At 43.8% G+C, this 69,721-nt stretch overlaps 6 protein-coding genes across 6 annotated transcripts in view; 5 read left to right on the top strand and 1 right to left on the bottom strand.

Moving 5' to 3' along the window:
* Positions 1–439: 439 nt before the first annotated feature.
* On the bottom strand, positions 440–4,314 carry LOC107380590 (extracellular calcium-sensing receptor). The gene is made up of 7 exons (XM_070543834.1): positions 4,035–4,314; positions 3,649–3,938; positions 3,221–3,516; positions 2,719–2,924; positions 1,798–2,019; positions 1,600–1,723; positions 440–1,527 (listed from the first exon to the last, which is right to left on the bottom strand). The coding sequence occupies exons 1-7, from the start codon at positions 4,293–4,295 to the stop codon at positions 629–631; spliced, it is 2,298 nt and encodes a 765-aa protein (XP_070399935.1). The 5' UTR covers positions 4,296–4,314; the 3' UTR covers positions 440–628.
* A 7,018-nt stretch (positions 4,315–11,332) lies between these two features.
* LOC107380065 (extracellular calcium-sensing receptor-like) lies at positions 11,333–15,206 on the top strand. The gene is made up of 8 exons (XM_070543833.1): positions 11,333–11,439; positions 11,725–12,019; positions 12,126–12,415; positions 12,919–13,214; positions 13,363–13,568; positions 13,650–13,871; positions 13,986–14,109; positions 14,190–15,206. Exons 1-8 carry the CDS (start codon positions 11,333–11,335, stop codon positions 15,086–15,088), a joined length of 2,439 nt encoding a protein of 812 aa, XP_070399934.1. The 3' UTR covers positions 15,089–15,206.
* An 8,906-nt stretch (positions 15,207–24,112) lies between these two features.
* On the top strand, positions 24,113–28,397 carry LOC107380064 (extracellular calcium-sensing receptor-like). Its single transcript, XM_054743286.2, has 8 exons — positions 24,113–24,281; positions 24,616–24,910; positions 25,005–25,294; positions 25,435–25,742; positions 25,987–26,192; positions 26,270–26,491; positions 26,592–26,715; positions 27,389–28,397. The coding sequence occupies exons 1-8, from the start codon at positions 24,175–24,177 to the stop codon at positions 28,285–28,287; spliced, it is 2,451 nt and encodes an 816-aa protein (XP_054599261.2). The 5' UTR covers positions 24,113–24,174; the 3' UTR covers positions 28,288–28,397.
* A 15,014-nt stretch (positions 28,398–43,411) lies between these two features.
* LOC139062410 (extracellular calcium-sensing receptor-like) lies at positions 43,412–47,828 on the top strand. The gene is made up of 8 exons (XM_070543229.1): positions 43,412–44,069; positions 44,485–44,779; positions 44,889–45,178; positions 45,522–45,817; positions 46,043–46,248; positions 46,337–46,558; positions 46,666–46,789; positions 46,871–47,828. The coding sequence occupies exons 1-8, from the start codon at positions 43,762–43,764 to the stop codon at positions 47,767–47,769; spliced, it is 2,640 nt and encodes an 879-aa protein (XP_070399330.1). The 5' UTR covers positions 43,412–43,761; the 3' UTR covers positions 47,770–47,828.
* Positions 47,829–51,508: 3,680 nt separating this feature from the next.
* Positions 51,509–55,453, top strand: LOC107380589 (extracellular calcium-sensing receptor-like). The gene is made up of 8 exons (XM_054742500.2): positions 51,509–51,630; positions 52,047–52,341; positions 52,457–52,746; positions 53,101–53,396; positions 53,757–53,962; positions 54,053–54,274; positions 54,357–54,480; positions 54,555–55,453. The coding sequence occupies exons 1-8, from the start codon at positions 51,524–51,526 to the stop codon at positions 55,451–55,453; spliced, it is 2,439 nt and encodes an 812-aa protein (XP_054598475.2). The 5' UTR covers positions 51,509–51,523.
* Positions 55,454–63,835: 8,382 nt separating this feature from the next.
* Positions 63,836–69,721, top strand: part of LOC107380062 (extracellular calcium-sensing receptor-like) — a 10,756-nt gene continuing 4,870 nt past the window's right edge. Inside the window, exons 1-7 of the mRNA XM_015951090.3 lie at positions 63,836–63,978; positions 64,477–64,771; positions 64,885–65,174; positions 65,408–65,703; positions 66,497–66,702; positions 66,786–67,007; positions 67,106–67,229. Coding sequence (XP_015806576.3) covers positions 63,872–63,978; positions 64,477–64,771; positions 64,885–65,174; positions 65,408–65,703; positions 66,497–66,702; positions 66,786–67,007; positions 67,106–67,229 — 1,540 coding nt within the window. The 5' untranslated portion in view covers positions 63,836–63,871. The remainder of the gene's footprint in view (positions 63,979–64,476; positions 64,772–64,884; positions 65,175–65,407; positions 65,704–66,496; positions 66,703–66,785; positions 67,008–67,105; positions 67,230–69,721) is intronic.

Genomic DNA, 69,721 nt, shown 5'->3' on the forward strand with positions numbered 1-69,721 from the left:
ACAGTGTGAGCAGTCAGGTCACATCCGAGAACTGGGTCGCACAGTGTGAGCACATGGCTCGTGAGATCTGCCCTGCGAGGAAGTCGTACAGTTTGAGCTGAAGCTGAGTGCTACGAGTGAAAAAGTTGCACAGTGTCCGTCCGGCTAAAGGGGGAAACTAATGTTTCTGTAGAAAACTCATATTATCTTCAAAATATGTGCAGGACTGACAACTTCTACTTATATGCATTAGTTGCTATATTTTGTTTTTGACATGAGAATTATTAAGAAATAACCCTCCCTCTGTCTTTATGGGTGACCACGCGAGGTCCACGTGGCAGGAGTGAGATGGTGCTCACTCCTCACCCCTGCCACATGGACCCAAGGGATAAACCATCAAGCCTCTCAATGGTCAACATTCCTCGCGGGGTCACACCCATTAGGACAGTGGGAAGGTTAAGAAGACTAGAAAAATCAAAGTAAACAACAACAAAGGAAAATTACAATATTTGCATTAGAAGTGAAAGTTGTTCCTGAATCAGCTTATTAAAGAAACATAGAACTGTCTGGAGCAAACGTGAAAAATTCAAACAATTATGTAATCATTCTTACGTTGCAATTCTGTTGTGAAATCTCTAATGCTTTACTTTTAATTTTTGTTCATTACATATTTCTTTGAGTTCTTCTCAGGCTGAAATAAGATGATGAAACACTTTGGAGCAAATATACACAGAATCAGTCCAAAACTGGAGGCCAGAATAGCAAATATCTCCACAGCTACAGTAAATTTTCCAGGAGAGCTGACATATGCTGGGATGAAGGTGAGCCACACTGCACAGAATATCAGCATGCTGAAGGTTATCAGCTTGGCTTCATTAAAATTATCAGGTAGTTTCCGAGCTAGAACAGCTAACACAAAGCAGAAAACAGCCAGCAGGCCAATGTACCCGAGCACAGCCCAGAACCCAACAGCAGAACCTAATGCACATTCCAGGATGATCTTCTCCTTGTATGTGCTCAGATTCTTCATTGGGAATGGAGGGCTGAGTAACAACCACACAGTACAGATTAATACTTGAACAAATGTGAAAAACACAACAGTCATTCTTTGCTGTGGAGGCCCAAACCATTTCATGACATTACTACCTGGAAGTGTAGCTTTAAAGGCCATTAAAACCACTACAGTTTTGCCAAGAACACAGGAGATACAGAGAACAAAGGTGATACCAAACGCTGTGTGTCGCAGCATGCAGGACCAATCAGAGGGAGCTCCGATGAAAGTTAATGAACATAAGAAACACAGAGTCAGAGAGAAGAGCAGCAGGAAGCTCAGCTCAGAATTGTTGGCTCTGACAATTGGAGTTGTTCTGTGATGAAAGAAAATAGCTGCTGTTATGATGGCCAGACAGGCCCCACTAACAGAGAATGCAGCCAGGATGATTGCCAGGACTTCATCATAGGAAAGAAACTCCACAGGTTTGGGGAAACAAGCGTCTCTTTGTGCATTAGGCCACGATTCACTGGGACACGGGGAACAGTCTGGAGAATCTAAATAAATAAGAAGGATGTTGGTGATCACATGTGGAATGATGTGATTCAAAGATAACAACTTGAATGTACCTGTCGTGTTACTAATCTCTCCTTCAGGACATGGTATACAATCATAGCAGCAGATGGGTTTTCCTTTCTGCAGGACTTTACGACTTCCTGGACGACAACTCTCAGTACACACTGATACTGGGACCTGTAACAAGAATGCAAGTCATGGAAATGTTTAAGAACTTTTTCTCTCTCATTTTGTCACCAAAAATTCCTTACTTGTGTGTCACCATTCACCCAGGTTATGGGTCTGTTGACACGGAACTGCTGACCTGTTGGCAGTGATGCATCATAGTACCCTACTGTTACTGCATCAGTGACGCCCCTCTCACTCTTCTGCCAGTTGACCAGCTCATAATAAGCTGCAGGATCTCCGTTAGCATCAAAAGAAACATGGTAACCATTGCGGAAAAATTGGACTTTTTTCAGTTCAGAAAAAACCTGAAGAACAAATGAGAGGGGCAAAATGAAAACATTGTAATCAGGGATGCTCAACATTGGCTTTTTTCTTTACCAATATCCATTATTCTGATATTGTCTGACTCCTAATTTCTTAAACCAATATAAACCGATATTGATATATGCTGTGTCCCCCACTCATAACAAAGGAAAACTAAAACATTTTTGGTTACCAACATCACATATCTCCTCTCATGCATGCTTTAAAAAAATAAAATCAACCATTTCAATTCAAGTTTGAAATAGTAAAAATGCCACATTTATTCATCTCAAACAAAGCTGAATCTTATTTTCCCTAAGTGTGATGCAAAGACTTGTGTACACATTAATAATGCATTGTTTCTTTTTCTCTATTTTGCAGCTGTGCTGATAAAATATTATAAAGATCTTCAGATAAGAAAAGCAAGCCTCGTGTGAAGACAGAACACATTTCTACTTCACAAGTTGAGCTCTCGTATTTTGACATTTTAAGAGAGCGAAGAAGCTTAAGCTTTTGATATGTGCACGGCGAGTTGTCTTTAAAAGACTGAAAATCAGTACAGAAAATTTCCCATTTTACATTTTAATATCGGCCGATATAAATAGACCAATAATATTAGATATCCCTAATTGTAATGTATAATTTAAGCTTCAGAATTTGATGCTTTAAAAAGTATTTGTATTAATTTTTCTTGCAACAACCTGTTTGGATTCCAGACGTTTGTCTTTGTCACACTCAGCAACAGAATTAGTTTCCTTACACACAGATTTGTGAATGGCATGAGCGATTGCATAAACACCCTTGTACACCATGTTCGTTATTCTTAGTTGAGATGTGTCAGTGTACGGGTTTTGAAGCTCCTCTATGTCTTCGGTTCCATCACATTGTCTTTTCAGTGGAGTACCTCCTAAATAAAGACAAAGGCAAAATATTGATTCTGACAGTAATAATTTGCATTTATCTATTTCACTAAGCATAATGTGTGTGTGTGTGTGTGTGTGTGTGTGTGTGTGTGTGTGCGTGCGTGCGCGCGTGCATGTGTGTGTGTGTGTTTAGTAAGGCACTTCAAAACGATAATCTTACAAACAACAACATGAATGAACTTCATTTTTTCTGTCAAATTGATTGATAAACTAAAACATAAACACTTTGTTGTAGGGTCATTCTCATCATCATCATTGTTTTTAGCTAAAGCGTTCTCACTTTGTTTGAGGGTACAGTTGAAGGCCTCCTCCCAAAACTCAGTCAGCACTGAGGAGGAAGCTACTTTGATGGGAGAAAGGTCCAGTAGGAACTTTCTCAGTCCTGGGATGACCGACTGCTGAATCGCAACTCCAATGGTTCCTTTGCAGAAACTGTAGCTGAAAAAGTTTGGGTCAGATACCCAGGCCTCACTTCCAATCCACTGAAGAGGCGGTGGAGGCTCCAGAGCCAGCTCCTCCAAAAGCACTTGTATGTCTCCCGGAGCTGTGAAGGCCACAATCACCTTTGCTGTTGACCTATGAAAAGGACATTTACATTTCTAACATATATCTGCATGTTCTTTTATGTCTTTTTAAAATTTCTGTTTTTTTCCCCATTATAGGGCAGAAAACAAATTCTAATTTATGCAAAATCAGTGAAGTAGAAACCTGCGGATAACACCAGCTACTCTCTGGATCTTGCTCCGTGGGTCGGTGCGATAGAAAGCTTCAGAGTACTCCACACAGATTCCTTCTCTCTGTGCTGCAACAAGAAAAGCAGCTATCCCATAATTCCCATAATCTGAGTCTGAGCGAACGATACCAATCCAAGTCCAGCCAAAGTGTTTCACCAGCTTGGCCAGTGCATCAGCCTGGAACTGGTCACTGGGAATGGTTCTGAAAAACGTTGGGAACTGCTGCTTATCTGACAGACAGGCACAGGTAGCAAAGTGGCTGACCTAAAATGAGAAGAGAAATCACACACACACACACACACACGCACATATAATTAAACATATAAATAAATAATATGTACAATAGTCCAGGTATCTTACCTGAGGGATGTTGAGGGAACTGATGATGCGTGATATGCCGATGGTTTGGGAAGATCCAGACTCTCCGACAACAGCTATTACTACTCCAGTTTGGGAACAGTTGCTGTATTTGGAAAACGCGGGCTCTTGCCCATTCGCTAATTGTAATGCCGCATCCGTGGCAACAAGCACAGAAGCACATGAGTCGTAGATCTGATATCCAAGTCTGATGCCCGGCAGCAGCTCCGTGCTGTTGTTGATCTCCTCAATAGCAAAGATCATTGCACGAGAGAAGCGCAAATTTCGGGTGTTCAAACTGCCACAAAAACGAGAGTGGAGAAATCACCTCAATACTGAATTTAAAACACAAATTTGCAGAACTATACAATTTTTTTAAAATTCACTATAAACACTTCAGTTAAATTAGTGATTCATAGAATTAAAAAAAAATTGCTTTTTTAACTAAAAGATAAAATTAAATATGAGTTAAATCAACTTCAAACAGTAAGAACAATCTACAAAAAACACATATTTAAAATATAGTTTCTTTTCAGTTATAGTAATTTTAAAAATAAATAAATTAAGCATACACTATTAGCAACCATCACGTTAAACATTCTGACAAACCATATCAGTCAATCAAATTTAAAAATTTTCCACCCTTTCTTCTTTTTACTAACCTCCCTGTGCATCTGAGAGGCTCTGGCTTTGTTGTGTAATTATTAATTATTGTGTAAAGCTTGTAGTGAATAGAAAAAACACCTCCAACGACAAAGTCCCCGGCCATTGACAATGAGGGAAAACGAGGAGCACGCTGCAGAGAGCACTTCATCGATGAAGCTTCAGGACTAACACCCACACCCGTCAGAGCCTCTGTAGGCTCAATCCCTTGTCTCAGAACATCCAGAGAACCATCTAAGAATACAACTGACATCAGCGCCAACACATTCACAGCTAATATCAGACCAGTCAAGACAGATCTGGTTTCCATTGCTCAAGTGTCTGTTTATGGGTGTGTGTGTGTGTGTGTGTGTGTTCACTTATTTATGTTCCTTTGCTGCTATACGTCAGGATGTCAACAACACACGCTAACCCAGGGGTGTCAAACTCAAACTCACACGGGGCCGAAATGAAACTCTGGGACGAAGTCGGGGGCCAAACCTTAATATTTTTTGAAAAAGTGACCGCAAATTTGCACATTTTCTTTATCAACATATATGCAATTTTGAACCTTTAAATTTGGAAACAAACATATTTCTGCATTAACACTGAATGTGGAATAACCAAATTACAGACGAGCAAGCCAGTTTTAAATAAAAGGCATCAGTGGTATTCATTACTTGTGGTATAATCAGCATTTTTAAAATCTATTCAGGATTTATGTTTTCTTGTTGTTTATTCATTTTTCTTATTTTTTTATTCTCCTTTTTTTCTCCTGTAATAAGTGTCATCGCTGCTGTGACATCTAGCTTTCCACACTGAGGAACAATAAAGGGATTTTCTATTCTATTTATCTTTCTGCAGCCTTTCCACTTCCTGTTTACTGTAGGTTAAATCTTTTCTCACGGGCCAACAACAAAATAAAAATATTATTCTATCTTAAATGAAAATGCAATTTATCACCTGTTAACATTCATGTTTTGGAGCAGAAAAAGAGCATTTTACCTAAATATTTAAAGCTCAGTTTGCTCCACTGGTTTACTGTGATGCTCACCTGTTCCAGCCAGATACCTGCATCAGGGGGTTGATCTGAGCTGAGGAGGAGACTCCTGTTGTTTTGTTCATCTTCATCATAATAATGACAACATTAGATGACAACAGGTGCTCACATAGGTTTGTGCTGATGAACATGTCTGAGCAGCTTGACCACATTGTTGTGAGTCGGGGAGGAAAAATAAAAACTACAGCAACCGCAGAGTCGTGCTGGTTTGAGCGTGTCGCTGCTCGCTGGCGTTATATCAGCTCTGTCTGGACGTTAGTTGGAAAACTTTCTCTTTCAGTCGTGAACACATTACTGAGCGGCTAGAATCTCCGTTTCTGGGCTTCAACGTCAGAAAATAGCTGAGTGAACTCGGCACTGAGTGAGAGGAGTGTTTAGTTTGTCCGAGACAGCGGAGCTGCAGACACCGGCAGCAGACGCTGGAAAAAAAACAAAGGAGGGGGCGCTTCGGCTCCACGCTAACGCCACAAAGCATCATGGGAGTTGTAGTCTTTGCGGTAAAATCAGCCAGTGGTTCAGTTTTAACATATTTTTGATAATTATCTTGCGGGCCACATAAAAATGCTCCGCGGGCTGCATCTGGCCCGCGGGCCTTGTGTCTGACACATGTGCCCTAACCCAACTATTTTTTTGCTACACCTTGTTTATGTTTAATGTGTGTTGTGAAAGGTACCTTGTAAAAGAAATGCATCATTATTATCAGTAGTATTAGACTAATCACAATTATATATATTTTTTTTTTATTTTTTTATTTTTTTTACCGTGTCCTGTCTGGCTGTGAAGCAAACAGAATTGATGTCTGAATGCTGGTAACAAGCCTTACAGATTTACTCTCAGGTGGAGCATCAAAGCGTCTGCTTGTAATGTCACGCCTGACCCCGGCTTTCCACAGGAGCCGTCAGCAGCACATTACTGCAGCAGCGAGTCATAGCTGCTGATAGGAACCGCTGTGGTCAACAGAGCCTTTTCCACTGGAGCCGTCAGCAGCGCGAGTCAGCCGCGTCTCAGGAGCAGCATGTCGCGGCCTTTACGTGCCGGATCTATTTTCTACGCGCGATGCCTCTGAAACGGGTCAAGTTCGACATTTTTGGGGAAGGAAAGACAGGAAATTGGATGCGAAAATGGAGAGAAGCTCCAAAGATTTTCAGAATAAAGAACGTACTGCCTTCCGGTAGCTTTACTTTTAAAAAAGGTTACTAACTGTGCGCCCCGTGAGAAGTTATCACCTAGCTAGCGGTCTCCTTTGTTTTTCAGGTCCGTATTGGCGATTATAAAATGGACAGAACATAAATCACAAACCATGTTGTAGTTTTCTCCTGCTTGTGGTTGCGTTTACTGACGAAGTCACTCGTGTGACTTCGTGCTCTGTCGTTGACAGCTGCTCCCCTGCTGCTTTGCGTCTCGTGGGAAGGGCCAAGCAGCAGTTTACGCGAGCAAGACGTGCTGCTGCAGTAACCTGCTGCTGACGGGTCCCGTGGAAACCCGGGGTGATACTTAAAACGTTATTGTTATTGTTATTGTTTTTTAATGCTTTGTAATTCCGACCAGACACGGATTCAGAGGTGAAAGAGAAAGGGAAAGAAAAAAGGTGGGGAGAGGGGGGGGGGGGGGTTCCACAAAAACAAACAATAATGAACAAGAGTCTGCTTCTAGACCTGCAGAAAAAGACAAGAAGAAAAGCAAAAAAATGGGACACAACAACAATACAACAAGATCAAGCTATCACTGCGTCAACTTGATGAAGAAATATATAATCAACATTGTTTAACTGAACAGTCACACGATAATAGATCACAGTGCATTAAGTGCCCACCATAGTCTTAAGACCTGTGTTGAACGTGCCCAAGCCCATACTTATGAGAGCACCATGTGAGCACCTGTGTGTGTACACGCACTTGTTTATGTAAGGTTTATCTATAGGAGCGTCCAATAGAGAGTGTGAGGGACCACAGATCTGCCCCCCAAAGAAGCGTAAGAGACGGGGGAGCTCCAAGTCCCAGAGATCCAGGCGCTGCCCCAGAACACAGGAACTCCAAGGAGACTGCAACCGGAAGGGCCCCCGCCCCCCTCGAGAGGCACAGAGGACCGCCCCGGGGGGCCACAACCAGCAGCCGGCAGAGTCCCAGGAGACATCAGCGGCAAGCCCTCAGGCCCGCCCGCAGCCTCCCACCCCCTAGCCGGCCGAGCCCGGGACCCAGGGGCGACCACCCCCGCCAGGGACCCAGGAGAGCCCAGGGACCCAGACCCCCACCAGGCCACCACCGATATTGATCAGGCAGATGCCAACAATCCCCCCCATATAACAATTATATTAAGTAAATAAGAATATGTAGCAGCTGTTCTGAAGAAAACATCAAAGCTATTACTTCAGAGTAAGGTCATCTTCTGTCCCCATAGACTGTCACTGTAACCATAAAATAAAAAGCAAAATGGTAGAATTGTTGGCTGGAGAACCCCATGTTGAATTTGGATATTATAACTGCTTGAATCTTGTCTCCTGTCCAAGGAGGCTAAATCAATCAAATCAAATCAAAGATACTTTATTAATCCCAGAGGGAAATTAGAGTTTCAGTACACACAATTCAGAGATCAGACATACATGGGCAAGACACATGACAAGAATTGGTGACTGTGGTCATTCGCAACCCTGAGTCGCGCTACCTTAATAGAGATAAGAGGGTTAAATGAGGAGTGGTTCAGGTGGAGGGAAAAAAGGCACTTCAGAGTTACCCTCCACCAGGAGGGCAGCTTTGCTATGCAAAAAAAAAACACCTATTTGCCCTGATTTTACTCATGTTGTACAGCGCTTTGTGATTTATATCTGTGAAAGGCGCTATATAAATAAACTTTACTTACTTACTTACCTCAAATATATATGCAACAAACTTCAAACAACACAAGTGTCCACTAGGTGGGGTGGTGGGTTGGGACTATCCCTACTTCAGTTCCTGCAGCCACGAAGCAGTGCATGTCACCTCAGTGTGGATGGGGGAGGAGCATTGAGGGTTGGAGGGTTGCAGTGACCCTGGAACGTCTCAGCGGTCTTCCCGCAGTCGCGCCCAGGCTGGGAAAGGACACAGAGTTGAGTTGCCATAGTGACGGCACATTCCACATCTCTTCTGAGGGGGGAGTTTTCGTTGGAGCCTTGCTGGCTAAAGGACACCAGATTCCGATTAGAAATTGTTTTGGGGCCAGACAGAGATAATTTCCTCTGTCTTACAGTTTGTTGGTCCTCAACCTCTCAAAATCCCAATAATGGACATTAATCTATCCCAATTCGTGCTGATTCGTCCACTCTCTCCTTGATGGCATCCATCTTTTGTGCCAAAGAATGAATCTCCGCCAAAGTCCCAAGCTTACAATACATCTCAACAATTATTTGAGTCTGTGAATTCACAGCGCGGTGCAAACCATCTCTGAGCTCCAGGATCAGGCCAATATTCCTCGACAGCTCGTTAATTTTCCGGTAAGCCAGGTAGCCTCCAAGGCCAATGAGCAGGAAACCTGTCACCAACACCATGAATATCCACACGTCTTCAAAGTCCTCCACAGACAGCTGAGAAAGACAGATCAAGTTCCACTGTTTCCAGGAGTACATGATGTGTCCAACTGGGTCTGTCCCGGCGGGGCATCCGGGAGCCCCTTTTCCCGTTCTCATCGTTGAAAAAATGGTATCAATCGCGCTGAGAGACCAACTGACGAGATCCATTTAAGTGAATTTCAGTTTCCAGTTTCCAGAAAAATGCAGAAGCAGCCATGCACCCAGCACACACGGACAGACAAAGGCCTTGAAGATAAGATATGGTGGAGAGGAGGAAAAAAAAAGCATCTGCCCCCTCCAAGAGCCGGAAGAAGAAGGCATCCCTACAAAAGTCTATCACCTGAATGGAGAGAAGTCAATGTCAGAGGCAGTGAGCACTGAGTGAAAGGTAAGCGCAGAGTTCAGAGGTCTCTGGCTTAAATAACTTATTTTAGGTATGTAGGATTTCTCTTTGTTAGCAGGAAAGGAGCTGGGTGTTAGAATAACTATGTACAATACCAATAAGATATATCCATCTCACCTACCGCCCCGGAGCAAAGAATCAGAAAGCGGATGCCCTCTCCCGCCAGTTCTCACACTCCACGCCCACGTCCGAGCCCGCACCAATCCTTTTGGAACACAGATTCCTTGCCCCCTTGAGGTGGCCGTTGGAGGAGGCTATCCAGCATGCCCTCCGGGATGACCCCGCCCCTCCGGAGACGCCCCCAAATTGCCTCTACGCCCCTATATTCTGCTGCCGCAAGGCGCTGTCCTGGGCCCACTCGTCACGGATGTCTGGACATGCGGGGTTCTACCGAAATCTAAAATTCCTCCAGTTGGCCCTCTGGTGGCTGAGCATGGCTAAGGATTTCAAGGAGTACACTAGCGCCTGTGACATCTGTGCCCGCTTGGGGATTCCTAGATTAGGCCACGAACCGGCGCTAGCACTTCCGCGTCTGAGAAGCCACGCTTGCTACAGCTCAACTCCTTGTATCTAGCCGACCAGTCTGACACATTGTTTCACTGAATCTGAACACATTTGTAAACACCAATTTACAGCTTTCATCAAACTAGCAGTAAAAATGTTTTCTTTGTTATCTTGCTAAATGTCGCCAAGACGGCCCTGACGGTACAAAAACAGCAAAGGCCCCAAAACAGAACCTTGGGGCACACCAACTAGAACTGCAAAAGGAGGGAATTTGTTCTTTAAAGTAAACAGTTATAAAACGATGTTTTTCAAAAAGCAACATTATAGGGTCTCAGATGAGTGGTTTACATGCTAGCTGTTGAGCCACAAGTTTCTCTGGGATTTTTGTAACTGATGGAAGCTCAGCAATGCTTCTTTAAGTACTAAGAAGAAAGTCTTTCTATTTTACTTTTCAAAATGGGTAGAGGAAAGCATTCTCAAAATGAAAGGTACTTGGCCACAGACCTGGGAAGCAGTGTTTTTGGAACCCACACACTGGATAGTATAATTTTATCACTTTCACTATGTCCAACAGGGACCGGACCGACACTCTGAATTTGCAAGTGCAATATTCTGGCCCCAGAGAGCGGTGGGGGTCTGGGGGGCATTTCATTAACCTGTAAAGGGTCGTTTTAGCACCTACTGGCCCAAGGAAATTATTAAAAAATATGAAAAAGTTGCATTGTATTACTTTAAATAATGGAAACAAACTTTGAATGTACAGAAAGGTAACTTGAAAACTAAAAAATTGTCCAAAAAAAACAAAACATGAATAGCAGCCGTAAAATAAATAAATAAACAAAAATTGCTTGGTGGGGTGGGGCATATTATTTTTTCTCTATTGTTTTATGAACAATTGGCTGACGTAGTTGAGGTGGCACAAAAACGAAGGAAACACACAGGAAAGCACAGACAATTAAGCAATGGAGTTCAGGACTCTGCCTATTGGGCTGAGATCAGCAGTGAGTTTGTTCCAGCTGATTGTCTTGGTCGGTGCTGCGGATGTTCTGAAACAAAAGACTGAGTCAACAGAGGCCCTGGCTGCTGTCAGTACTGAGGTTTCATCCATGAAATGTACATTGGAAGGTATTCCCCATTTACCTGCTTTCTCAATGGATGGGGATTTTGTTGTTGGAGGCGCTTTCTTCATCCACTACAAACTCCAAACAGTGGTTTGTAACTACACCACTAAGCCCGAAACTTTAAGATGCACAGGCAGGTATGTAAAAGGGAGAAGGGCTGGGGAGGAAGTTAGATGTGTTCAGAAATAGTGATTTGCTGCAAAGAATTGTAAAAGTAAAAAAATAAAATGGTCATTTTTTCCCCCCAAGTTTTGTTTGTTAGCAGGACAAAAAAAAGGAAAATAGATATTTTCGTTGGATCTATGGAATTTGTTTAACACAATTTATTTTGGAGAAAATAAAGAACTGCAGCTTTAGATTATTTTCTTAATTTGCTGGCAATTTTTTGTTTATTTTTATGTAAACTGACTCATCTTATGCAGCCCAACAGCCAGGGAACTTCGCTTTTCTCGTGCGATGATTTTTGCCATTGAGGAAATAAACAACAGCACAGAGCTGCTGCCGGGTATCAGACTTGGATATCGGATCTATGACTCCTGTGCTTCAGTACCAGTAGCTGTGCATGTGGCATTTCAACTTTCAAATGGTCAGGACCCTGTGTTTAACAAAAGCAGCAATTGTTCTCAAACTGGTATGGTGGTGGCTGTTGTCGGAGACTCTGGTTCCACAACATCCATCACTCTGTCACGCATCATCGGGCCCTTCAACATCCCTTTGGTAAATACTCTGTATATTTTGTAAAATTGGAAAAAAAATCTTCTACTTTTTATTGGACTTGTTATTGATAATTAACCAAAATAAATAATTATTTACCTCACTTTAGGTCAGTCACTTTGCTACCTGTGCCTGTCTGTCAGATAAGCAGCAGTACCCAACGTTTTTCAGAACCATTCCCAGTGACCAGTTCCAGGCTGATGCACTGGCCAAGCTGGTGAATCACTTTGGATGGACTTGGATAGGTGCTGTCCGCTCTGACTCTGATTATGGAAATTACGGGATGGCATCTTTTCTTGCTGCAGCACAGAGAGAAGGAATCTGTGTGGAATATTCTGTATCCTTCTATCGGACTGACTCACGTAGCAAAATCCAGAGAGTAGCCGATGTCATCCGCAGGTGTGCCTGAGTTCAGTTGGGAATTTTTCTTTGTTGTAGACTTTTGCCAGATGTACTACAGAAACATTTTTTTTATAATTTTTTCATAATTCCAGAAAATGTTTTTTTTAAATGTGAAATATTGTATCATTAAAGGTATGTAGCTTACGTAATGTAGATTTCACTTTATAATGAGAAATAATAAATGACCTGCACTTGGATAGCACCTTTCAGAGGTAGAGGACTCCAAGATGCTTTATACTACAGTGCATCATTCATCCATTCACACACATTCACACACACAATACACAGTGCAAATGTCAGAAAATCAGAACTATGCAAAACATGCATTCAAGAAAACTTTCTGTGTAAATTAAATGATTCTCAGTTTTGGAGATGACTTTATTATTTGAAAAGAAGTATTAGCACATTCAATAAAAATACATTCTTTTTTACTACAATATACAAAGGCTACAAAGTGATTTGGGGTTTGTTTATGCTGACACATTTTAACATATCTGCAGGTCAACAGCCATTGTTGTTGTGGCATTTACAGCATCTGGAGATATGAGGGTTCTATTAGAGGAGCTGGCTCGGGAACCTCCACCACCTCGTCAGTGGATCGGAAGTGAGGGCTGGATAACTGACCCAAACTTTTTGAGATACAGTGTTTGTGCCGGAGCCATTGGAGTTGCTATTCAGCAATCTGTCATCCCAGGTCTGAGAGACTTCCTGCTGGATCTTCCTCCCACTAAAGTAGCTGCCTCCTCGGTGCTGAAGGAGTTCTGGGAGGATGCTTTCAATTGTAGTCTCGGAAAAGGTGTTGTATCATGTTGTAGAAAGGCAAAAACCAAAGAATTTATTATTTGTGAGCAGAAGGTTCATCGTATAAAACTGGAAACCAGAACAGATAATGAAATGCATGTATGCACGTACTTTTCTTACATGTTATCTGTGTCTATGTTCAGTTTCTGACCTACAGAGAAGAAACTGTGATGGAACTGAAGACATTAAAACCCTGAAAAACCCGTACACTGACACGTCTCAGTTAAGGATATCTAACATGGTGTACAAGGCTGTTTACGCAATAGCTCATGCTATTCACAATGCAGTGTGTCAGGAAACAAACCTCACAACAAGCTGTGACAAAAACACTAGATTGGCATACAAACAGGTCAGTCTTAATGAAAACTAACTTTGCTAACGTCAAACTTTAATTACAATGTTAATTTCAGGCCTATTGTGTTTTTCACAGGTTGTGACTAAACTACAAAAAGTAAACTTTTCCAGAAACGGTTATCCTGTGTCATTTGATGCTAACGGGGATCCTGTAGCTTTTTATGAGCTGGTCAACTGGCAGAAGAGTGAGAGTGGAGTTATTGAGCTGGTAACAGTAGGGTACTATGATGCATCACTGCCTAAAGGACAGGAGTTTCACATCAACAGGAATATATCCTGGGTGGAGGGTGGTACACAAGTAAGTCACATAATAACTTAGTAGACAGTAACTTAGTAGGAAAAGTTTTTTATTTACTTTTAACTGTTTGCAAAAATGACTTTGGTTCCATTTTTTCCTAACCCTCGGTTACAGGTCCCAGTATCAGTGTGCTCTCAGAGTTGTCCTCTTGGTACCCGTAAAGTGTTAGAGAAAGGAAAACCCATCTGCTGCTATGATTGTATATCATGTCCTGAAGGAGAGATTAGTAACACAACAGGTAAAATGCGAGGTTTTCTTCACAAAACTGTATTATGGAAAATATAATCACTAACAACCCCCTTTATATTGTTTAATTAGATTCTCCAGACTGTTTCCCGTGTCCCAGTGAATTGTGGCCTAATGCACAAAGAGACGCTTGTTTCCCCAAACCTGTGGAGTTTCTTTCCTATGATGAAGTCCTGGCAATCATCCTGGCTGCATTCTCTGTTAGTGGGGCCTGTCTGGCCATCATAACAGCAGCTATATTCTTTCATCACAGAACAACTCCAATTGTCAGAGCCAACAACTCTGAGCTGAGCTTCCTGCTGCTCTTCTCTCTGACTCTGTGTTTCTTATGTTCATTAACTTTCATCGGAGCTCCCTCTGATTGGTCCTGCATGCTGCGACACACAGCGTTTGGTGTCACCTTTGTTCTCTGCATCTCCTGTGTTCTTGGCAAAACTGTAGTGGTTTTAATGGCCTTTAAAGCTACACTTCCAGGTAGTAATGTCATGAAATGGTTTGGGCCTCCACAGCAAAGAATGACTGTTGTTTTTTTCACATTTATTCAAATTATAATCTGTACTGTGTGGCTGTTACTCAGCCCTCCCTACCCGATGAAGAATCTGAGCACATACAAGGAGAAGATCATCCTGGAATGTGCATTAGGTTCTGCTGTTGGGTTCTGGGCTGTGCTCGGGTACATTGGCCTGCTGGCTGTTTTCTGCTTTGTGTTAGCTGTTCTAGCTCGGAAACTACCTGATAATTTTAATGAAGCCAAGCTGATAACCTTCAGCATGCTGATATTCTGTGCAGTGTGGCTCACCTTCATCCCAGCATATGTCAGCTCTCCTGGAAAATTTACTGTAGCTGTGGAGATATTTGCTATTCTGGCCTCCAGTTTTGGACTAATTCTGAGTATATTTGCTCCAAAGTGTTTTATAATTTTGCTTCAACCAGAAAAAAACTGTAAGAAATTTTTAATTATCAAAAATTAATTTTGAGACTTTTGCAACATCACTATGGCCTTTTGACAAATACAGAACAATTTTGACTTCTACAACGTTTTGCAGAAATTTTAATAATTCAATTCTTACTGAACATACCTCAGGAGTTAAAACTGTTTTTAAAGAGCAAGTTCACAGAGGAACAATTTTTTACTAAATATTTTTGAAAATGATTGGTCACTCTGAGTTTTTCATGCAGGCTGAACGTGAGAAACATCTTTTACACCTATCTCCTGCAATAGCTTCTGATAGAAAATAGATGTACATCTCAATGTCACTTACCATTCATGGACTCACCCATCTTGACTTGTGATGAGGAAGGCTGTTATTGGTGTAGCATCCAGGAAATGGCAGAGAACAGTAGAGGCTAACAGTTAGCATTAGTGTCTCCACACACGGCAGAATTGCTTCAGGCTTGTGCTATTTGAGAAGATAAAACATCAATGTTTCAAAGCAAGTAAAGCCAGTGGACGAGTCTCTTTGCTGTTAGCCAATCAGCCATCTTCTGCCACTTTCTCCTGCGGCAGACTTCTACGTCCTCACAACAGTGTGGTTTTTGTCCTTGCCATATGAACACTGGACCAGCTCTATACCCTTAGGGGGGTCATAGAGGGTGCGTGGGAGTTTCCCCAACCAATCTATGTTTTGTGGATTTGGAGAAGTCGCTCGACCGTCCCTTGAATGAACCTGTGGGGGGTACTTTGGGAGTATGGGGTACCAGGCCCTCTGATTTGGGGTATTAGGTCCCTGTGTGACCGGTGTTAGTGCTTGGTCCACATTGTCGACAGTAAGTTGGGCTCGTTCTTGGTGAGAGTTGGAGTCTTGATTCTGTTCATAACTTTTCTGGTCAGGATTTCTAGGTGCAGGCACAGTGTTGACGGTAACTTTTTGCGTGGCCTGAGCATTGGGTCTCTGCTATTTGCAGATGATGTGGTCCTGTTGGCTTCATGGGTTAGGTTCAGTAGATATAACTCAATGAATTCCCCCTGAGTCAGTCCAATGACCGAAACAGTTTAATTAGGGAATCACTGGCAGTGCACGAGCCGCCACATGTCACTCAGAACCCCCTTCCATTGTTGGTCCCTCCAGATTGAGAGTGAGAGGAAGAGCGAGAGAGAGCAAAAGAGAGTATTGAGACCAGGTAGCGGAGGTGGCATCGTGTTATTACGTTCAACCACAACTGAGCCGGACTAGGCTTAACCTGGCTCCCCCTATACCCTCTCCCGATTAAAGGAGAAGGAATGGGAGGGGTTAGGCAGCTGAGTGTGAAGAAGATGGGATTAGAATCAGCTTCTCTAAGTCTAAGACCATGGCCTTGAGTCGGAAAAGGAATGTGGTCCTGCCTCCAGTTGAAGATTTTGATTTTCTCGGGTCTTGTTCACAAGTGAGGGAATGAAGGAGCGCAAGATCAATTAAACAGATTGGTGCAACACCTGCAGTGATGCAGGCATTATACCGATGAAGGCAAAGTTCTCAGTTAATGGCCGATCTACCCTCACCTATGGTCACAAGCATTGGACAGTGACCGAAAGAATGAGATTGTGGACACAAGCGGCCGAAATTAGTTTTTCTTGGAGGATGTCTGTGCTCTTCCTTAGAGATAGGGTGAGAAGTTCAGTCATCCGGGAGGGGCTCAGAGTAGATCTGCTGCTTCTCCACATCAAGAGGAGCGAGTTGAGGGAACTCAGGCATCTGGTTAGGAGGCCTCCCTGGTGAGGTTTCCCAGGCATGTCCAAAAGGTAGGAGACCCAAGACCCAGGACACACTGGAGGGACTATGTTTCTCGGCTGGCCATGGAACATCTTGAGATTCCCCCAGAGGAGCTGGCCCAATTGGAGGCCTTTTTAGCATTTATTAGGCTGACTGGATATATATTACTGATATCCATAATTATATCATTCCTAGTAGAAATTAACATTCCAGATATCCAATAGAACATTCTTACTGAATATCTGAAATGATCATTCTAGATAGTAAGAATTATTTAGTTATAACAATCTTTAACGTTATATATATTATATGTAGTGACATGAATGGCCTCATTTTGTGAACCAAAGGTCACACTTCCCCAGCTAGGTCACGCTGTCCTGGCTGAACTTTTGTCCACAGATTATACATCACAGGAGACGTACAGTCTGCTAAAACCATCTTTAATCTGACTGCCTTTTATCTGTCTGCGGTTCCTCCGCAAGATGAAGGACATTTCAAGATTTAAAATAATCATTTTTAATAAACTCTTTTTACTGTTTATTAGAAGGTTAATAAATAATCATCATGGTTCATTATAAATGTATTTAATTACTGAAATGACTTATTATTCTTTGGTTAATAATAATTATTATTTATGATAATCAGTAATGTTTAACAGTGTGAAGAAGGTAATTTGCACTTATACACACCATGCAGAGCGGACAGACCAGGGTAAAGGTAACTTGCTCTCACATGTCTTTGCTCCATAACAAAAAGCTTTCTGTCTCTGAGAGGGTGTGTCCTGAGGTTTTAATAAAACCAAAAACTCCTCAGCTCAAGTTCAGTTCTTGAACCAACCAGATACTCTCCGTGGCAACGGGAGTCCATGAGGATAATGGGCTCGACACACGGGAGACGACATCGCCTCTCCTCCATTCATTTTCAATGAGACATGCACGACAAAGCGATAATTGCGGGTCTCTCTCCTACTAAGCGAAACGCGAAAAACGTGAGTGTGAAATTTTGCACTCGTGCACGTGCCGTGCGCAGATGACCCAGCGACGCGATCCCAGAAAGTTGAAACATTTTCAACTTTTCATCGCTGTCGCTCGGACAAGGACCAATCAACGGAGGTTTCATTCACTGACCAATGAGCGGACATAATGCTCCACACATCTCCGAGCAAACATGAAGGAGAAGTTGATTATTATTATGTTTTATATAGTAAAATCAGAAGTAAGATTTCACATAACTCTAGCAGCACCTTTTGAAACATCATATCTACCGCTTTATTAACTCTGAACCGCTTAAATAACCTTAATTCCCTCCAACGTGACACAGCCAAACAAAACAACGGAAGTTTCGATTTCGCCATGGGACAGAACGCGTAGACGGCTTTGCCGCTGGCCGCTGCTGTGGATCGCCTCCCGTGTGACAGGTAATAAAAGCAACAGCGACAAATTTCGCTGATCGCGGTTGTTTGTCGCCTCCCGTGTGTCGAGCCCAATTAGGGTCGGCCGCCCTGAAGCCTCCACCTAAGCTGTTCTGTCACACCGATAGAATTGTTCCAAATAAACGCCACCTGTAACCAGCTGATGCAAAACTCCTTCAGAGTTATTGATTTTTGAGATGCAACTAGTTTCATGAGTTGTTGTGACTCGGAGACATCTCAGGACCGATTTGGTCACACCAAGGTCCTTCTAACTATCTCGTGCTTGGGGGTTCATCATCTCCATCTGATATCTCGGAGCCAGAAGATGGTCTCCTGACTGGTTGAGGTAGACACTTCTGACAGATGGCATCTGTATGCTGTTCTCTTTAAGAAACAACTTAGTTAGCTGCAAAACAACTTTCCCACCCAGAATGTGTTTCTCTCTCTGAAAGAAATCTTCTGAGATTCATCCACGCATCCAAACCCACACATTCCACTTTAGTTTCCATTCAGACACAGGTTTGCTTTTAATACCAAGTTTAATATCAAAGCTGTTATAAATTGTCATTTATAAATTGTCATCTTTAAATTGTCATTTATAAATTGTCATCTTTAAATTGTTAGTAATAAATTCTTAACTTTTTAAACCTGACTCTTCTTTGAAATGAAACACAGAATGGTGTATATTTGGTTATTGAATAAGCAAAGATTCTACTGTTTAATAAATAAACTTTTGCTATTAATTAAATTTCTTCAATTAAATATTAATCTTTGGATTAAATATAGACCAAGCAGGTTGGTGTATGAACTTCTATTGATTGTATAAAAATCCTGGATAGTTATACATGATATAGCTTCATATGCTAATATTGTTTGATCTTTCTCAGGATCTAACAAAGCTGATAGTAAACAGCGTTAAATCCTAGTATGTAGATCGTCTACGCTACATATAGAACGTAACTGGGGTTAAATGAGTATCGAGTTAAATGTTTTTATTTAATGAGCATTGAGCCAAAAAATGTGCTAAGTGTTCTACTAAATAAAGAGGGAACACAGTTATGTCTTTTTTTTTCTTTTCTTCCTGCAAATCCGAAAAATATCTAAATCGAGACTCAAAACTATGATTCAATTTGATCCATGAGATATTTGATCTGTTTCACCACTACTAAGCAAACTGTGTGGATGTGCTGTTAACTAAAGACAAAGGGTTTGTAACGACACGCATTGACCTGATTTTCAGATTCCACAGGACATATGCACAGGCCAGAAACACAGCAAGGCCAGCTTCCCTGAATATAACGTTATACTTTATTTTCCCTTGACAAGGAGACTTGTGTCTGCACACACAATCTCTTCAACCAGATGACTTCATCAGTGTCCTTCACAACGATCCTTCACAAGAGAACTCTCCTAAGATAAACGTTTATTCCCAGAAGAAGGATAATTTCATAACTAATCATTTTATAATTCCAAATAATCATTGAAGAAAAGAAGATCTTAAAACTAAGACTTGATGATTAATAATCACTGATGTTGTTATGTATAATTATAAGCCCTGGAATGTTCCATGAATCTGACTCTGTGATGTCTTAGTAATATGCTCAATGTTTAGTTGTGTTTACTGATGAGATCATCGTCATTACTCACACACCAGACAAGAAGTAAGGCTAAGATAAAAAAGTGCATCACATAATTGACCATAATTCCACATTTAGAGTCAGACTCAGAGACTGGGTTCTGGGATGCTTGGCAACCAAGAGATAACACCAGGCATTATAACGAAGCCCGATCTGCTTTCTCGTCAGTCGAGAGCAAGCTGGAGACCAACCATCTCTTAGCAGATCTCAAACTCAAAAGGATTTTGACACACTGTCGAACCTTAACCCCAAAATTCCACTATCTCCGCTCCGCTCTGCCCCTTCTTTCCGCTGCCGTTCGCTTCCAAACTCAAATTATACTATACCCGCTCTACAATGGCTCTGCTCTGTTGCGGAGACCTGAGGTGCGCAAACAGGCATGCGCGGGATTTTCGAGATCTTGCGATACAGTCCGAGCAATAAATGCGGAAGTTAGATCCAAACACCCGTTGTGTGGGAGAAGCATCGAAATGAACCGTTTAATCTGCCCATCATTTGTGTTGAGAGATCAGCAGTGTTTGGATCAACAAAGTGTGACTACTTTGATAGTGGAAACTGTATTTATGGCTTACTTTTGTGCATTTAAAGTTCAACCGCCATTGATAGTTGTTAAAAGTTGTTAAACCTGTGCATATGAAACAAAAAATGCTGGATTCAGTTCCTCCTTAGTTTGACTCTAAACTATATTTACACACAGTTTGCAGACTTCCATCTTTTAGTTCCATCCATTAACCGTATAATAGTTTTAAACCATTTGTGAAGTCTTAAATGTTTGTAAAATAAATTCATATTTGTTTGCAAACACTGATTGGTTCTTGATTCAAACCGAAGTGTGACAATCCCTTAATAATTAAAAGAATCCTAGAACCTTCTAATCAATCATCCTAAGACCAAGCAAGGTAATATTCTATATTAATAGAGTTTTACAGCTATTGGTCACAAAGTAATGAGAATAGAAATAAATAGCTATTAAGCAATTTATTTAATCCAATTTAACTCGACTATTTCACATTACAGTTTAACATCTTGTTACAACCCTCAGAGTTCCACATCAATAGTGCTAAACATCTGTGGAATGCTTGGAGAATACTCAAAGTAAAATTTGAGAGGAAAAATACCTCTAAAACACCAAAAGGGGGATTTTGAAACTCAACAAGAGAAACTATGTTTCAAATGAAGCCAACTGGACTTCTGTTGTCATCTTGAAGACATGTTGCCTCACTTTTTTTTTTTCCGTGTCCTGTCTGTCTGTGAAGCAAACAGAATTGATGTCTGAATGCTGGTGACAAGCCTTACAGATTTACTCTCAGGTGGAGCATCAAAGCGTCTGCTTTAAATGTCACGCCTGATACTTAAAACTTTATTGTTATTGTTTTTGAATGCTTTGTAATTCCGACCAGACACGGAGCCAGAGGTGAAAGAGAAAGGAAGAGACAACAGGTGTGTGGGGGGTTGTTCCACAAAAATAATCAATAATGAACAAGAGTCTGCTTCTAGACCTACAGAAAGAGAGAAGAAAACAAAAACAAAAAACAAACAAAAAAAATGGGACACAACAACAATACAACAAGATCAAGCTATCACTGCGTCGACTTGATGAACAAATATATAATCAACAATGTTTAACTGAACAATCACACGATAATAAATCACAGTGCATTAAGTGCCCACCATAGCCTTAAGACATGTGTTGAGCGTGCCCAAGTCCATACTTATGAGAGCACCATGTGAGCACCTGTGTGTGTACACACGCTTGTTTATGTAAGGCTTCTCTATAGGAGCGTCCAATAGAGAGTGTGAGGGGCCACAGATCTGCCCCCTAAAGATATGCAGGAGGCGGAGGGAGCTCCAAGTCCCAGAGATCCAGGTGCTGCCCCAGAGCACAGGAACCCCAGGGAGACTGCGACCAGAAAGGCCCCTGCCCCCCTCGAGAGGCGCAGAGGATCGCCCCTGGGGGCCACAACCAGCAGCCGGCAGAGTCCCGGGAGACATTGGCGGCAAGCCCACAGGCCCGCCCACAGCCTCCCACCCCCTAGCCGGCTGAGCCCGGGACCCAGGGGCGATCACCCCGCCGGGGACCCAGCAGAGCCCAGGGACACAGACCCCACCAGGCAGCCACCGGGATTGGTCAGGCAGATGCCAAAAATCTTAAACTCCCTTACCCGGGAGCCACGACCCAGGCAGACCAAGGCACCGCACTCCACACCAGGTGTGACAGGGAGAGGGGAGACAAAGATCTATATCATCAAAAGAAGTCCTAGGCGAAGGGAGGAGTCAAAGGCCCCACCTGACATATACAGTCATACAGAAACACAGTCACACACTCCCTCCCTCATGCTCACACATACACATACAACCAAAGACTTCCAAAAATGCACGCCGGACACCCACACATGCTCCCCATACACATCCTATTCACTCTGGTCCTGGTACTGCTGCACATGGGGTACAATCATTACCGGTTCCCAGAGTTCGACCCTTTCTGCTGGGGTGCTGATGAGCAGGCTCCCCTGCCCAACGCTGAGCACAGCAATCCACCACCCCAGACCCCAACCAGATGGCCAGATCTCCCTCCTAGCCTCCAGCCCCAGGAAGTCAAGCGACAACAGAGGTGTGCTAAGACCCCTAGTCTCCCTCCGCCTGCTCCAATATGGTGTTAGTGAGTGTTGATGAGGTGTATTCCATGGCTGTTGTGAGCGGGCAGTGCGGGCATTGTCTGGCCTATGCCAGCTGATGCCACCACACCACCCCACTTGCACCCACAGCCCTCAGTGTCTAAGTGCAGTTTAAAATTGGAAGTGGGCACCGGCACTAGGGGTGAGGCTGAGAAATCCCCTTGACAAATGCTGTTAAATGTGCTCACCCCCAAGGCCCTAAGTGTGTGTTTGCGTGGAATGTCGTTGGTGGAAGTGTTTAAGGTGCAAATAAAATTGGGGGGCAGGTTGCCACAGGAATGCTGAAATGGGGTCCATACCCGCACTCCCTGACTTGTCCACCCCCCAAGGCCCTATGTGCATGTTTGTGTGATGATGTGAGGGAGCAGGAGGAGAGAAATGTGTGGGGATGGGGAGGAATGGCTGGTTGGGCTTAGCCCTCCAGGGAGCCAGTTGCCTCACTTTAAGGTACCGTATTTTCCGAACCAAAAGCCGCTACTATTTTTCCACGTTTTGAACCATGGGGCTTATAATGAGGTGCGGCTTTATTGAATATTTTCCTTCACCTGCCAGGGGGCGCTTTAGCAGAAAGTGAAACCAAAAGTGAAATCAAAAGTGGAAATCGGAGAAAGTGCCTATTTTAACTTAGCACATGCAAGCAGCCAGCACATCGAAGAAATTTTTTCAAATTCATACCCCCTCATCATGGAAACTACACGTATGAGTTCATATGATGCCGCATTTAAGTTGAAGGCCGTCGATCTGGCAGTAAAGGAGGGAAACAGTGCTGCTGCACGTGAGGTTGGCATGAATGAATCCATGGTTCGGCACTGGAGACGGCAGCGGGAAGAACTCATTCAAGCCAGCTTCTCCCCGGGATGATGACAGCAACACAGACAGTGAGACTGACATCCCCACAGAAAAGGTATGTGATGAAGCTCTTCTGAGGCTGTTCAACTCCGACACTGAAGAAGATGACTTCAGTGGTTTCAGTGCCCAGGAGGACGATGAATAAACTAATCAATAACTTTTGTTTTGTTTGATACTGATCAGTTCAGTTACGTTCAGTAAAACTACGTTTTCAATTCAGTAGATATCCGGTAGATATCTGCGGCTCTTAGCCTGTTGCGGCTTATATATGTACAGTTCCATTTTTTTTTTTAAACTTAGTAGGTGCGGCTTATATTGAGGCACACTCTATAGACCGGAAATTACAGTAACGGGAAAAGTCCGGTTTCCTTCATTTAAAGTACTCAAGATCCTTATCCTAGATGGAGGACAATCTAGAGCAACATTTTACTGGAGAAAATGCAACGATTAAATAGGCCTAATTTAGAGCCAGAAACAACCACTTGTTGAGGAAGTCTTGTTTTTTTTTTTTGTTTTTTTTTTTTTGTGAACAATCACCTGACATATGAGAAAGGTGGTATATAAATGATTGAAAACCCCCACTGAAGAACATACACCAGACAAATGGAGATCTGGACACTCCTCATTGGCGTGAGATTAGCTGTGAGTTTACTGGAGCTGATGTCAGTAGTTGGTTTGGATAGGTTGAAACAAAGGATTCAGCCTATGTTGGCTGTGACAGGTGCTGACAGCAATACTGAGGCTTCATCAGTAAAATGTACTTTGCAAGGAACTCCTCCTTTACCAGCATTCTCCATGGGTGGGGACTTTGTTATCGGAGGTGTCTTCTCCATTCACCACAAACTTTACACAGTGATTAACAATTACACCACCAAGCCTGACCCTCCAAAGTGCACAGGGAGGTAAGTACAAGAGAGAAGGGATAAAAATGGATGATGTATTATATAAATGATGTGATTTGTCATGTTGGTACTCAAAGTTGGGAAAGTAACAGTTTTTATGGCATTTTTACAGCTTAGAAATTACTGGATGCATGGATGAAATTATGTTTTTTACCAGGAAATAGTATTGATTTGTTGAAGTCCCGTTTTATTTGGAACTTGTTTTTCCGTTAATTTATAATTTGATCTTTAGTGTTTGAAAGCTTGATTGTGTGTGTGTGTGTGTGTGTGTGTGTGTGTGTGTGTGTTCTTAATGTGTATAAACGTGAACTTATACCTGATTGCTTTTCTGCAGCTTAAATTCCAGAGTTCTGCGTTTTTCTCGAGCGATGGTTTTTGCTATTGAAGAGATCAACAACAGCACGGAGCTTCTGCCGTACATCAGACTTGGATATCAAATCTACGACTCCTGCGTCTCCGTTTCTGTGGCCTCACATGTCGCATTTCAGCTATCAAATGGTCAGGAACCGGTGTTTCACAAGATGTTTGATTGTTCCCAATCTGGCTTGGTGATGGCTGTTGTTGGAGACTCTGGATCCACGCCATCCATCAGCATTTCACGCATTTTTGGACCCTTTAACATCCCTCTGGTGAACAGAGAAAATTCATGCAAATTTTTTAATTATTTCTGCTAATTTCAGACTTTACTTTTTTTCTAAGACATTTTGTATTTTCTTGTTAAAGGTGAGTCCTTTTGCCACATGCGCCTGTCTGTCAAACAAGCAAGAGTATCCAACTTTCTTCAGAACAATTCCCAGTGACCAGTTCCAGGCTGATGCACTGGCCAAGCTGGTGAAACACTTTGGCTGGACTTGGATAGGTGCTGTCCGCTCTGACTCTGATTATGGAAATTATGGGATGGCGTCTTTTCTTGCTGCAGCACAGAGAGAAGGAATCTGTGTGGAATACTCTGTGTCCTTCTACCGGACCGACCCACTTAATAACATTAAGAGAGTAGCTGGTGTTATTCGCAGGTTTCTTTTTCTTTAATACTATTGTTATCTATGTATACTGATCTATTAAAGAATATGATTAATAGTAAAAATAATCCTTTGAAAAGTTTTACTACATTACAACGTAATAAATTTATAGACTCTAGCAACTGTCTTTGCAGGTCAACAGCGATGGTTATTGTGGCGTTTACAGCGTCTGGCGATATGAGTGTTCTTTTAGAAGAACTGGCTCTGGAACCTCCATCTCCTCGTCAGTGGATAGGAAGTGAGGGCTGGATTACTGACCAACTCTTGATGAGCTACAGTTTCTGTGCAGGAGCCATCGGAGTTGGAATTCCAAAATCTGTCATTCCAGGGCTCAGAGAATTCTTACTGGATCTTTCTCTTGCTAAAGTAGCGGCCTCCTCAGTGCTCACGGAGTTCTGGGAGGATGCATTCAACTGCAGCATAAGAAAAAGTGAGTGTTTTTGTATATATATATCTATATATATATATATATGTATGTATGTATGTATATGTGTGTGTGTGCGCGCATTTAGCTGATTCAAGTCTGTTTCTTTGAGTGAAAAATATCCTTTTCAGTTATTTTTTATAGTTGTAATTAGGTGAACTACAGTTTTTTTTTATTGTTTGAAAGTCATGAACATTTAATATTTTTGTTTGATGCTTCCTTTGACGTATTAAACATTCTTGCTCATGTTTTATTTCTTTAGGTGGTGATTTGAACAAGAGAAAATGTGATGGAACTGAGGACATAAAATCACTCCAAAGTCCATACACCGATACGTCCCAGCTAAGAGCTACAAACATGGTGTACAAGGCTGTTTATGCAACAGCTCACGCTATTCACAATGCTGTGTGTCAGGATACAAATTTCACAAATAAGTGTGACAAACAAAACAGACTGGATTATAAAATGGTACGTTTGAAAATACTTCATCTCGAGGTTTTTCTTCAGTTGTTTATTCTTGTTATTTAAACATCGAACTCCTACAGGTTTTAGGTGAACTACAAAAAGTCAACTTCTCCCGTAATGGTTATCCTGTATCATTTGATGCTAACGGAGATCCTGTAGCTTTTTATGAGCTGGTCAACTGGCAGAAGAGTGAGAGTGGAGTTAATGAACCAGTAACAGTAGGGTACTATGACGCATCACTGCCTAAAGGACAGGAGTTTCGTATAAACAGAAACATAACCTGGGTGGGTGGTGGCACACAAGTAAGAAACCTAAAAATTATATAGTGCAAAGGATGAAGAGTTTTTACCTCATTTAGTGAAAGCTGTTTTACAACCACTTGTGTGTTTCCTGATGATTCAGGTCCCAGTATCAGTGTGCTCTCAGAGTTGTCATCCAGGAAGTCGTAAAGTCCTGCAGAAAGGAAAACCCATCTGCTGCTATGATTGTATACCATGTCCAGAAGGAGAATTTAGCAACACAACAGGTAAAAATTTAAGACTGTCAATTGATGATATATGATTGAGTTTAATAACAATTTTGAAATGGCCAAAGTTGACTTTCTATAAATCTGGATCTATGATGCTAAAAGGACTGGGTTTGAGGTGGATTTCTCCCTAAGACTAGGTGATTATTCTACCTGGTTCCTTACAGAACAGTATGATGGAGCAAGAAACTGCTAGATCATTGATCTAATGTATTTAGAACATTACATTTGCTTGTCATTGTGTAAAAGGAGTTCACCTGATAAGCAAAGCTCTCACTGTCCCCAGCCATGTCCTTTCCAATTGTTAATGGTCTCAGGTCACAATAGTTGAAACAGTCAAATCCCAGAGATAAAAAGCTAAAAATGATTCAAAGTTCGAGATAGAGTGAGACGCTTTGTCCAACTGTGGTAAAACTTTACTGGGATGTTGTTCCACAAAGTAAATTTTTTTACTGAAGTGGACGCCTCCTTTTTGTCTAAAAGTTCACTTGTCATATTCTAATTTGATTTCTGGGGTAAAACCAAGAACTTGTTGGAAATGTATAATGGCAATTTCTTGGGATTCCCCAAGAGTAGTTATTTTTGTTTCTGACCTAAACCTTCAGCAAAATATTGTTGGGAAAACTAGATGCTTTTTAAACTACTAACATCATTGTTGGATCATTTTTTTCAGATTCTCCAGACTGTTTCCCGTGTCCCAGTGAATGGTGGCCTAATGCACAAAGAGACGCTTGTTTCCCCAAACCTGTGGAGTTTCTTTCCTATGATGAAGTCCTGGCAATCATCCTGGCTGCATTCTCTGTTAGTGGGGCCTGTCTGGCCATCATAACAGCAGCTATTTTCTTTCATCACAGAACAACTCCAATTGTCAGAGCCAACAACTCTGAGCTGAGCTTCCTGCTGCTCTTCTCTCTGACTCTGTGTTTCTTATGTTCATTAACTTTCATCGGAGCTCCCTCTGATTGGTCCTGCATGCTGCGACACACAGCGTTTGGTATCATCTTTGTTCTCTGTATCTCCTGTGTTCTTGGCAAAACTGTAGTGGTTTTAATGGCCTTTAAAGCTACACTTCCAGGTAGTAATGTTATGAAATGGTTCGGGCCTCCACAGCAAAGAATGACTGTTGTGTTTTTCACATTTATTCAAATCATAATATGTACTGTGTGGCTGTTACTCAGCCCTCCATTCCCAGTGAAGAATCTGAGCACATACAAGGAGAAGATCATCCTGGAATGTGCATTAGGTTCTGCTGTTGGGTTCTGGGCTGTGCTCGGGTACATTGGCCTGCTGGCTGTTTTCTGCTTTGTGTTAGCTGTTCTAGCTCGGAAACTACCTGATAATTTTAATGAAGCCAAGCTGATAACCTTCAGCATGCTGATATTCTGTGCAGTGTGGCTCACCTTCATCCCAGCATATGTCAGCTCTCCTGGAAAATTTACTGTAGCTGTGGAGATATTTGCTATTCTGGCCTCCAGTTTTGGACTGATTCTGTGTATATTTGCTCCAAAGTGTTTCATCATCTTATTTCAGCCTGAGAAGAATTCCAGGAAATATGTAATGAGCAAGTCTTAATGTATAAATCAAAGTCCTATATCTCTTGTTAAAGACATTGTGGCAACATCATTGCATTGTAAGTAGATTGCATGTATTTCATAATGTACTGTAACCTTACTTCTTAACAATCCCTGACCAAAATTAAGTAATGTACTTTCATGTATACATTGCATGCCTTTGTTCATTTGCTGAACACAAGTAAAGCATTTTAAAAAGTATAAAATTACATGTTTATTTCAGTTTTTTCAGACATTTTCCTCCACTTTTGTTCCACCGTTTATCACACACACACACACACACACACACACACACACACACACACACACACACACACACACACACACACACACACACACACACACACACACACACACACACACACACACATCAAACAGTGTGAAAGTATTATGATTATCTTGACAAGTAATTTTAAGTCTCTATTGCTCCAGCATTACAAAACACCTTCATGGGAGATTAATAAAATCAAAATTGAAAATTGTCTATGGTGTTAAGATACGAGATGTGCAGCACCTGAAACTACGGATACTGGAAGCCTGTGCTGGCATTTCTCTTGCGGTGTTGCAAACAGCATGTGAAGAGTGGGAGAAGAGGGTTGCACTGACAATCCAACACAATCGCCAGCCCATTGAACACATTTCATTTCATAAGTGGTCAGAAACTTGAAATAACTCATGAAAGAATAAAGTTACGTTCAAACCAAGCACACCATTGTTTATCTTGTGAAATTTCCAATAAGTTTGATGTGTCACATGACCCTTTTCCTATTGAAAAAATACAAAAGTTGGATTCAAGAACGCCGACTTCAAAATGGCCACCATGGTCATCACCCATCTTGAAAAGTTTGCCCCCTCACATATACTAATGTGCCACAAACAGGATGTTAATATCACCACCCATTCCCATTTTATTAATGTGTAGCCATATAATAATAATAAGCAGCGTTGTTCGGCCCTCGCAGCGAAGCTGCTCGCCCTCCGTCCGCACCCCCTCCGCTCCATCCCTGAAGCTCTCCAAACCCATCTTCCTGCAACCGGTGGCGCATGAGTGCCCATGCGCGCCAGACACCCCTACGTGCATTTAACTGCAATCACTGTGAGCTGTCACCTCAGTCTGACTCAGCCTTTCCTCCTAGCCTGCCAACCGTCCCCACTAAAAATGTTTTACAATAGCAAAATATTCCAGCTTCAAAAGAGAATCTGAAATGTAATTGGAACAAAATAGCCAACTTCCTGGGGGAAATGGAGCATGGCAACATGAGACTTCTTTGTAGGCCCAGGCACACTACATAAGTGTGCAAAATTTCACAATCCTCAGTCAAAGCATAACTGGGGGCTAATAGTTTTAATGGTCGTATGGGGTGCTATTTTAGAAAGGCCACGCCCACCAGCTTATGACATCGATTTATATTGGGGGTCAGACTACGATCACTCACCAGAAATCTTTTGGTGATATCATGGGAAGTGAGAAAATGAGAAGCAAACGTATTTCCATGGCGTGATGGGGAATTTCGCCATAATCCAAGGCCCTGCCCTTTTTTGAAACCTGCCAGTACTGGAGATCAACTTTGAGGCCTGGCCCCGCCCCTTCAGTATTTATGAAAAGTTAATTTTATTTTCTCATTTGAATCGTCCATCACTTCTGTTCAACCTCACACTATTTTTGAGACGATTGTGCGAAAAATTACCAAACTGTTCAACCAAATATAGACCCTAGAAATGGCCAAAACGGGGTCAAAATTGTTATTTTAGTCCAAAATGGCCGACTTCCTGTTTGATATTGACCATGGGTGCAAGAGGCTTTTCTGTGCTTATTGTTGCGTTCTACAAGTGTACCAAATTTCATCGTTCTACTATAAAAAAAGGTCAATGCGGAGGGGTATTTTACATTTTCCAGGGGGCGCTGTCAAAACATTTTTTTTAACCAACTTTCACATTGCCAGTGAAATACGTAAATTTCACGCACTTTCTTTATTGGGCCAGAATTTGGTGACTTTTTGGATATGCTAAGACCCCCTAAAGGCCCTTCAAAGACACGGAAGAAAAAGAAAAAAAATAAAAATAAACGGAGCAGATACAATAGGCCTTCGCAGCTTCGCTGCTCGGGTCTAATAATACATTTTATTTGAGGGCGCCTTTCTCAAACCCAAGGTCACCTTACAAAGATAAAAACAAAAAACAACAGAGGTTAGATCGGGCAATAAGAACAAACAAGATACATAAAAATTTGAAACAATTCTAAAGTCTAGATCTAAAGGGAATAAACTTGTTTGAATAAGTGGGTTTTGAGGTGTGCCTTGAATAATAGAAAAGAGTCCGTATTTCTAATGGCAGATGGAAGTGAGTTCCAGAGCCGTGGAGCAGAGCAACTGAAAGCTCTGCTCCCCATGGTGGTAAGGCGAGCTCGAGGTTGAACCAGATGAAGTGCAGACGAGGATCTAAGAGATCGGGAAGTGGTTGCAATAGTTAGTAAATTACCCTAGTGCCCTAATGATCCTAGGAGCTATGTTGTCTGGGGCACTTAGTGCCCCTGGTAGGGTCTCCCATGACAAATTGGTCTTAGGTGAAGGGTGAGACAAAGAACGGTTCGAAGGATCTTTCATGGCGGTTAAAACGAAGAGTCGGAGTACCCGGCCCGGAGGGTTAGCGGGGTCCCACCCTGGAGCCAGGCCTGGGGTTGGGGCCCGTGAGCGAGCGCCTGGTGGCCGGGCTTTCGCCCATGGGGCCCGGCCGGGCCCAGCCCGAACCGGATACATGGGCTCGTCCAACTGTGGACCCACCACCCGCAGGAGGAACATGAAGGGTCCGGTGCAATGCGAATCGGGTGGCAGACCAAGGCGGGAGCCTTGGCGGTCCAATCCCCGGACAAGAAAACTACTTTTTGGGACATGGAACGTCACCTCGCTGGCGGGGAAGGAGCCGGAGCTTGTGGCAGAGGTTGAGCGGTACCGGCTAGATATAGTCGGACTCACCTCGACACATTGCATTGGCTCTGGAACCCGAGACCTGGAGAGGGGTTGGACACTCTACTTTGCTGGAGTTGCTCCGGGTGAGAGGCGGAGGGCTGGGGTTGGCTTTTTGTTAGCCCCGAGACTCTCTGCCTGTGTGCTGGGGTTTACCCCGGGGGACAAGAGGGCAGCTTCCTTGCGCCTTCGGGTCGGGGAACGGGTCCTGACTGTTGTTTGTGCTTATGGGCCAAATATCAGTTCAGAGTACCCACCCTTTTTGGAGTCCCTGGGACGAGTGCTAGATAGTGCTCCATCAGGGGACTCCATTGTCCTGCTGGGGGACTTCAATGCTCACGTGGGCAATGACAGCTTGACCTGGAGGGGTGTGATTGGGAGGAACGGCCCACCTAATCTGAACTCGAGCGGTGTTTTGTTATTGGACTTCTGTGCAAGCCGCAGTTTGGCCATAACGAACACCATGTTCGAACATAAGGATGCCCACCGGTACACTTGGTACCAGGGCAGCCTAGGTCACAGGTCGATGATAGATTTTGTAGTCGTATCATCTGACCTGCGGCCGTATGTTTTGGACGCCCGAGTGAAGAGAGGGGCGGAGCTGTCAACTGATCACCACCTGGTGGTGAGTTGGATCAGATGGCAAGGGAACATGCCGCGTAGACCTGGCAGACCCAAACGCATAGTGAGGGTCTGCTGGGAACGCCTGGCAGAAGAACCTGTCAAGACGGTCTTCAACTCCCACCTCCGGCAGAGCTTTGACCACGTCCCGAGAGCAGTGGGGGACATTGAGTCCGAGTGGGCCTTGTTCCACTCTGCGATTGTCGAGGCGGCTGTTGCTAGCTGTGGTCGTAAGGTGGCCGGTGCCAGTCGTGGTGGCAACCCCCGTACCCGCTGGTGGACACCAGAGGTTCGGGGAGCCGTCAGGCTGAAGAAGGAGGCCTACAGGGCGTGGCTGGTCTGTGGGTCTCCGGAGGCAGCAGACAGGTACCGGATAGCCAAGCGGGGTGCAGCAGTGGCAGTTGCCGAGGCAAAATCTCGGGCGTGGGAGGAGTTTGGTGAGGCCATGGAGAAAGACTATCGATCGGCTCCAAAGAGGTTCTGGCAAACTGTCCGGCGCCTCAGGAGAGGAAGGCAGCAACTCGCTCACACTGTTTACAGTGGGGATGGGGAGCTGCTGACGTCAACTGAGGCTATAGTCGGACGGTGGAAGGAATACTTTGAGGAGCTCCTCAATCCCACCAATGCGCATTCCGAGGAGGAACCAGAGCTGGGAGGCCTGGGGATGGACTGTCCGATCTCGGGGGCAGAAGTTGCTGAGGTAGTCACACAACTACACAGCGGCGGAGCCCCGTGGGCGGATGAGGTTCGTCCTGGGTATCTCAAGGCTATGGATGTTGTAGGGCTGTCATGGTTGACACGTCTCTACAACATTGCGTGGTCATCGGGGGCAGTTCCTAGGGAGTGGCAGACCGGGGTGGTGGTCCCCATCTTTAAGAAGGGTGACCTGAGGGTGTGTTCCAACTATAGGGGGATCACACTCCTCAGCCTCCCTGGAAAGGTCTACGCCAAGGTACTGGAGAGGAGGGTCCGATCGATAGTTGAATCTCAGATAGAGGAGGAGCAATGTGGTTTTCGTCCTGGCCGTGGAATTGTGGACCAGCTCTATACCCTTGCAAGGGTGATGGAGGGGGCATGGGAGTTTGCCCAACCAATCCACATGTGCTTTGTGGATTTGGAGAAGGCTTATGACCGTGTCCCCAGGGGCACCCTGTGGGGGACGCTCCAGGAGTATGGGGTGGGTGGCTTTCTGTTAAGGGCCATTCAGTCCCTTTACCAGAGGAGCGTGAGTTTGGTCCGCATAGCCGGTAGTAAGTCGGACCTGTTCCCAGTGAGGGTTGGACTCCGCCAGGGCTGCCCTTTGTCACCGGTTCTGTTCATCACTTTTATGGACAGAATTTCTAGACGCAGCCGTGGTGTGGAGTGTGTCGAGTTTGGTGGCAGGAGAATCTCGTCTCTGCTTTTTGCGGATGATGTGGTCCTCCTAGCTTCATCCAGCTCTGACCTTCAGCTCTTGCTGGGTAGGTTCGCGGCCGAATGTGAAGCGGCTGGGATGAGGATCAGCACCTCCAAATCTGAGACCATGGTTCTCGACCGGAAAAGGGTGGCTTGCCACCTCCGGGTCGGGGGAGAGGTCCTACCTCAAGTGGAGGAGTTTAAGTATCTCGGGGTCTTGTTCACGAGTGAGGGTAGGAGGGATCGGGAGATCGACAGGCGGATTGGTTCGGCGTCTGCAGTGATGCGGACGCTGAGCCGATCTGTTGTGGGGAAGAGGGAGCTGAGCCAGAAAGCCAGGCTCTCGATTTACCGGTCGATCTACGTCCCAATCCTCACCTATGGTCATGAGCTTTGGGTAATGACCGAAAGAACGAGATCGCGGATACAAGCGGCCGAAATGAGTTTCCTCCGTAGGGTGGCCGGGCTCAGCCTTAGAGATAGGGTGAGGAGCTCGGACATTCGGGAGGGACTCGGAGTAGAACCGCTGCTCCTCCGGATCGAAAGGAGCCAGTTGAGGTGGTTTGGGCATCTGGTCAGGATGCCTCCTGGACGCCTCCCCGGGGAGGTGTTTCGGGCATGTCCTGCTGGCAGAAGGCCCCCGGGTCGACCCAGGACACGTTGGAGAGGTTACATCTCCAATCTGGTCCGGGAACGCCTTGGGGTCCTGCCGGAGGAGCTGGTGGACAAGGCCGGGGAGAGGACGGCCTGGAGCTCCCTAATTGGGATGCTGCCCCCGCGACCCGGACCCGGATAAGCGGAGGAAGACGAAGACGAAGAAGTAAATTACATCGATAAAGTGGAGCCATGCTATGTACAGATTTAAATGTAAGTAGTAGGATCTTGTACATGATCCTGGTTTCTATTGGCAACCAGTGTAGGTTTTTAAGAACAGGAGTGATGTGATTTCTTGAGGGGCGACGGTGGCACAGGAGTTAAGTGCTCGCCCCGCAATTGGAAGGTTGCAGGTACGAGTCCTGCTCAGTCTGTCGCTGTCGTTGTGTCCTTGGGCAAGACACTTAACCCACGTTGCCTGCTGGTGGTGCTCGGAGGGACCGGTGGCGCCAGTGCTCGGCAGCCTCGCCTCCGTCAGTGCGCCCCAGGGCAGCTGTGGCTACATCGTAGCTCATCACCACCAGTGTGTGAATGTGTGTGTGAATGGGTGAATGACCGATTGTGTTGTAAAGCGCCTTGGGGGGTTCCAGGACTCTAGAAGGCGCTATATCAAATACAGGCCATTTACCATTAATGATGCGTGCTGCTGAGTTCTGGAGAAGTTGGAGTTTATGAAGGGATTTAATTGGTAGTATGGTATAAAAATGGCCCACCCTGTAGAACAGAATAGAATAGAATAGAAATAGATCAGAATAGAATAGCCTTTTTTGTTGTTGTAAAGGGTACAGTGAAATTGGAGTGCCACTCCCTTTGGTGCAAAATGTAGATGCATACAAGAAAATAATGCAGAAACAATATAAATGTAAAATCTGCAGTAATGTTTACAAATATACACACTTAGTAGCAGCATTACTTGGGTTCGGTGCAGGTCACTATTGTAAGCAGAATTTTAGCAAATTGAGTCAACACAAATAGCACATTTAAATTGTATTGCACATGATCAACATTGAAACAGTAAATGTGTGGTTCGGGTTTACAGGTTCATCTGGCTTTGTGGTTGTTCACTACGGCGGTAGCTCTGGGAAAGAAGCTTTTCTTGAATCTCTTTGTACTGGTTTTATGTGACTCATGTGAGACTGGGTTCACAGGTCACCTGCTTGTGCACACTCAATTGTCTCTATAGGCATTTTCTGAGCTGAAGAGGATATGAGATTCTGGACTGTGCCTCAGACAGGCTCATGGATACCTCACTATTAAGCCAAAGTTTCATAATCAGGGGACATTTTCTAAGTGACAAGTCTCTCTGAGAGACAGGGTTTGGAAAACACTCGATTCAGTGAGAGGAATCTTCCCGCGTGCGCTGACAGCGAGCTGCTCTGAGCTTGATTGCTGTAGCTACTTTTGTGAGGTGCGTAACGATTAAAATGTCAGCTCATCTGCATGCGTCGGGGTAATTCTTTCCAAACGATCAAGCCTTGAGGTTTCTCCGTCAATATACGGGAAATCGCGAACCCTGTCATTTAATTGTTTTGCCTTCTTGTGAAGATTGTTGCAAAGAGAAACATTAAACTTGTTTAACATCAGAGGCATGCTCACTGCTCCGTTATCTCCATCACTGTAAATGAGGGGAAAAAACAAATTGATCGGATCCTTTTCTTACCTTTTCAACATTGTTTAATGTAAAGTTTCATTCAGTACAAAGTTTAATTACAACATTCCAGTGAGACAGAGCCTGGATTTGTGTTCTGACCAGTTTAAACATGTTTTAAAAGGAGACGTGTAATGTGTCAAAAAAATCGGTGCCTGCTCAACTAGTTTTAAAACCACTAACGGTGAAAAATATCTAAATATATTATAGGCACAGACTGGCTACAACTTCTGGATCAGTTTTATACAAACTGTTTTATTAAGTATCTTCTGTTGAAAGATAACTTTGACATACATGAGCGAATGGTATTGGTTGCTGTCACCTTTTGTTATTGGAAAAGCAGCTCTCAGCTGTCTTGGGTGGGCTTAAATGCAAGTGGGTGGGCCCAGGCCCGGTAGGCCCACCCACAACGCCATGGCTGCTGTGGCTCCCAGTGTTTTCTCTACTCGGGAAACTGGTAATAATGGCACTTTGATGGGAAAAGGTTGCCAATCCACCATTTAACTAATGAGAAGGAAATCACATTGCTTTCGCTGTTTGATGTCACCAAAGCATTCTCACACCTGAAGCATTGAAAAATGACAATGGGTGACCAAGTGTATGTTTCGGGAGGCGACTCACTGTGCCAGAGCATCGTTTTCTGAGTGCCGTGGTAAAACAGAGATTTCACTGAATTGTGACCTTTACAGTCTTGCTATTTTACCCACCCCACCCCTCACCCCATCCTAACCTTAACCCTCTTGCACTTTCAAAACTTTGTTTCTAGTTGTAACGTCCCTCTCCAGCAGGATTTACGGGAAGTTTAGAATGAGAAACTGTCATGTTGGGAGGAGTGGAGATGGTAGACCATGTGTGGTGGAGAGTTCAGGAGGCAGGAGAGCAGGCACGCATGAAAAATAAAAATGATTTTAATGGTGGAACGGGAGCGACAGGACAAAACAAGCAAATGTGCATACAATGATCTGACGAAGACTGGTACAAGGAGGGAGGTATAAATACACAGGGAAAATCAGGAACACATGGGCAGGTAAACGAGGGGCAGGTGAGAACAATAAGGACTAATCAGGGCAGGAGAGAGACACAGTCAGGGAGGCAGAGGCAGACCGTGACAGAAACAGGGTTAAGGCTAGGAAGGAGGTGAGGGGAAAGTTAAATGGCAAGAGGTTAGAGGTTAAATGTCAGTGAAATATATGTTTTACCACACGGGTCAGAAACCAACGCTCTGGCACAGCGCGTCGGTACTCCAAATGCGTCGGAAACAATTGCTTGGTCACCCATCGTCATTTTTCGACGCTTCGGGTGTGAGGATGTGTTGATATCACATATGATGTTGTTCCTCTCCACTGCCAGCACTGAAGCCATGAAAAACACACCGCTGCACTTATGGAACAATGCTGGGTGTAAATAAGCCGTTGGGTTGTAAGCTTCATATATATGAAATTGCATCACTGCAATACTTTTATTTTGAAAATTACCAGGGTTTTTACACTGAAATTGTGTGTGATTTTCTGTCCAGCCCCATGTTAATTGCGGTAATTGACATATCCCCAGAAGGGAAAAAAAAAGAACCCGGGCCTACCTTCAGCGGTGCTGCGTTCCGCTTCTGGGACGCATCTGTTAATTGCTGCATCGCGGCTGGTTTGAAACAATCCATAGACCATAATGAATTCTATTTGAAGCAGTGACGTTCCACAGCCGTTCTGTGCCAGTGATGCTTAATAATAATACATCAACCTTATATAGCACTTTTTAAGACACTCAAAGATGCTTTCACGCACTCTCACATTCATACTACGTAGCCACAGACACCCTGGGGCGGTCTGACAGAGGAGAGGCTGCCATTTGGCGCCGTCGGCCCCTCTGACCACCCAACTTGCCTGTGTTCACCCAACACAGGCAAGTTGGGTGAAGTGTATTGCTCAGTGTTAATAATAGTTACTACTAAATGAACACAAGAGAACGTTGGTTACGTATTGTAACCCCAGATTCTATGAGTCTAGTCTTAGCCCTTAAGCTAGCTGCTATTGGAAGGATGATCTCCGCATCAGCCAATCATGAAGAGCTTAAATGTACGCCCACCAATAGTGGGCCCCCTCGTGGTATATAACCGCAGTGACCCCACTGCTCACCTCCAATGGCTCTTATTCCCATCATAACCAGTGGGGCCAGTGGCTTAAGGGCTGCGACTAGACTCATAGAATCTGGGGTTACAATACGTAACCAACGTTCTATTTCGTCTAGTCTTAACCCTTAAGCTAGCTGCTATTGGAATAAGGCGCAGCTGGATGGGTTTACGCCCCACTGGTTAACACAACCAATGGACACACCCAATCAAATCTCCTCTAGTGGGGGACGTTCAGCCTCAGACCAGGCCTAAAGACTGAGGCAGGTACGATAAGAGAGGGGGCCCCACTAAAAAACATCATCCACAAGAGGATAAAATCCATCTCAGCAAGGCCAATGAGGTGCCATAAGCATTCATTTAGCCTGCTGGGGTCCAAGCACTGAACGAGTGATGGAACCTGAAGACACATCTCGTAAATAATAACGAGTAAAAGAACAGGGTGAAGCCCATGAAGCAGCCTGACAAATGTCTTCCATTGACAAACCACTGAGGAGCGCCATCGAAGAGGAAATCCCTCTGGCCGAGTGAGCCCTGAGTGCTTCAGGGGGATCCCGCCCTGATGATGTGTAAGCGAGGGAAATGGCGTCACACAGCCAGCGTGAAAGGCGCTGGGCCGACAGCGCCTGACCAAGGGAAGACTCCCTGTAGTGCACAAACAGGTTTTGTGAGCGAAGAATCCCTGAAGTGCGTGACACATATCGTGCAAGCGCGCGCACCGGGCAGAGAAGGTGAGAAGCCGCTTCCCCAGGAGAATTATGGGGAGGAGGAAAAAGTCCAGCCAATGAAATTGACCTGGATTTGAAGGAAGCATTAATGCTTTTGGGCACAAAGGCTGGGTTGGGGCATAAAACAGCAGACCCGCCATCCTCCCGGATCCTGAGGCATGCGGGAGCCACTGAGAGGGCGGTTGGGTCACTCACTCTCTTAACTGATGCTAGCGCCAGCAGCAATGCAGTTTTAAGCGACAGGAACTTGAGTGAGACCTGGTCCAAGGGTTCAAATGGAGCTTCAGATAAGCCGTGCAGAACCACCGTTAGATCCCACTGGGGAAAAAGCGGGCGGGACACAGGTCTATTCCTTCGGACACCTTTTAGAAAACGTTTTGTGAGGGGATGATTGAAAACAGATCTATCTCCAAAACCCTGATGACATGATGAGATAGCTGCAGCATATGTCTTAACAGTGCTGAATGCGAGGCCCCTGTCCATCAGTATCTGCAAAAACGATAGAACATCCGCCAGCTGGCAGGAGAGCGCTTGAACATTCCGTTCTGCGCACCAGTTCTGGAAAGCTGCCCATTTAGCAGCGTAAGAGGCAATGGTAGAGGGCGCCCGCGCACTCTGAATTGTGGCCACCACATCATGCGGCAGCCCAGAAGCCTCTAAGCGTGACCGCTCAGCGGCCAGACCCACAGCCGTTGGCCTATTTCCGGAGGATGTTTGATTATCCCATCCGCCTGGAGAAGGGCGTCCGCCCTCCACGGGAGCCTCCACGGGGAGCCGGACACTAGCGCTTGCAGGTCCGGAAACCAAGACACGGACACGCGCCTGGGAGCCACCAGAATCACCGAGAGCTGTTCCGACCGAATTCGGTCCAGGAGACGGGGAATCAGAGGGACTGGTGGAAACGCGTAAAGGAGCGTTCGAGGCCAGGGCTGGTGTGAGAAGGCGTCCGCCCCGAGCGGGGGTCCGTCCCGGGGACTCAGGGAAAACCACAGGCGACACTGAGCGTTTTCGCGAGCCGCGAACAGATCCACAGACGGTTCCCCGAACCTGATCCAGATCTGTGATATCAGTGCAGGATGTAGACGCCAGTCGGAGTCGCGGGGTCCCCCTCTCAACAGGATGTCTGCCGCTACATTCAGTACCCCCGGAATGTAGATGGCTCAGATGGACAGCAGGTGGACATGTGTCCAACACAGTAAATCTGTGGCGACACGCAACAGTGGGAGGGATCGAACTCCCCCTTGGCGATTTATGTAGGCTGCCGCTACCCGGTTGTCTGTGTGAAATTCGACATGACGGCCCTCGAGAAGGGCAGCGAAGTGTCTGATCACATTCCTCACTGTCATAAGCTCCAACACATTTATGTGCTCGTGCGTGTGGGAGGGCCAGCGATCTGCCACCGTGTGGGACAAGCACGTGCCCCCCCACCCCGACAGTGACGCATCCGTAAACACAGATACGTGTGACGCAGGACGTCCGATGGGAACCCCGCGTGAGAGGATGCAGGGGTTCCCCCAGTGAGCGAGGTCCCCGCCCACTGAAGGGGGAATCCTCAACATACGTCTCTTCTGACGTATTGGGTGTACCCGGAGGCGGACGAACCAGCGTTGCAAGCGCCTCGTGCGCAGCAAACCTAGCGGCACTACTGAATGGGCTGCGGACATCATGCCCAGGAGTTTCATGACTAACCGGGCTCTCATGATCTTGCGGGGTTGAACACGGGAGATCACCGTGGAGAGATCTGCCGCTCTTGCAGGCGACAAACGTGCTCTCATTAGGGAGGCGTCCAACTCCACCCCGAGATACACAATCGACTGGGATGGAAGGATGGAGCTCTTTTCCCAGTTTATAGAAAACCCTAGGGTTGACAGATGCTCTGTCAACCTCCTGGTTTGCTGTGACGCCTCGTCCTCGGACCGAGCGCACAGGAGAAGATCGTCCAGGTAAAATAAGACCCTCATTCCCTCCGTGCGCAGTGGCTGCAGCACGGTCTCCAGACATTTGGAGAAAGTGCGCGGGGCTAGCAAGTAGCCGAAAGGGAGGCGATTGAACTGATATTGAACTCCCTTGAACGAAAAACGCAGAAACTTCCGGTGGTTTGGAACTACTGGTATGTGGAAGTATGCGTCTTTCAGGTCGATTGACGTGAACCAATCCCCGGGGCGCACAGATTCCAGGACTTGTCTCATCGTTAACATGCGGAAATGCATTACTGCTATGGAGCAGTTGAACAGGGACAGGTTGAGAATCGGCCTCATTCCTCCCGACTTCTTCGGTACTACGAAGTAGCGGGAGTAGAAACCCGAGAGTTCTTGTCCGCGAGGGACTCGGGAAATAGCGTATTTGGACAGAAGTTCCCGCAGCTCCAGCTCTAGCGCCTGAGACTGTACTTGCGATGTGAACGTCGTCTCCACGATCCCGTTGAAGGGAGGTGGAGTGGCCTGAAAATGAAGTGTGTGATCGCAATGAATGGTGTCCGAAATCCATTTGCTCATGATGCAAAGGCGGCGCCACTCGTGCGCGCGTTCCGACAATGGACGCGTGTGCGCGGTCACGTGAACAACGTCTGAGGGTTGTGCATGCGCCCTTACCGCCGTCGCCCGTACCAGAGAACTGGGGGCGACCCATGGAGGGCTGCGCTCGAAAGGGCAAGTGCGAAACAGCTGGAACAGGCTGGTCCACACCGCGGAGCATGGAGTCCGAGAGTGAAGGACGAGTGGGAGCCGGGCCTGTGCACGGGGGCGACAGAGTGCTAGCGGATGGAGCCGCGCACTGTGCCGCCGCGCGTGGTCGAGACAGCGACATGACATCCCGCCCCACCCAACGGCGTGGGGAGAGCGGGACGAGTCGGGCCTGGCCGGATGCTGGGGCCAGAGCGCAAATGGAGCGCACCCTTACGGCTGGCCGTGTATTATGACTACCTGCAGGAACATGTGTGCGTGCAGCAGTGCTTGGTGTGGGGAACATGTGTGAAAACTCGGCAGAGGATTCTGCGGAGGACTGTAGGATTGAGCTCTTTGAGTGACGTTTTTTGGGTTTTATTTCAAAACCAACAACATCAGAACAATCAGTAACACACACATTCCCCCCAAAGAGTCACTTCCGTGGCTGCTTTCGGCGAGGCTCCTGCACCTGGGACTGCCAAGACGGCGTCTGCTGGCCCCGCCGGAACCGTTGTCCGCCATCTCGCTGGTCCCGCTGATGTGGAGCCGAAGCGGGAGGCCGGCTCCGTGGAGCGGGCGGTGCAGCTGGACGTCTGAAGCTTCCGCGCCGTTCGTCCCATCCTCTGGCTGAACGGCCGGAGTGCGAGGCTGACCGAGGGTGGACCAGGTCTCGCACCGTAGCCGATAGTTCGGCCGTCTTCTGAGCCCTCTCAATGACGCCCCTAAGATGGGGACCAAACAGAACATCGGTGGTGATGGGGCCATCCAGCATCTCCCTTTGCAGATGTTCCGGAATGGAGGGCAGGGCCTTCAGCCAGATCGCTCGCTGGATGAGGGTCTGCCAGGCAGCGATGCGAGCAGAACCGGTGAGCACAGCAGCACACTGATTGAGGATGGCATCAGCAGTCTTAGTTATGACGGCTTTCGACTCCTCGGGAGCTTCCAGCTCCTCCATCATCTTGGAGACGCCGAAGGCAAGAAGGGTGATGTTATTCCCTGCAGCGCCGGTCTAAAAGGCACACTGATGTGCGCGGTCGGTGAGCCACGTCAGCAGCTGGTCATGTTTTGAAGCGGGAACAGCTCGCGGGCCAGCGAGGTGGTTCTTGGCGCCGAACAGCGAGGCCAAATCTGGCTCTAGTGGAGGAACGGACGGCCAGCCTTGGTCGGAAAACCCCTCGACCTTGGTGATGGGCGCATATGTGGAGACTGGCGCCTTGAGCTTGGCAGGCTCGGAGAAGGCGGCAGACCAGCAGCTCATAGCAGCGGGGAAGCGCGGCCAGACAGGGTCTGGACAGCGTGTCTGAGTTGCCCCGAAAATTCCCGCCAAATCATCCGCTTCAGGCAGGGCCGGTTCTGGCACAGCTAGCCCCTTGCGGGGTGCTGACGCAGAAATGATGGCGGGCAGCTCCTGGAGCAGTGCTCTTACTGCTGGCAGGGAGGAGCGAGAAGCCACTGGGGCAGAAGGACCCGCTGAGCGAAGCTCGTCGACCTCCGTTATGTCTAGGAGGGACGCCGCCTCATCGTAGTTTTCGCTGTCAGTGACGTCATCCAGCCGGTTGAAGCCAGCCGGCTCCTGACCGGCGTCGAAGAAAACCAAAGCCTTGTCCAGCGGGTAGGAATCAGCCCCTGGAAATTCTTCGTCGGCGGCGGGAGTGAAGTACTCGACCCGGCGAATCTTCTCCGCCACGGGCAGAGCGGCACAGAACGGGCACGAGGCCTGCGGGGTCAAGGCCAGGCCAGCGTGGTGAGCCCCGAGACAGACCTCACACTTAGCGTGCAGGTCGCCGCTGGAAATGAAGCCCGTCTGGCAGGTCGGGCAGGGTCTGGTGTCGCTGGACATGGCTGGTAAGTCGTCTTCGGATAATTTGCTCTTTTGAGATAATATTTGCTCTTTAATAAAGCTCTCAAGCTTGGCATGAAGAGAAAAAAGGAGGTGAGCAGTGGGGTCACTGCGGTTATATACCACGAGGGGGCCCACTATTGGTGGGCGTACATTTAAGCTCTTCATGATTGGCTGATGCGGAGATCATCCTTCCAATAGCAGCTAGCTTAAGGGCTAAGACTAGACGAAATAGAACATATAATCATCGGTAATGTGTGTGATGAGAATCTGACTCTGCAGTTCATCAGAAACTCCAGATGTCCCTGTTATCTGCTGCTCACCCCTCCTCTCGGGTGTTGTTTCTCTGCACACAGCGTGAAAATAGGATCCTGTTTTGTGTTGAGATAGTAGCCCATCCTGTGTAATTATATCACAAGGCTGCAAGTCTGCTGTTTAGAGGATTGTTCAAACTTAACCTTGTACCAACATGTGACCCCTCCCTGCTTTGAGTGAATAAATCTAGCCGTCTCAAACTGAGAGATCAGAACACTTCTGGCAGCTGCTGAAGCAAGTAGGCAAACCTTGCATGAGAGCTGCGTGTTCTCCCTCTGCAGCGGTGAATCTTATTTTGACTGGTTTTTTGACTCCAACATCAACTCAGAAGCAGACATCTTTTTCTCCAATCGCTCCGAACCTGCCTTGGTCTTTCAGGACCAACATCAGGGACACAACAGCAGAATACCCCTGGCGAGAGCTGGAATCGAACCCATGACCTGATGGTGACATGATCATGAGACAACCCACTCTACATCAGTGGTTTATAAAGCGATTAAAACGCGGACACACAGACTCATGAGGAATGGAGACCAGATCTGTACTTGTTGGTCTGAGACTAGCAGTGAGTTTGTTGAAGCTGATGTCATTTGTCTGTGGTGGTTCTCTAGGTGGTCTAACAAAAACGATTGAGCGTACAGAGGCTCAGGCGGGCAGTGATGTCAGTTTTGAGGCTTCACCGATGAAATGTATTCTACAAGGAACTCCTCGTTTACCTGCATTGTCAATGAATGGAGACTTTGTTATTGGCGGGGCTTTCTCCTTACACTACACGATGGATGCAGTGATTCATAACTACACCACCAAGCCTGAGCCTCCAAGATGCACTGGGAGGTTAGTAAGAGACAACTGGCCACATAAAGATGGTAACTTTAGAGTAGGAAATGTGACTTGCTGGAAAGATTTTTATAATGGTCAAAAACTGCTTTTTTACAGGTCACCTAATTCCAGCCGTTGAATTTACTATTTACTTAATTTAGATGTTTTCCTGTTTATGATCAATATTACAAATGAAGTGACTGTAACTACATTTGAGTTAATATGTAGATGAAATTAATATGTACAACTAAATTAGCTTTAAACTTGGATGAACATTACGGCATTTTATAAAATAACGTTCTGACTTAAGAATTGCAACCTTTGATGTTTCATCAGCAGATTTAGTTGATTTGTATTTACTTTCTCAAAAATGTTGCATGCTTAACCTTTCTTATTTTTTGTAAACTGTGTACTCTTAACTCGTGTTCAGGTTTAATGCCCGGGGTCTGCGCTTTGTTCGTGCAATGATCTTTGCTATTGAGGAAATAAACAACAGTACAGAGTTCCTGCCGGGCCTCAGAGTAGGATATCAGATCTACGACTCGTGTGTCTCATCACCTGTGTCCACGCAGATTGGCTTTCAAATAACAAATGGTCTAGACTCTTTATTTTACAAAGACAAGACGTGCTCTCAGACTGGTATGGTGATTGCTGTTGTTGGGGATGATGGCTCCACACCATCCATCAGTCTGTCGCGTATCACTGGATCCTTCAATATCCCTATTGTAAGTATGAAAATCTTCTTGTAAAGAAAGAAATAAAACTAACAAAATGTGAAAAAAATTGATTTTCTGTTAATATTAAACAACCACATTGCTGTTTTTCTCACTTTAGGTCAGTCATGATGCCACCTGTGCCTGCCTATCAGATAAGCAGCAGTACCCAACGTTTTTCAGAACAATTCCCAGTGACCAGTTCCAGGCTGACGCACTGGCCAAGCTTGTGAAACACTTTGGCTGGACGTGGATAGGTGCTGTTCGTTCTGACTCAGACTATGGAAATAATGGGATGGCGTCTTTTCTTGCAGCAGCAAAGAGAGAGGGGATATGTGTGGAGTACTCTGTATCCTTCTATCGAACAGACCCTCGTAGCAAGATCCAGAGGATAGCTGATGTCATCCGCAGGTTTCTACATCACTGATTTTGATCGTGTATCTTGTGGTAATGTTAACCTTCTTTACACTAAACTTCAGTTCTAGTCTGTGAAAGGGAACATCGCATGTTTTGTTTTCCACAGTTAAAGCTACTATCCAGAGTTTTCCCTTCCTGGCAAAAACGTGTTTTAGCTCTTTTACCGGCTTAACGTGCACATTATGGAACGAGAAGCATTGCTTTTGGCCACAAATATGGAAGACAGTGGCTTAATGAACAAACATTTGTTTGCACTTAAATAGTGGTGTGGTATGAAAAATACATTCATTTGTATGAATGTATTAATTTGAATCAACATAAACTATTGTCTCTGCAGGTCAACAGCCATTGTTGTTGTGGCATTTACAGCATCTGGAGATATGAGTGTATTGTTAGAGGAGCTGGCTCGGGACCCTCCACCACCTCGCCAGTGGATGGGAAGTGAGGGCTGGATAACTGACCCAAACTATTTGAGATACACTTTTTGTGCAGGAGCCATAGGAGTTGCAATCCAACAGTCTGTCATCCCAGGTCTAAGAGAATTCCTTCTGGATCTTTCTTACACTGGGATAGTTGCCTCTCCGTGTCTTACTGAATTTTGGGAGGATGCATTCAACTGCACACTGACAAAAGGTGAGTTTTACTTCACTTTGCATTGACTATAAATGTCAGGTAAAAACAATTGATTCTACCAAAAATACATAATTTCATCTTTTTATATGATTTAACATTGCAATCCCACATTCATATAACTTGTCATTTACTGAAACTTTGGTTTAACTCAAGGTTCTGGCATATCCAGTGTGTTACTATTATTATTAAATGATAACTAAACTATTCTGTTTTATGTTCTGTTAGCTGCTGATTCAAAAAAGAGAGTGTGTGAAGGAACTGAAAACATAAAAACACTGAAAAGCCCATACACAGAAACATCTCAGCTAAGAATCACTAACATGGTGTACAAGGCTGTTTATGCAATAGCTCATGCTATTCACAGTGCAGTGTGTCAGGAAACAAATCTCATCACTCAGTGTGACAAAAACATCAACTTGGAATCCAAACAGGTCAGGTGAAGGAAAATCTTAATCTGGTTGCTTTGTAACTTTGGGGTCAAATAATCTGAAATAAATATTCAATTTACTGGTTTTACAGGTTTTGACCCAATTAAAGAAAGTCAACTTCACCCGCAACAGTTATCCTGTATCATTTGATGCAAACGGAGATCCTGCAGCTTTTTATGAGCTGGTCAACTGGCAGAAGAGTGAGAGTGGAGTTATTGATCTGGTAACAGTAGGGTACTATGATGCATCACTGCCTAAAGGACAGGAGTTTTACATTAAAAGGAACATAACCTGGGTGGATGGTAACACAAAGGTAAAAGCTTAATGACAACCAAGTGTTAGATGTAGAATGTGAGAATAGATTTGTTACATCTGCTTTGCAATATTTAACTTTATATTTTATGTGTTTCTTCCTAAAAGGTCCCAGTATCAGTGTGCTCTGAAAGTTGTCGTCCAGGAACTCGTAAAGTCCTGCAGAAAGGAAAACCCATCTGCTGCTATGATTGTATACCATGTCCTGAAGGAGAGATTAGTAACACAACAGGTATTCTTTTTTCCCATTTTTCCCACTTCTAACTCAGTTAGAAATTGTGTGATAACAATATATATCAATTTATTTGTGTAGATTCTCCAGACTGTTTCCCGTGTCCCAGTGAATTGTGGCCTAATGCACAAAGAGACGCTTGTTTCCCCAAACCTGTGGAGTTTCTTTCCTATGATGAAGTCCTGGCAATCATCCTGGCTGCATTCTCTGTTAGTGGGGCCTGTCTGGCCATCATAACAGCAGCTATTTTCTTTCATCACAGAACAACTCCAATTGTCAGAGCCAACAACTCTGAGCTGAGCTTCCTGCTGCTCTTCTCTCTGACTCTGTGTTTCTTATGTTCATTAACTTTCATCGGAGCTCCCTCTGATTGGTCCTGCATGCTGCGACACACAGCGTTTGGCATCATCTTTGTTCTCTGTATCTCCTGTGTTCTTGGCAAAACTGTAGTGGTTTTAATGGCCTTTAAAGCTACACTTCCAGGTAGTAATGTCATGAAATGGTTTGGGCCTCCACAACAAAGAATGACTGTTGTGTTTTTCACATTTATTCAAATCATAATCTGTACGGTGTGGTTGTTACTCAGCCCTCCATTCCCAATGAAGAATCTGAGCACATACAAGGAGAAGATCATCCTGGAATGTGCATTAGGTTCTGCTGTTGGGTTCTGGGCTGTGCTCGGGTACATTGGCCTGCTGGCTGTTTTCTGCTTTGTGTTAGCTGTTCTAGCTCGGAAACTACCTGATAATTTTAATGAAGCCAAGCTGATAACCTTCAGCATGCTGATATTCTGTGCAGTGTGGCTCACCTTCATCCCAGCATATGTCAGCTCTCCTGGAAAATTTACTGTAGCTGTGGAGATATTTGCTATTCTGGCCTCCAGTTTTGGACTGATTCTGTGTATATTTGCTCCAAAGTGTTTCATCATCTTATTTCAGTCAGATAAAAACTCTAAGAAATATTTAATGAACAAAACTTGATTATGATCCATTGCTGTGGTGCACTTTCTGCCACCAAATAGAAGATCTTTGTAATGGTGTAATGTGGGCAGATTTTGAAGTCAATAAATAAGAGTTCAAGCTTCTCTATTCTCTCTTTTTCTCTCTCTCTCATGTGGTTGTTGTAGAAAACTTTATGGCCTCTATGAATGTAGTATACCCGAGAAAAATAACCCTGAGGGGTTAGTAGAACCGTGAAAGGCACTATATCAGATACAGGCCATGCACAACTGGTTACAAAGGATCAAGCAGTTTATGGAAATTATTAATGCCACTTGGCAAGGAAAATGTGCGTTCTTTTGTTCCGTTACTTTAAATGGAGTTGTTCTTTTTAGAATCAGAATCAGAAGGGTTTTATTCCCATATGTGTAAGAATCACAACATCAGGAAATTGCTGCAGAACTTGGTGCAACAAAGGAAGATAAAAATAAGAGGTAAGAAAATATAGGAAGTAAGAATATAATCATGATAAAATAATAATATAAAGTGGCGATAATTAGAGAAACAGAAGCTATATACTAGATAGTGGAGGTACTAATCAGAGTGGATCAGTTCAGGTCCGAACACAACACAGGGTCAGGTGACTGGGAACAAGCGACTGGAGTGGGCAGCCCTAGGATTGCCATTCATGAGTCCGACCACAGAATGGAAAAAAAAAAAGAATTCAAAAAACTGTTCTTGTGGGGAGAGGTTCTGGTCCGAATGGATCTGAGCCTCCTGCAAGATGGGAGTGAGTCAAAAAGACCGTGTCCAGGGTGACACGGGTCAGCTGTGATCCAAACTGCATGCCTCAATGTCCTGGAGGTGCACAAGTCCTATATTGAGGGTAGTTTGCAGCCAATGACTTTCTCAGCAAAGTGTACAACCTGTTGCTGCCTCTTCTTGTCCCTGGCGGTAGCTCCAGTGTACCACACTGTAATTGAAGAGGTGAGGATGGACTCGATGATTGTGGTGTAGAACTGCCTCATCCACTATGCTGATAGGTTGAATTTCTTCAGCTGCCTCAGGAAGTACATCCTCTACTGGGCCTTTTTTATGATGGAGGTGATGGTGGGCTCCCACTTGAGGTCTTGGGTGATGGTGGTGCCCAGGAAGTGACATGAGTCCACCATCATGATGGGAGTGTCAGATAGGGTTACAGGGAGCAGGGGGGCTGTGTGCTTCTTAAAGTCCACAACAACTTCCGCTGTCTTTTGGGTGTTTAGTACCAGGTTTTTGTGGCTACACCAGGACACCAGCTGTTCCACCTCCATTCTGTAGGCAGACGACGGTGGTGTGTCTACAGACTTGATAAGCTTGACAGTGGGTGCTGTCGTTGGTGTACAGGAAGAAGAGCAGAGAGGTGAGAACACAGTCCTGAGGGGAACCGGTGCTGATGGTCTGACTCAGGTAAATTTGTCCTAAAGTTCAAGTGATACAGCCAGCTGTTTCTTCTCTGATATCATTGAGCTGCAAGCCACTCACACCAGTGCTGTTCAGTCATCAAACACGTGAGTGCGTAATTCATTGCTATCAGTCCGAAAGGTGTTATTGCAGGTTTTTAGACTAATGCGAGAGAACAACTTATACACACACACACACACACACACACACACACACACTGTAAAGCCAAAGCCAAATAAGTTAACTGAACTTCAATTTTATGAGGGAACTGATTACATGATACTTCTTAAATTAACTTACCTGAAAACTATAAGTTCATCATAACTTCAAGAATATGACTTAAATCAAAGCATTTAACTATCACTGTAAACCCTGATGAGTTGATTAAGCTCAAACTTTTGTAGTTAATGAAATATCTGAAAAAACCCACTTTATTGAGTTGGTTTAGATCGATATTTTTAGGTATAACAAACATATATTGTTAAGTGAAGTACAAATATCGTTCTGGGAATTTTCTTCTCTGCATTCTTAGTTTATAGTAGTGATGTGTCGGTCGCGAACGAACCGGCTCTAAGAGCCGGCTCTTTGAAGTGAACGACGGGAGCCGGCTCGTCATTGGGAGCCATCCCTTCCCCTCCCCCCTCCCCCCTGCCCCGGTGAAAGCCACAGGCGATTGGTCAACATGTGTAACTGCGTGTCCAGACTGTCCACACACAGAGCAGTAGGGGGCGGGGAAGAGGGAGGATCAGACTCAGACAGACACACAGCAGAGCACATGTGGGAGGAGGGAGACGAGAGGGAATGAGGAGGAGGAAAAAGGCGAGTGAGAGGGAGGAGAGTGCGACGAAGACGGTGAGAAAATGAGCGCCAGCAGTCAGAAAGTGGAGATTTCTTAAAGTGTTCAGTTATTAAATCCATAGAAATGATAAATATTTGATATATATGCCTTTTTTTACATTAGTAAATTAATTTACATATAGTTTAGCATTATTTTGGTTATAAATGTGCTCTACGCAACAGAAAATCTGAGGAGCCACTTGGGAGCCGAAAGAGCCGGCTCTTTTTGGTGAGCTGAGCCAAAAGAACCGGCTCTCTAAAAAGAGCCGGAATTCCCATCACTAGTTTATAGTACTAATCAAAACTAAGTATTGTATATTTAGAATTTTTAACCCCTCCACACCAACCTAAATATGTTGATGTTACTTAAAAATTACAATGCGGCAGGCAGGTGAAAGCAGAAGCTAACACCAATGCATGACTCACACAACCATAAATGCTGACAGCCAGTGAAAGTGGAACACCCCAAAGCCAAGTCAGTGTGAACCACCTCCGTGTTAAAGTGGAATGGCACAGTGTGGTCATTCCTTTGACCAACCTCCTCACTTATGGTGCCAACGTGATACAAAAAGTAACACCACATTTGCAACACGGAATGAAGTAATAACTAAGAACCACTATCCCCCACAATAAACATGCATAAACACCCCAAAATAGAACAAAATTACTAAAAACATGACTACCCACAATGCACCTTGCCCACCAGTTCTTTAATATTCCTGAAATCCATCAAAATTGCTTGTTTGTGGTTGTTTTTCCTACAGATCCATAAACATTTTTATAAATATACAAGTCTGTTTATCAGATGCACTTTGAGTTGACATACAGATGAATAGAATAATATAGAAACAAAAAATAATAAATTAATAAATTTTAGTTAAAATTACTCATTCAAGTTAAGTTGTTCTTTATTGATTATTTATGCTCACTAAAAATAATTGTTCAGGTGAATTAAAAGTTTTAATTTTATGTTTCTAAAACAAGAAAACGATTGAACCAACTCAACACATTTGTGCTCTAAAAACCTTTTTTTTTGTTACAAGTTTCACCCACTCAATAAATTTGATTATTTCAACATATAGCTTTACTATGTTAGAATGTTGCTAGAAGGCGTGAGATTTTTTTTTTACTTATTGTTTGCAAATTTGCCATTGTGGCTTCAAGACAAGCTAAACATGACATTAAAAGCAAATTTTTAAATAATAAACAGGGGCTAGTAAAAAAACAACAACAACAGTAAGTAAACAGCTGATGTCAAGATGATGGAGGTTTATAAATGGGTAACAACACATACCCAAACATAGACTCATGAGGAATGGAGACCACATCCATCTTTATTGGTCTGAGACTAGCAGTGAGTTTGTTGGAGATTATGTGTTTTTTCTCTGGTGGTTCTCTAGATGTTCTGACGAAAATGATTCAGCCTACAGAGGCTCAGGCTGGTTCTGGTGTCAGTTCCGAGGCTTCATCGATGAAATGTATTCTGCAAGGAACTCCTCGTTTACCTGCATTGTCAATGAATGGAGACTTTGTTATTGGCGGGGCTTTCTCCCTACACTACACGATGGATGCAGTGATTCATAACTACACCACCAAGCCTGAGCCTCCAAGATGCACTGGGAGGTTAGTAAGAGACAGTTTGCTAAAGATGGTAAATATTGAAAAAGGAAATCTCACTTGCTGGAAAGTTTGTTGCAATGTAAAAAAATATATTTCAGAATCCCAGCCATTGGCTGTCATTTTTAATACATTTAGATGTTTTTTCAGTTTTTGATTAAGGATGTCAGAAATTAATGGAATATGAGTTAATATTTAAATTTAATTAATCCATACATTTAAAATCACTTGAACGTGGGAAAAATAGCTTAAAGAGAATAAGGTCATTTAAAAACATAAATGGATGACTTTATATACATGGCATGTGGCTTCAGATGTTATGGCAGCAGAATTGGTAATTTTTGGTTCATCTACTTAATCAAAGTTGCATGAACTTTTCTTCTTTTTTGTAAACAAAAGTATTCCCTAAATTATCTGTTCAGGTTGAATAACCGGGGTCTCCGCTTTGCTCGTGCAATGATCTTTGCTGTCGAAGAAATAAACAACAGTACAGAGTTCCTGCCGGGCTTCAGAGTAGGATATCAGATCTACGACTCGTGTGTCCCAGCACCTGTGCCCACACATATTGGGTTTCAGATAGCAAACGGGCTAGACCCCGTCTTTTACAAAGACAAAAATTGCTCTCAGTCTGGTACGGTGATTGCTGTTGTTGGGGATGGTGGCTCCACACAAACAATCGGCTTGTTGCACATTATTGGATCCTTTAACATCCCCGTTGTAAGTATTTTGATTTTATTTTAAATGGGGGTGAAAAAAAAGAAAACAACAAAATCTGAGATTATTGATTTTCTGTTACTGTTAAACAACCACATTGTTGTTATTCTCCCTTTAGGTCAGCCATTATGCCACATGTGCCTGTCTGTCAGATAAGAGGCAGTACCCAACATTTTTCAGAACAATTCCCAGTGACCAGTTCCAGGCTGATGCACTGGCAAAGCTGGTGAAACACTTTGGCTGGACTTGGATAGGTGCTGTCCGCTCAGACTCAGATTATGGAAATTATGGGATGGCGTCTTTTCTTGCTGCAGCACAGAGAGAGGGAATCTGTGTGGAATACTCTGTATCCTTCTATCGAACCAATTCACGGAGCAAGATTCAGAGCATAGCTGATGTCATCCGCAGGTCTCGACTTTACTGATTTTCACCATTTAACTTGTGTTGATGTAAACCTTCTACTTAGCACACTTACATTTTAATGCCTTAAAATGATAATGGGGACCGTGTCTGAAAAATTAAGAGGATTAGGGCCACAGAAAATAGTGTCATGTCAGATTTTTTTTATTCTGTGAAATAAATCAGAATTCTTTTCTTTCTTTTTCAGTGGCCTTAACCCTCATTCTTTAAACAACCCATTTTTTAAATTAAGCATTTAGACGACAAAGCAAAGACAAAGAGCTGTGTTTAAAATTGGATTAATATGTTTCATAAGTAGTTTGAAATACTAGTTCAACTGATCCCGTGGTATTGTCTCTGCAGATCGACAGCAGTTGTTGTAGTAGTGTTTACAACATCCGGAGATATGAGTGTGCTGTTGGAGGAGCTGGCTCGCGAGCCTCCACCGCCTCGTCAGTGGATCGGAAGTGAGGGCTGGATAACTGACTCAAACTATTTGAGCTACACATTTTGTGCAGGAGCCATCGGAGTTGGAATTCAGCAGGCTGTCATCCCAGGTCTAAGAGAATTCCTACTGGATCTCTCTCAATCCAAAGTGGCTGCAGCCTCAATATTAACTGAGTTCTGGGAGGATGCTTTCAACTGCACGCTGACAAAAAGTGAGTTTTTCAATGTTAGGTAAAACCAGTACACCAAAAACAAACTTTAAATCAAGAAAATGAGTCATTTGAAGAAAAATTCACTATTTCACAGTTTTGTTGTGTTTTTTATTCAATTATTTATTTTTGCATGTTCACCCTTTTATTAAGCAACAATCAAAAGTCATAGCTGACGATCAACCAGAATATTTATCTTGCATAAGTTCCAAAATATGTTGCAATCCCACATTTATATGGTCCACATCTTATTCTAATATTTAATAACTTTGAATTAACTAAAGGCTTTGTTGAGCCCTGTTAATTAAGATGATTATTTTTCATTGATAAATAAAAGTTTGTTTTGACTTTGTGTTTCATAAGCTGCTCATTCAAAAAAGAGAGTGTGTGATGGAACTGAAGACCTGAAAACGCTGAAAAGCCCGTACACAGATACGTCTCAATTAAGAATCACTAACATGGTGTACAAGGCTGTTTATGCAGTAGCTCATGCTATTCACAATTCTGTGTGTCAGGAAACTAATCTAACAATTCAGTGTGACAAAGACGTACGACTGGAAGCTAAGCAGGTCAGTTTAAATTGGGACTAATTGAACAGATGAGGTGAAGTAAAACTGTATAGTGTTTTTTATGTAATCGCAAATAAATAATTGTTGCAGGTTTTGACTCAATTAAAGAAAGTCAACTTCACCCGTAATGGTTATCCTGTGTCATTTGATGCTAACGGAGATCCTGTAGCTTTTTATGAGCTGGTCAACTGGCAGAAGAGTGAGAGTGGAGTTACTGAGCTGGTAACAGTAGGGTACTATGATGCATCACTGCCTAAAGGACAGGAGTTTCGCATAAACAGAAACATAACCTGGATGGATTACAAAACAAAGGTAATAGTTTTATAATGACAAGTTGCAAATGCAAAATCTGAAAAAAGAATCAACTATTGTAATACACGTTTCCTTGTAACAGGTCCCAGTATCAGTGTGCTCTGAGAGTTGTTCTCCAGGAACTCGTAAAGTCCTGCAGAAAGGTAAACCCATCTGCTGCTATGATTGTATACCATGTCCTGAAGGAGAGATTAGCAACATGACAGGTGAGATAAATTATTATGTACATTTTGATTAAAATATATTTTAAGGTTAACATGTCTGTTTTAATTTGTAATAGATTCTCCAGACTGTTTCCCGTGTCCCAGTGAATTGTGGCCTAATGCACAAAGAGACGCTTGTTTCCCCAAACCTGTGGAGTTTCTTTCCTATGATGAAGTCCTGGCAATCATCCTGGCTGCATTCTCTGTTAGTGGGGCCTGTCTGGCCATCATAACAGCAGCTATTTTCTTTCATCACAGAACAACTCCAATTGTCAGAGCCAACAACTCTGAGCTGAGCTTCCTGCTGCTCTTCTCTCTGACTCTGTGTTTCTTATGTTCATTAACTTTCATCGGAGCTCCCTCTGATTGGTCCTGCATGCTGCGACACACAGCGTTTGGTATCATCTTTGTTCTCTGTATCTCCTGTGTTCTTGGCAAAACTGTAGTGGTTTTAATGGCCTTTAAAGCTACACTTCCAGGTAGTAATGTCATGAAATGGTTTGGGCCTCCACAGCAAAGAATGACTGTGGTGTTTTTTACATTTGTTCAAGTTTTAATCTGTACTCTGTGGCTGTTACTCAGCCCTCCATACCCAATGAAGAATCTGAGCACATACAAGGAGAAGATCATCCTGGAATGTGCATTAGGTTCTGCTGTTGGGTTCTGGGCTGTGCTCGGGTACATTGGCCTGCTGGCTGTTTTCTGCTTTGTGTTAGCTGTTCTAGCTCGGAAACTACCTGATAATTTTAATGAAGCCAAGCTGATAACCTTCAGCATGCTGATATTCTGTGCAGTGTGGCTCACCTTCATCCCAGCATATGTCAGCTCTCCTGGAAAATTTACTGTAGCTGTGGAGATATTTGCTATTCTGGCCTCCAGTTTTGGACTGATTCTGTGTATATTTGCTCCAAAGTGTCTCATCATCTTATTTCAGCCTGAGAAGAACTCTAAGAAACATGTAATGAAAAAAAACTGAATTATGACCTGCCAACATAAGATCCCTGTTATAATAAAATGTATAGTAAATCTTGGACTTGTTCATTATTTACAGAACATTTTCCAAATATTTTTATTTAAATAGTAAAAATATAATTTTTCATATTATTTTCACTTTTGTGCTCCTTGGGTGAATTTGGCAAGATATTCTTTAAAACATCTTTAACAGTTCCCCCTTCTGCCAACATGTTGTATTTTTTACTACATCGAAGAGAGCATTCTAGATATAAAATTCACCAATTATTTACAGACTATTTTACATTTAATTTAATGGGCTAAACATAAAAACACTCATGGAAGTACATTTTAAAGGTACAGTGCATATTTCAGAAATTGTTCCCTTTGACTTTACTACTGTTGCTAATAAAATAAAACATGAAAAGTATATGAGGTGCTTTTGTTTAAATGGCATTTTTTTAAAATGGCAATTGCAAGCAATTGCGATACACCCACTTGTTTTGTCAACTTGAGATGGTGAGTTTTTGGGGGGGATATGGATGTGTGGTACACCTCTATTATGTAGGAATGAAGGAGATGTCAAAGGAACTGGAAGAAAAACAAACTGTATATGCTGTATATGGGTGATCTTAAAGAGAGTTGAAACAATTCTCAGAAAGCTGTAAAGTCTGCAAAATATTGTTCCCCATTTCAACCAAAAGTCATTGAATCAATTCAAACACTATGAAAATGTGTCAAAACCTCTTAACATCTTCTCCATGAAAGGACCTTTTTGTAATGGTGGTTGAACAGCAATTTTTTTTCAATACTTTAATCTTAAAGACATACCTGCAAATTTTTTGAATTTTTTTTTTGTATTTTTTTAATGTTTAATGTATTTTCTAGAGCCAGTATGTGCTAAAATGAGCCTTTACAAAGTTAATGAAATGTCATTCAGACCTCCACCACCCTCTGTGGCCAGAATATCGCACTTACAACTTTAGAGTGCCGGTCCAGTCCCTTTTGGAATTAATAAAAGTGAAACTGGCATGCCAGCTCTGGAGTCTGCTTCCAGCATGCTTCCTGCATGTTTCAAATCTTCAACACAGCAGATTTGTTTTATTTAGTGGTAAACCACTCCTGCAGAAACTAATAAAGGCTGAGGAGAGGTTTCAGCGCTTATTAGGATGTTAAAATGACGACCACTGCAAATGTATTAATTAAATGAGTCAACTACTCCTTTAAAAACATCCTTCACAGAGAAACATTTATTTTTCTTACTATTTTTTAAAATGATCGGTCACTCTGAGTTTAACCTGCAGGCTGAACACGAAAACTGTGTCCGACACCTCCTTCCTGCATTAACTTCTGATAGAAAATAGACACAATTTGAAAAGCCTGACAGATCTACGTCAACACTAGCTATGTGCCAAATTTCTCCAATCTGATTAAAATCTTGGTTGATCAGAAATCCCAAATCTTTGTTTACATGGACACTAATTGAAATTATCCAATAATGCCACGAGTTTATGTGCACCAAGCATTCAATCAGATTAAATAGGTGGAGCACATGCAGTTAGTTGTCTTTCCTGGAAAAAAATTGTAACCAAACACCATCTGGTCCGCACCTCTGTTCACTCGTATTATAATGTCTTATTCTCCAGCTTTGACCGTTGACTTACCTGTCAAAATGTTTTTGATTTGGTCGATACTTCAGTGAATTCCTGCTTCCTGCGTCTTTAGATGCACATGAGTGTATAACTCGGCATTTGTAGCCTTTCGGCCATTGAGACGTTCAATAATGTTGAGCTCCTGTTGTGTTTCAAGTAGAAAAGTAATGTTGGCAACAGGCCACTTCTGTTTACATGTTTTGGACTTGTCAAAAGCGCCTGCAAAGAAGGAAAGACATCACTCTAAAGTTGCACACGTGCAGTGGCATAATGTTATCCCAACAATCTGAATAGTTGTGTACATGGACATCAATCGGAGTGATGGTCGGACAAAACCACCTGTCTCAATCGAAAGGAATTTTAATTGGATCATTGGTATTGGATCAGAACATTCTGATTGACTGTTTACGTGAAGAATTTTTGATCTGATAGGGCATTCATTTTGATTATTTGTGCCCATTTAAACATAGCTACTGTCACTCAACATTCATGGACTCACCCATATTGACTAGTGACAGAAAAGGCTGCTGTTGGGTTAGCGTTCAGGAACCAGCAGAGAACGTCTAAGCTAACCATTGTCATTAGAAAACCCAGGCTGGTGTTATTTGTGGAGAAGAATCATCAAGGTTGCAAAGTAAACGGAGTCTAGAATCACATTGCTGTTAGCAAATCCGAGGCGAGATGTCGAAATATAAGCAAATTTACTCCAAATCCTGTCGTCTGAAGGTAATTTCTTCTCTAGCTGAACTCTCCATGCTGAAACAAGCATACTGGAACTTTTTTCCAGCAAAGTACAACTACAGCATTTAGGGCAACCAAATGTTCAAAATATCGCTCTGCGATCTAAGATTCATGCTGCCTTGCTACTGCAGCATCTTGTTGCATCCAGTTAACCTGCTTCCGGCTAATGCCTTCCATTCTGTCCATCTGCCTGCCATCTGCGATCAGCAACTCATCAAATATCATCTGAGTGCGTGCTTCCAATTGCCGTCTTCAGTCATCTGGAAACAACATTGGCAATTACATTTGTGTATATATGGATAACAAAATGTCAGTTGTCCTGTGAACTTGTTAGTTTTGTTTACGCACAAAGCAATTTTTAGAATGGTCAGACACTACCTGTGCGTCAACGACATGGTAGATGTTCCTCTCAAATGGTAGTGAACAGAGGTGATGGTGGTGGCGCAGGAACTGGCCGAGGCAATGGTGGAACAGAAGGAATATACCGTAAATATACCGTAATTTCCAGACTATAGAGAGCACCTCAATATAAGCCGCACCAACAAAAAAAAAAAGGTTTTCTACACACACATGCCGCACTCAAATACAAGCCGCGGAGCAGCAGCCACATGCAGGTCTCCGGCGCACAGCGCAAGTATGGCCATAACATCAGAAAGACTCTACACAGAGGTTTTTCGTTGTTGTTTTAATTCAACAAAACGAATTTTAAACACGGATGAACGTGCCTGCAAGTTTAGAAAAGAAAACAGCACTGATAGCATTCATATTTCTGGATGGTTATAAAATAAAAAACAGAACTGACACATTATTACTGGTAACTTGCATGCATGTTTAGAAGAAAAGAACAGCGCTGACACAGCATTAATAAGCCCTGGATGATTAGAAAAAAAAACTCACACAAAACATGCCTGGTTAGTAAATAAAACACACTTGCCTACCAGAAAAAGTCATTCGCTCTCATCTTCCTCTTGCGCACTAAAGCCATTAAAGTCCTCTTCTTCAGTGTCGGAGTTGAACAGCCTCAGAAGAGCTTCGTCACATACCTTGTGTGTGCTGGGTGCACGGCTGCTTCTGCATTTTTTCTGGAAATTGAAATTCACTAAAATGAATTTTGTCAGCTGGTCTCTCAGCGCGGTTAGTAAAATTTTTTCAACAATGAGAACGGGAGAAGGGGCTCCCGGATGCCCCTCCGGGACAGACCAGCTGTCTGTGGAGGACTCTGAAGATGTGTGGATATTCGTGGTGTTGGTGTCGGGTTTCCTACTGATCGGCATTGGAGACTACCTGGCTTAGCGGAAAATTAATGAGCTATCAAGGAATATTGGCCTGATCCCCGAGCTCAGAGATGGATTGCACCGCACTGTGAATTCACAGACTCACATCATTGCCGAGATGAATCGTAAGCTTGGGACTTTGGCCGAGATTCATTATTGGCACAAAAGATGGATGCCATCAAGGAGAGAGTGGATGAATCAGCACGGATTGGGATAGTTTAATGTTGATTATTGGGATTTTGAGAGGTTGAGGACCAACAAACTGTAAGACAGAGAGGAAATTATCTCTGTCTGGCCCCAAAAACAATTTCTAATCGGAATCTGGCGTCCTTGAGCCTGCAAGGCTCCAACGAAAACCCCCACCTCAGAAGATATGTGGAATGTGCTGTCGCTATGGCAACTCAATTCTGTCTCCTATCCCAGCCTGGGCGGGACTGTGGGAAGGCCACTGAAACGTTCCAGGGTCACTGCAACCCTCCAACCCTCATTGCTCCTCCCCCATCCACACTGAGGTGACATGCGCTGCTTCTATTGTGGCTGCAGGAACTGAAGTAGGGATAGTCCCAACCCACCACCCCTCCTAGTGGACACTTGTGTTGTCTGAAGTCTGTTGCATATATGTCTGAGGTGTTTTTTTGCAGAGCAAAGCTGCCCTCCTGGTGGGAGGGTAACTCTGAAGTGCCTTTTTTCCCCCTCCACCTGAGCCAACCCCCATGTAAACCCCTCTTATATCTATTAAAGTAGCGTGACTCATGGTTGCGAATGACCACAGTCACCAATTCTTGTCATGTGTCTTGCCCATGTATGTCTGATCTCTGAATTTTGTGTACTGAAACTATAATTTCCCTCTGGGATTAAGAAAGCATCTTTGATTGATTGATTTGATTTGATTTTCTGTGGCGATGTCAGTGACGCTGTCCGTGTTGATGTCATCATCCCCGGGTGAAGCTGGCTTGAATGAGTTCTTCCCGTTGCCATCTCCAGCGCCGAACCATGGATTCATTCATGCCAAGCTTACGTGCGGCAGCACTGTTTCCCTCCTTTACTGCCATATCGATGGCCTTCAACTTAAATGTGGCATCATATGAACTCATACGTGTATGATGAGGGTGTATGGATTTGAAAAAAAATCTTCCCATCCTGCTCGGCCTGAATGTTGCTATCTGTGATGATGGTGAGGAACGTTTGAAGCTCCGCATTGGACCAAAAGCTATTACTTGCAGGCATTTTCGCACAAGGCATACAGCCAAACACAAACACTGGAACTCTGGGATTGTCGCGGGTAGTTACGTAATCTCTCCCCCAATCAGAGGACTTTAGACCATTTACACTGTGGCTCTGCCCAGACCAAAAATCTCTGGACCCACAACAGAAGGGGTCCCGCTTTGGCCCGCTACTGGCCCGGTTCGGGTAGGGTTTCTGGACTGGTTTAACAATTGAAACAAAATATTTAGCAACCCGATCCTTCCCATTCCATGCCAGTTTGGGTGGAAAAGACCCATGAAGGTACTTTCTTCTCTAACTGGACTCTCCATCCTGAAACAAACATACTGGAACTTTTTTCCAGCAAAGTACAACTTGCAAGGCATTCAATCCTACTAGAGACTACTGAAATTGTATTAAAGGAGACATAACATGCTTTTAAGTTATTCCTTTTTACATCTAAATCCTTCAGTTGGGGTCTAAATACAGTGGAACTGCAGTTCTTTGGTCTGATTTCCTCATTATTGTTGCTCTACAGACCCTCATCTACCCCTGTTCTGAGGAGAGTCTTGAGAACGAGCCGTTTTTGGGTACTGTCTCTTTAAACTGGAGGAGGAGCTGTAAACTCCGCCCCCCTCCATAGTGCAGACCTGTACTCTCCTCCCCCAGTCGGACTTTGTAGTTCTATAGAGAAATCATTATTTAGCATAGCAGATTTAGCATAGCATATTAGCATTTTTAAAACATGTGGGGAGGGTAGTTCATCAAGCTGTTTCAAGGCTGCTAACTCTCTCATGCATTTGTCTGTAGTCACTCACACACACCCGTCACGGCCGACGGAGGGACAAGCTAGCAGGCACGTGTGCGTGCGCGCACACACACACACACACACAAGGAATGCTGCTTGCTTATTTATTTCTATAAAAAATGTTTTTAAAAATGATACAGCTCATTAAAACACCATTAAAAGAATACATTTTTTTAAGATCTCTATCTATATATATATACATTCATATAATTATAAATAATTTTATAAGTAGTCTTATTTAATATTGGGTGTCTTAATGGCTGAAAATGGATAAAAAGCAGTTACATTTTAATTTAAAGATTTGAGATTCGAGTCAAAAATAAAGAACATTCCTCCAAATGTTCTTTAATGTGATCATTATAATTCTAATGCTTACAACTTTGTTTTTATTGTCTGCAATGCGTAGCCTATATCTTTATTAAATGTGTTTAGCTGTAAAGTGGTAATTCTCTCTAATGTGTACAGAGAGGTGGAAATCAGTGCTGCAGTGAAATTCCCAAGATCAGTCTGCTTTGCTAACAAATATAGGTAAATCTTACCTGCATTCTAAATAAATACCGTTAGGTGAAAACATCAGTAGGCATTGAGTTATTGATAAAATCCCTAACAGCCAGAATGGAAGAAGAGCACGCTGGGTCATCCTGGACCTGAGCCTGTTCTGTGTATTTACCTACAGGATGCAATAAATGTCTACAAGGCTGAGTTTGGACCATTACATCTAAAAGAAAACATACAATCAGTGATTTTTTTTAAATTGTTTACATTAATATACAAATTTTCTAAGTATTAACCTCACAGCAAATAAGTAGAACAATATAATAAACAGGCTTTAGTAGTTAAAACAGGCGTTGTGCACACAGGTGCTTTGTGTCTCGGTGCTGGTGGTGTCTAGGTCTCAGAGTTCCTGTCCTCCTGCCGTCTTCTGTTGTCCTCAGGATATGGATTGATGTTTCCTGATGATGAGGGAGGGGCAGTATGTGGGCTTCAAACTGGTCCTGGATAACAGTGGGAGACCTCCGTTGTCTGAATACTGAGACCAGAGAGTTGGTGAGATGCAGATCTTCTCTACCTCATCTAGAAACGGAGTTGGTTCAGGGAAAACTTTTCCAAAGACCAGTTCCATGATGTCATCGTCATATTCTGCAATGATAGACAATAACTTTAATGACATATTTTGTTTACAAGCAGCTTTAGGAAAGTCGTTTCTTTAGCTTTCATGTTTATAGTCACGTTTGTGTTTGTTCACAAGTTCACTTTGCTGCAGTGACTTCATATTCTTACAAATGTAATAAAATAGTGACACTAAAATTATACAAATGATTCCTTATGAAAGGAAGCTCATTAGAGAGCAGTGCAGACAGACTTACTACTCTATTAAATCCACTGTGTTGACGCACTTTAATGACTTTGTCACGCTGCATTTTAGCTGATATGGGACTTTATTTACTGGATGCTAAGATTACATCACAGTCACGTAGAATAACACACAGACTCTCTGCTGTTACAATCAGTGGGAGGTTATCATCTGGTGTAAAAGAAGGCGTTGATCAGAAATCACGTTTTATTCCACGAAAATCAGCCAAATCCGCATTAATCTGGGTGCTAACTTTACTAGCATACTGTGCTAGCGATAGCAAGCCGGATGCTAACGCTTTAGTGCTGCTAATGCCCGTAAATCTAAAGTAAAGTTTGTCGACATTTTAGAGTGATATGAAGCTTACCGCTCTGCTGCTGTGTCCCGGTGCTGCCACATTCAGATAAAAATGACTCCTTTTAGATAGATGAAGCCCTCAGTACTTACTAGCCTGAAGACACGAAAGAACGAACCACGCGCGCGCACACACACACACACACACACACACACACACACACACACACACACACACACACACACACACACACACACACACACACACACACACACACACACAAACACAAACACAAACACACTACTTTTTCTTCTGTGTTTTTTTAGCAGTAGTGTCATCAGCTCCTGGGTTTAAATACTGCCACACCACCCTTCCTTAAAACGAGGAACAGTTTTGAGCTGTGTGTGGCTAAAATAACCAGACATTCTGCATTTTTCCAATAGGACTACAAAAAATCTTAGCGAGAAGAAAAAATGGCGGATTGGCTCTGTGTTTAGCCGAGGGCCATTACCATATTTGGTAGTTATCCTCACTAAATTAATTACTGATGTAATAGATTATGTAAAAACTGAACGGGTGGACAAATATGCCCAAAACTTAATTATTAAATATCTAAATAGCAACTCCAGTGAATAATATAAGCCTTTTTGCTCACTTAGACACTTAAAATGTGAAACACACTGTGTTAATGGATAAAAAAGTGGGTTTTTCATGTTATGTCTCCTTTAAAATATGAGTGAAAGACCTTTTAAGCATAACTTCTGATCCTCACAAAGGTGTTTTCAAAACATTTGAAAATAGGTGGTGTAGACTAGAAATTATTTAGTCATGGAAAAATTGTCACTGATCACCGGGTTAGTGATGTAAAAATAAATTCAAGCACACTGACATGCAAATACAGCCACATGAGCAATGGAGATCTGGACTCGCTCAATTGGTCCTAGATTAGCAGTGAGTTTGTTTGCGCTGATGTGGGTTATTGTCCTAGGTGGTTCAGAGGATGCTCTCAAACAAGGGATTGAGCCTACAGAGGCTGTGGCTGCAGCTGGTGGCTTTACTGAAGCTTCACTTACGAAATGTTGCCTGCAGGGTGCCCCTCATTTTCCTGCTTTCTCTATGGATGGAGACTTTATTATTGGAGGTGTTTTGTCTTTTCACTACCAACTGTACACGGTGATTTATAACTACACCGTGAAGCCTGAACCTCTAAGATGCACAGGAAGGTTGGTTAGATGGAGATTTTCAAAAAGAGAGTTAATACATACTTTATTTGATTCCTGCCTCTCTCTACATTGTCCTTTTTTATGTATGATAGTGTGATATTTTCCTCTCAGGGTATCAGAAAACTATTTATTGATTGTTTTAGCTTAAATCTGCCTGCAAACCATGTTGAATGAATCTAAAAACTACTATATTTTGCTACTAATCAATGAATAGGGTAAAAAAAAGAGCTAGTTCTATTGATTCATGAATAGACTTTAATTTTAGTTAAGTAATGGACATTTTAAGTGTTGTACAATTTATGTTTCTCTATTATATTTACTATTGTGCAACTTTATTTGAAAATAAAACTAATAGTTCATTATAGTTGTTCATTGTCCCAAAACAAATCTTTCTTCTTTTTTAGAATTCAAACTCCTTCTATCTCATTTTTTGAGTTATTTTTGTGTGAAACTTTATTTGACCTTAGAGTCAGCTCTCTCATGATTGAATGCGTGCAGGTTTGATGCTGAAGATCTGCAGTTCTCCCGTGCAATGATGTTTGCTATTGAGGAGATAAACAACAGCTCAGAGCTGCTGCCGAACATCAAACTTGGATATCAGATCTGTGACTCGTGTGCTTCAGTTCTTATGGCTATACATGCAGCTTTTCAACTAGTAAATGGTCGAGACCCAGTGTTTTACAAAAACAGTAATTGTTCCCATACTGGTGTAGTGATAGCTGTTGTTGGTGAGTCCGGATCCACGCCATCCATCAGCATGTCACGCATCATGGGGTCCTTCAACATACCTTTGGTAAGAAGTGAGTTCATTTCAAAGTGAAATTTCGAGACTGGATTAGACCCGTGCCGATCTCTGTCCCACTTTCTTTAACTGGTAGAGCTGATGAGATTTTTATTTTGCTTTAGGTCAGCCATGCTGCTACGTGTTCCTGTCTGTCAGACAAGCAGCAGTTCCCAACTTTCTTCAGAACAATTCCCAGTGACCAGTTCCAGGCTGATGCACTGGCCAAGCTGGTGAAACACTTTGGCTGGACTTGGATAGGTGCTGTCCGCTCAGAGTCTGATTATGGAAATTATGGCATGGCGTCTTTTATTGCTGCAGCACAGAGAGAGGGAATCTGTGTGGAGTACTCTGTATCCTTCTTACGGACTGATCCACATAACAAAATCCAGAGAGTAGCTGATGTTATTCGCAGGTTTTCTGTCTTTAATGTTTAATTTCACTTTGATATTGATCTGTTGAACAAAAGATTTTAAAGAAAATCTAATTATTAATTTTTTTGCGGATGTTATTATGCAAAAATAATGAACTTTTCTGGTGTGTTAATCTATAAAACTGTGAACAAAGTCACACCTGATTAGTACTAACTCTATTTAAGCAATAAGGTCAACAGTAAGTTTGATTTAACTCTTTGCAATGTTTCATTAGGTCAACAGCTGTGGTTGTTGTGGCGTTTGCTGTCTTTGGTGAGATGAATGTTCTGTACGAGGAGCTGGTTCGGGAGCCTTCACCACCTCGTCAGTGGATAGGAAGTGAGGGTTGGATAACTGACCCACTCTTGATGAGCCACAGTCTCTTCGCAGGAGCCATTGGAGTTGGAATCCAGCGGTCCGTCATCCCAGGGCTGAGAAACTTCCTACTGGACCTTTCTCCCACTGAAGTAGCTGCCTCCTCAATGCTGACTCAGTTCTGGGAGGAGGCATTCAACTGCACACTCACAAAAAGTTAGTTTTTTTTTCTTCTACATGAAAAATATAACTGTAAAGACCACTTTTCACTCAATGCCACTGGAATACATTTTCAGCTAAGCAGTGCCTCAGGAGATAGAGCGGGTTGTCCAGTAATCGGAAGGTTGCAGGTTTGATCCTGGCTCTGTCTAAAGAAGGCTGCTGTTGTGTCCTTGGGCAAGACACTTAACCCACCTTGCCTGCTGGTTGCAGTCGGAGGGACTGGTGGTGCCTGAGTTCGGCAGGCCTTGCCTCTGTCAGTGAGCTCCAAAGCGGCTGTTGCTACAATGTAGCGCATCCCCACCAAAGTGTGAATGTGTGTCGCTTTGGGGGTTGTAGAACTATGAAGGTGCTATACAAATGCAGGCCATTTAAAATTATAAACAAAATCATGTGCGCATTCTTTAGAAATGCAAACTTTTACAGTGAAATTTAGTGTGGTTTTATATCTAATTACTGTTTTTTTCAACATCGTTTTAATGTCAGGCTTTGACTATTTTGTTATGCATTCATTTTCTGCAAATCAATTTAATGTCTAATTTGTCTGATTTAGTTTTTCATTTTGCAACATGTTTTTTTTAATTATTTAATAATAATAATATGACTGGAACAAAAATTATGCTGGACAGCTTTATATTATTATTATTTTGCTGCTGTTAATAATAACAAAAATAATGATAAAAATAATTTAAAAGTGTTATTTATGTTAAATATTTGAAGTTGTTTCTACAAAAGCCAAACCAAGTTTAAATTGTTTGAATCATCCATGCTGCCTTGGTTTTATTCACAGATAATGACTCAGGCAAGAGAGTGTGTGATGGAACTGAAGACCTAAAAACTCTGAAGAACCCGTACACTGACACGTCCCAGTTAAGAGGCGTTAACATGGTGTATAAAGCTGTTTATGCAATAGCTCATGCCACTCACAGTGCCGTGTGTCAGGACACAAACTTCACCTCTATCTGTGACAAACACAAAATATTGGAGTCCAAACCGGTCAGTAAACATTAAAGTCAACCTCAACAATATTTATGCGCATTATATATATTTTCATTCTAAACAATAGTTTCACTGCTTAGGTCTTAGCAGAACTACGGAAAGTCAACTTCTCCAGAAATGGTTATCCTGTATCATTTGATGCTAACGGAGATCCTGCAGCTTTTTATGAGCTGGTCAACTGGCAGAAGAGTGAGAGTGGAGTTATTGAGCTGGTAACAGTAGGGTACTATGATGCATCACTGTCAAAGGGAAAGGAATTTAATATGGGCAGGAATATAACGTGGGTAAACGGTGGCACACAAGTAAGAAAATTAAACACTCAATAAACTGATTAATGAGAGCTACCTGACAAAATATGCACACACATATATATTATATATATTTTTATTTTATGTCTCAGGTCCCAGTGTCCGTGTGCTCTGACATTTGTCGTCCAGGAAGTCGTAAAGTCCTTCAGAAAGGAAAACCCATCTGCTGCTATGACTGTATAACATGTCCTGAAGGAGAAATTAGCAACACAACAGGTAACATAAAAAAATTTCCATTCATTTTTGTGTCAATACATTTTTAGGTTTCATAATACTTATTTTTGAAGGGGCCTCAACCCCATGGCTTTTAGAGGGAAATATTGGCCAGATTTATGGTGGCTTTCTCTGCATTTAATGCTCATTCTTACAACCTGGATGAAGGATGTCAATTTTGTTAGATGAGCAGTTTGAAGTTCTCCAAGTCTTTCCACACAAAACCTAAAATAAATGTTGCCACCTGTCATAAATAGATGTTTTCTTGGCATCGAAATGTGTCTTTAAATTTCATAGACATATGTTAAATCCATGGCATGTATCAATTGGGATCAGAAAAGAGGATGCGACTGACCCGTAATGATCACTGGAAGCATCAGCAGCGTGGAACAGCAGCGGAAAGGTTTACTCACGACAATTGCTGCACTCCAGTGCACATCGGAAAGTCTCAGCCATGAAGCAGCTTCTCTGTTGTGGTCTTAGTTTGACCCACAAAATCACAAAATCCCTCGAAACTTCCGCCATCCTCCTTGCTTAACTTGTGAGATCACAAAATCCCTTGAGTTTACGTCATCTGCCATTAAAACCAAAAAAGGAAATCACGTTTGATACCGCTGTTCTATTTCGTTTAGTCTTAACCCTTAAGCTAGCTGCTACTGGAAGGATGAGCTCAGAATCAGCCAATCATGAAGAGCTTAAATGTACGCCCACCAATGGTGGGCACCCCTGTGGGTATATAAGTGGAGCGACTCCACTGTTCGCCTCCGTTATCTCTTCAAGCCAAGCTTAAGAGCTTCCTTTAAAGAGCAATTATCCAAGAAGCATTCTACTCACCTACCATGTCCAGCGATGCCAGGACCTGCCCGGCCTACCAGACGGGTTCCATCTCCAGCGGCGACCTGCACGCCAAGTGTGAGGTCTGCCTCGGGGCTCATCACACTGGCCTGGCCTTGACCCCCCAGGCCTCGTGCCCATTTTGTGCCGCTCTGCCTGTGGCTGAAAAGATCCGCCGGGTCGAGTACTTCACCCTCGCCGCCGACGAGGAATTTCCGGTGGCTGACACGTACTCACTGGACAAGGCCTTACAGTTCTTCAATGTCGGCCAGTTGCCGGCTGGCTTCAACCGACTGGACAATGTTATCGACAGTGAGGAGTACGACGGGACTGCCTGCCATAGCCCTTCTTCCCTCCTGGACCACACGGAGGTCGACGAGCCTCACTCAGTGAATCCTTCTGCTTCAGTGACTTCTCGCTCCTCCCTACCAGCAGTTAGAGCACTGCTCCAGGAGCTGCCTGCCATCATCTCCGCGGCTGCGGTCCACAAGGGGCTAGCCGTGTCAGAACCGGCTCTGCCTGAAGCAGATGATTTGGCGGGAATTTTCGGGGCAACACAGACGCGATGTCCAGACCCCATCTGGCCGCGCTTCCCCGCTGCAATGAGCTGCTGGTCCGCCACCTTCTCCGAACCAGCTAAGCTCAAGGCGCCAATTTCCACATATGCGCCCATTACCAAGGTCTAGGGCTTCTCCGACCAAGGCTGGCCTTCTGTTCTTCCACTGGAGCCGGACTTGGCCTCGCTGATTGGCGTCAAGAACCACCTCGCTGGCCCACGAGCAGTTCCCGCTTCTAAGCATGAACAGCTGCTGACGCGGCTCACCGATCGCGCACACCAGTGCGCCTTCCAGACCGGTGCTGCAGGAAATAACATCACCCTTCTTGCCTTTGGCGTTTCCAAAATGGTGGAAGAGCTTGACGCTCCTGACGAGCCAAAAACCATCATTACTATAACTGCTGATGCCATTGTCAATCTGTGCGCTGCTGTACTCACCGGTTCTGCTCTCATTGCTGCCTGGCAGACCCTTATCCAGCGGGCCTTGTGGCTCCATTCGTGCACCGGCCTTAGCTTCCAGCCAGGCCCAACACATTCCGCTTCCCCCACAACGTTGGGTGGGACGGGATGTCATGGCGCTGTCGCAACCACGTGCGGCGACACAGTGCGTGGCTCCATCCGTTGGCACTTTGTCGTCCCAGTGCACGGGCCCGGCTCCCACTCGTCCTTTAACTTTGGACTCCACGCTCCGCTGTGCGGATCAGCCTCTTCCAGCTGTTTCACACTCACCCTTTCGAGCGCAACCCTCCATGGGTCGCTCCCAGTTCTCTGGTGCGAGTGATGGTAGTAAGGGCGGGAACCCAGTCCTCAGACATCGTTCACGTGACCTCGAACACGCATCCGCTGTCGAAACGTGCGTAAGAATGGCGCCGCCTTTGTCTCATGAGCAAATGGATATCGGAGACCATTCATTGTGATCACACACTCCATTTTCAGTCCGCTCCTCCTCCCTTCAACGGGATTGTGGAGACGACGTTCACGTCATAGGAACAATCTCAGGCCCTGGAGCTGCGGGAACTTCTGTCCAAGGACGCTATTTCTCAAGTCCCTCGTGGACAAGAGCTCTCAGGCTTCTACTCCCGCTACATCGTAGTACCGAAGAAGT

This window comes from Nothobranchius furzeri, chromosome 13, assembly GCF_043380555.1.
Source record: "Nothobranchius furzeri strain GRZ-AD chromosome 13, NfurGRZ-RIMD1, whole genome shotgun sequence".
Taxonomy (NCBI): Eukaryota; Metazoa; Chordata; class Actinopteri; order Cyprinodontiformes; family Nothobranchiidae; genus Nothobranchius; species Nothobranchius furzeri.

Excerpts from the sequence above, each read along its gene's own strand:
- LOC107380065 (XM_070543833.1), top strand. The coding sequence starts at position 11,333 with ATGGATGGGGATTTTGTTGTTGGAGGCGCTTTCTTCATCCACTACAAA. Across the intron at positions 12,416-12,918 it reads GTAGCCGATGTCATCCGCAG|GTCAACAGCCATTGTTGTTG; the intron begins GTGTGCCTGAGT and ends ACATATCTGCAG. Across the intron at positions 13,872-13,985 it reads GGGTGGAGGGTGGTACACAA|GTCCCAGTATCAGTGTGCTC; the intron begins GTAAGTCACATA and ends CCTCGGTTACAG.
- LOC107380590 (XM_070543834.1), bottom strand. The coding sequence starts at position 4,295 with ATGATCTTTGCTATTGAGGAGATCAACAACAGCACGGAGCTGCTGCCG. Across the intron at positions 2,925-3,220 it reads CAACTGTACCCTCAAACAAA|GAGGTACTCCACTGAAAAGA; the intron begins GTGAGAACGCTT and ends GTCTTTATTTAG. Across the intron at positions 1,528-1,599 it reads AGAGATTAGTAACACGACAG|ATTCTCCAGACTGTTCCCCG; the intron begins GTACATTCAAGT and ends TTATTTATTTAG.
- LOC139062410 (XM_070543229.1), top strand. The coding sequence starts at position 43,762 with ATGGAGACCAGATCTGTACTTGTTGGTCTGAGACTAGCAGTGAGTTTG. Across the intron at positions 45,179-45,521 it reads ATAGCTGATGTCATCCGCAG|GTCAACAGCCATTGTTGTTG; the intron begins GTTTCTACATCA and ends TTGTCTCTGCAG. Across the intron at positions 45,818-46,042 it reads CAACTGCACACTGACAAAAG|CTGCTGATTCAAAAAAGAGA; the intron begins GTGAGTTTTACT and ends ATGTTCTGTTAG.
- LOC107380064 (XM_054743286.2), top strand. The coding sequence starts at position 24,175 with ATGGGTGGGGACTTTGTTATCGGAGGTGTCTTCTCCATTCACCACAAA. Across the intron at positions 25,295-25,434 it reads GTAGCTGGTGTTATTCGCAG|GTCAACAGCGATGGTTATTG; the intron begins GTTTCTTTTTCT and ends CTGTCTTTGCAG. Across the intron at positions 26,716-27,388 it reads AGAATTTAGCAACACAACAG|ATTCTCCAGACTGTTTCCCG; the intron begins GTAAAAATTTAA and ends CATTTTTTTCAG.
- LOC107380589 (XM_054742500.2), top strand. The coding sequence starts at position 51,524 with ATGAATGGAGACTTTGTTATTGGCGGGGCTTTCTCCCTACACTACACG. Across the intron at positions 52,342-52,456 it reads GATCCTTTAACATCCCCGTT|GTCAGCCATTATGCCACATG; the intron begins GTAAGTATTTTG and ends TTCTCCCTTTAG. Across the intron at positions 53,397-53,756 it reads CAACTGCACGCTGACAAAAA|CTGCTCATTCAAAAAAGAGA; the intron begins GTGAGTTTTTCA and ends GTGTTTCATAAG.